Here is a 72089-nt window from a genome sequence, read left to right on the forward strand (position 1 = left end):
ATCTCTCCAGAAACAAATCAAACAAGATGAATAAGTATCATCATATGATATGTATGGTTTTAAATTATTTTATGTCGTTAACTTTATAGTTGATTCTATATCTATAACATTATTGGATAAAAAATAACAATGTTAAGGGCACATTATGAATTTACATAAATTAACATAACATGCAAGAAAAAAATATAAGGCATTGGTTGTTACAATAGAAAAATAAAAGATCAATGTAAGTATAATTTAACCTTTGAAATTTATTAATAAGGTTACGAACATAGATATTAAATACAAAATTAGTCACATAAAATAAATTATTGGTGTATGTGCTATTTTCTGACCACATTGTCAAACAAGTACTCAGCTGGAGAACACTGGCAGAATAGATCATGCTTGAACAACCTGTCACAGAAAGAAAAGGCTCTGGCGGTGGTTCATCCACCCGGGGGTACTCCGACGATCAAGTCAATACTCAGTTATCTCTCAAAGATAATAATTAGTACTTAACTTACTAGCCAGAATATAAAAAACGTACCTTAGACCCACGAGAGTGCTTTACTTTTATAGCCAACACTGACCTGATCCCTTATAGAAGCCTAGCTTCAATGGACTCTGACTCAATGCTTATCTTGGACTCCCAAGTAGATAGAGATAAACTTCCTAAGTGTCTTATCTTTATCCTGACTGAGGTCCTCCCCTATTTTAGAACTCTTATAGCTTATCCGTTTATCCCAGACTCCGGCATCTCCGCAAATAATCTCGGCCTAGCCAAGATAATCTCATCAACATGACCAGGACACGTGGCACCTCGGTTGGCACTTCGGTGCCACCTTGGCCACGTGTTGTTATTCAATAAAATATGCCCCCACAACTGCCCCCTAGGTTCTATTACCTCAGCTTTCTGAGGTAATGGAACCTATATCCTTTGACCATATAGCACGTCGGCTAAGTTTGCTCTATCCTTTATTACCGAGGTCGTCATTCATTGGCTCTACATGTCCAAGACTTATAGTCTGTTTAGAACCAAAAACCAAGTTTTCCAAGTTTCTTTAACTGAGATCACTCCCTTGGCCGAGGTTAAATCAAGAACTCCAAGAGTTTCAACACGCGCATGAGCTGTCACACACAGTAATTAAACCATTTTCGCCACGCGTCCTTTCCTTAGTGAACTGTACCTGACACACGCATCAAGTTGCGTCGCATTTGCGTGCGCCGCCTGACAGACACATCGTCCTAGGAACACTAATTGCGTTTTTTCCACCTTTTCGTGTTTTGATCAAAAACACTTCCCTCTCTCTTCGCCGTTTCACTTTAGCATCTTCGTCTTCTCCAAACTTTCTCTCTCTAACACGCATCTTCAAAATCCTCCATCTTTTCAAGCTCTCAAGCTCTGCAACCACTCCGTTCACCTCCTCCGCCAAAGCTTTCGTTGCTCTTCTCCGCTCACTGCCACCGTCTGACCTCGGCGTTCTTTACACCAGCCTCCTTTTCTTTGGTAAGCTAGTATTGCCCCTTGTTTCAATTCTTGACTTACTTCAACATTTGTTATGCTTGTATACTGCTACTATGATTTCATTCATGTTCTCGAATCTTCATTTGTGTTGTAAATTTTTCCTTGCTTGCAATTTGTTTCTGGGTATATACAAGTACTCACACACTGTTCATACACTTGATGTTCTTTATAAATTGCCACTGTCTTCAATTTGTGCACGTTTACATTTTATGCAATGTTCTTGAACCCCTTCTAGTTTTCTTGAGTCTGAATCACTATTCTTCTCTGTTTTCTTGTTGTGTTCTTCAGATTTCTGCCTTCAATTCTTATTTGCATAGTCTTAGGTTTTCGGATTTCATAAATTTTAGGAAAAAATTGAAACAAATTCCCCATAGATCCTCAAAAACTCCTGCCCCAGCATACATTTAGGTTTTGCCGAGGTCCTTTAAACCTTAAAAAACCACTTCCTTCTGAAATCCAACACCTTCCCCACTTTAGCCGACGTCATGGGCATGTTCAGGTGGAGGGTAGATACCCTAATTAAGCTAGAATATTTCAGGCAGAAGTTTGCCATTCCTGCCGATGTCCACCTTAGGTTGGCAGAGGAGGAGGACTCCATCATGCCTGATAGGGATTCCATGCCCTTCCCAGTTGTAGCCTTCATTGAGTGTGGGCTTAGGTTCCCCATTGACATCCTCTTCCATGAAGTCCTTCACTATTACAAACTGAACCTAATGCAGCTTGACATTAACTCTTACCGAGTTATTAATGGTATAATTGCCTTAGCCAAAAAAGAGAACGCTAGGATTACTCTTGCCGACATCCAGTATTGTTACACCATGTGCGGCCTGAAATCAAAAAAAGGCTACATTTATTATCGAAAGCCGAGATCCACAGAATACAAACTCGTCGCCGACCTTCCAGACTCCAACAAGGGAGCTGGAGACGATTATTTCATCGTCTTGGGCAACTGGGAGTTCCCTTCAGAGGATGACCTTCACTTCTACCCTTTAAGCCGAACAGTGTTTAGAGAGGGAGATGGTAAGAGCTAAGTGTCACTTTTCTCGCTTTCAAGTTCTTATTACTGTTGTTCCTCTTATATGTTCTAATGGTTGTTGTTTACTTTACAGCCCTTCCTCAACCACCCAAAGACTTTCGCAAGACATTCTACCCTAGCAAGGATTTCAAGAGGCTGCTGGACTTGCCTGTTAATCAACGCAAGGCTCCTCTACTCTTGAACTACATCCCAACTTACAAATCTATTTTGCCCGATGTCCCAAAGAAGAGCAAGTCCCCTCCTTCTGCCACAACTCCTGCTACAACTTCATTACCTCGGCCAGATCAGGGATCCTCTGATCCAGCAGAATAGCCATCAACCTCTGCTCCACAACTGATTCCACCTTCTCAATGCCAATGCCGACGTCGAGCTCCACTGGTCGTACCAGCAGGCAAGACTTGTAGCCGAAGACGCCGAAGTTCTGAGACATCGGCTTACGATTCAACCAACCTACCAACCACACTTCCAGCGATCCGCCTTGGCACTAAAGTTACTGTTGCCATCTCCACCGACGAAATGGGGCAACAAAAGGCCATTGCTAAAGACCTTCTTGGCGGCATCCCTAATGTCGTCACAGTTCAATCTTCCCCTTCCCTATCTCAACCCAAACCGAAGCCAAAGAGGCTTAAGAAAGCCCAAGCCAAGGCAACGGTGACTCAGATCAACTCTGAAGACACCTTGCCAATCTCAAAAATGGTTAAGGCAGAAAAAAGTGCCTCTGCCGCCGAAAAGAGGCCCGCAGAGGTTACTCCCTCTGAATCCACCCGATCAAAGAAGCCAAGGTTAGAGTCTGCTACAACCTTGGGGTCCTTGAAATATGATGCCCCTTAGGCCCCTCCAATCACCATCGAGGACAAGCCAATCAGAGTCGGTGACAGTGCGACTGACATTGAAGTCGGCGTTGCCCTCTCTACTACCTTGTTCCTTCCCAAAGACCTCGAACGTAACGCCGAGGTTAGCGAATACGAAAATTTTGCTCTGCAGTTATAACACTCCGTACAAGTAAGCCCCTAATACTTGGTACTTTCTGTTTTTTCCATACTTAGAGAGTTTTATTAATTTTTGCTTTTTCCATTTCTTCTAGGCGATCCAGCACGCCCACTCCTTCGCAATGCAGGCCTTCAACATTAAGAAGGAGTTGACCCGCAAGACCAAGGAGGCTGCTGGCTTGCTCAAGACCATCAATAAGGCTGAGGCCAAGATGAAAACATTGATAGATCAAGCCAAGGCAGCCAAACAGGCCCAAGACGAGGCTGATGAAAGGGCTGGGGCTGCTGAGGCTATCGCTGAGGTCCTCAAGGCCGAGAAAAAAGATGTTGACGCCAAAATGATCGAAGCCCAATCTAAACTCCGAGATTCCTTGGCCACCAAAGCCGTCAAGATCAAAGCGGCGAACAAGAAGGCCTACGCCGAAGGGGCGGCTGACGTCCGCAAGGACTACAAAAAACAAGTCAGTGAGGCATGTAACAAGGGTTTTACCCTTGGTTGGATGGCCGCTCTAAAGGAGTTGGCTGTTCTCGAGGGATCTCCTCTGAGGGACGTAGGCCGACTTGTGCTGCCATTCACATCCACTTCAAGGCAGTCTGAGGCTAAGGTTAGGGAGGAAGAAGAAGAGGAAGAATGAGAGGAAGCTGAAGATGAAGAGGCCGAAGTGGCTGTTGCTGAAGATCCTACTGGGGCCAAGTCCCCAACTCTGAATAAGCAGACTTGACTTAGGATGAAGAGGGCAAGGTCTCAAAAGGTGCCTACCCCCAGAAGACAACATCCGAGGTGCCAATCGCTGATAAGAGCATTGATCAGACTCTACGAGAGATCGACGTCGAGCTCGAGGCTAAGAAGGCTGCCGAGAAGATTCCCCAGTTGTCTTTTGGGGCCGAGACACAGCCTGCCACCGATGTCAAGTAGTCTTGCTATAATCTTTTTCTTTGTACTTAGTAATCTTCTTAACAATGTTTTCAATTTTCATATTTGGCCGACGCGTCACTTTTGTAATCTAAACAAATAGTCTCTTTGTAGGCCAAAGTGCCCTTTTGTTTCTTTTAATGCAAGTACAATTTCTTCTTTCAAGTGTTTGTATGTTTGTCTTGTTTTTACTGTCTTGTATGATTCCATACTTAAAATAATTTGCATGTCTTCAACATACACCTTAACTATGCAATTTCCTCGGGTGAAATACTTCAGGTATAACTGTTGACTGTTTATCTCAACCATGGCTTAATACTTGAAAACATTTGTAAAAATACTTTCACAATTGCTTATTTAAAACCTGCCACTTCACTTTCACTTTTCAAGACTTCTGTCTTCCATTATCTTCCAAGTCTTGGCAACATGGTAATCTTAGCAAGTACGTAGATACTTCTTCAACATAACCTCGGCTTTACTTCAACTTGTAATTTTTCCTTCAACATAACCTTGTCTTAACTTTGACTTGTAAATTTTTAAAATTTCAACAAGTGTTAAACCAACTTTAGCTTGTAAATTCCAACTCCCAATCATTATTCTCCAGCTCTCTACCCCCTAATATGAACTTAAGTTCAACTTGGGTTCTCATTAAGCATGTGGTTTATGACCTCATCGGCGAAGTTTAAACAGAGACTAGTCGAGGTTCTCAACCTTGGTTCCTCTATTAATCTTACCCAAATGCACTTATTTTCAATATGTGTTTGACTCTGCCGATTTGGCAAGTCCAGGTTAATTCATCTTAATTCAACTCTGTTATATGCAAGTATAATTCAACTCTGCCATATGATGAGTCTAAGTTATTCATCATGCTTCAATCAGAAACATTGCCAACTTAGTTCAATTCTACTATATGCAAGTATAATTCAACTCTGCCATATAATAAGTCTAAGTTATTCATCATGTTTTAATCAGAAACATCGCCAACTTAGATCAACTCTATTATATGCAAGTATAATTCAACTCTGCCATATAATAAGTCTAAGTTATTCATCATGTTTCAATCAGAAACATCACCAACTTAGTTCAACTCTATTATATACAAGTATAATTTAAGTCTGCCATATAATAAGTCTAAGTTATTTGTCATGTTTCAATCAGAAACATCGCCAAGTGATTGGTTAATCGTTTTACACAAGTTTGAAATAAAAAATCGAGCTAAAATTTATTAATTACTTCGGCTAATAACAGAAAACTTAAAAAAAAATAAAAGGAAATCTAATGATAGAAAAACTTCAAGTTGCAAGTATTCCAAGGTCTTGGCAACTCTTTGCCTTCACTGTCTTCAAGCCGATATGCCCCATTACCTAGGACCAAGATGATTCTATAAGGTCCCTCCCAATTTGGGCCAAGCTTGCCCTCTCTGGGATCCTTCTTGTTGCCGACGATCTTTCTCAAGACGAGGTCCCCAACTTGAAACTCTCGTGGGTTGACCTTTTTTATTATAAGCCTTGGCAAGCTGCTGCTGGTATGCCCCTAATTGGATTGCTACTTTCTCCTTTCTTTCTTCCAACAGATCCAGATCTCGGGCCAAGAATGCCTCATTGGTACCATTTTCTACTCCCTGGGTTCTGATCCCTAGGATGCCGACCTCTAGTGGAATAACTACTTCTGTGCCATAAGCCATGGCAAATAGGAACTCTCCAGTTGATCTTCTCGGCGTGGTCTGATATTCCCAAAGTACACTGGGCAACTCATCTACTCACTTTCCCTTTGTTGCTTCCAGACTCTTCTTGATCCTATCCAAGATCACCTTATTGGATGTTTCTGCTTGACCATTACTCTGAGGGAAACTTGGAGTGGAATAGTAGTTCTTGATTTTATACTTTGCACAAAAGATTTTGATCAGCTTGCTGTTCTTCCATATGAAGCTCTTCACATCAACATCTCGAATCTTTGCAAGGAATTCAGCTTCCACCCATTTGGTGAAGTAATCTGTTGCTACTAGCAAGAACTTCCTTTGTCCAGTCGCTTGAGGCAGTGTCCAACAAGATCCATGCCCTATTGGGCAATTAGCCAAGGACTGGACACTGGGTTCAAATTTGCTATTGGTTGGTGTATCAAAGGTGTAAATCTCTGACACTTCTTACACTTTCTGACATAAGCTTTAGCATCTTTCTGCATGTAGGGCCACCAGTACCCTTGAGTAATGGCCCTATGAGCGAGTGACCTGCCCCTAGTGTGGCTTCCACATACTCCTTCATGTATTTCATACAGGAAGTTTTCAACTTGTGAAGGATGCACACACCTTAGAAGGGGACCTGTAAAAGATCTTCTGTAGAGATGCCCTTCTGCTGTTAGACTGAATCTTGCCGACTTCAGTCTGATCTTGTGTGCCTCTTTATGATCACCTGGCAATTTTCCATCTCTAAGGAATACTATTATCGTATCCATCCAACTTGGTCCCATCTCCACACTCATTGTCTCATGCTCTGTGTTCAGTGGTTTTACACTTGGACCTGATAAGTAGTCAACCATTATTGTCCTTGCCTCTCCTGGTTTCATTGCACTAGCTAGGTTGGCCAAGACATCAGCATGGTTGTTGTCATCTTGGCTAACTTGTTGTAGTCAACAATTTTGGAACAATGCTATCAGTCTGCTTACCTCCTTTACATAGGCCACCATCCTTTCATCTCGGGCTGCATATTCGCCTGTTGCCTGGTTGACGATAAGTTGAGAGTCACAAAAGACCATTACCTCGTCAACTTCCATTGCTGCTGCCAACTTTAATCATGCGATCAGTGCTTCATACTCTGCTTCGTTGTTTGAGGCTTTAAACCTCAAATGAATGGATTGTTCCAACATCTGTCCATCCGGTGATACTAACACTACTCTTGCCCCCTCTCCTTGTTGGTTTGAACTTCCATCAACAAACAGGCGGAAGGAGTCGCCGACGTAAATACTGCAGGGCCTGAGTTTCTCTTCTTTCCTCTGTTCTATCCCCAGCTGGGTTTCTCTTTGTTCACCTGGACATCGTATACCTCAGCTCAACGGAGCCCGATGTATGATGGCGCCCGGTGTGAAGGCGGCCAAAACTTGGCCTTTGATTGTTGTTCTGGGTCTGAATTCCAGGTCATACTAGCCTAACACCACTGCCCATCTAGCTATCTTGTCTGTCAAATCTCCTCGTTGCAATAGGGACTTCAAAGGATGCTCAGTTAACATCACAATCTTGTGGGCTTGAAAGTAATGATTCAGCTTCTTAGAGGCCATTACTAAAGCCAGTGTCAGCTTCTCCAAGGGTAGGTATCTGGTCTCTGCATCTGCTAGGGTTTTACTCACGTAGTAAACTGCCATGTGTTCTCTCTTTTCTTCCCTGATTACCACTGCACTTACTACATGCTCTGAAATAGCCAAGTATAAGAACAGCTCCTCTCTAGGTATTGGATTTGAGAGAACTGGAGCGGTGGTTAAGTATTTCTTCAAGTTGGCCAAGGCGACTTCGCACTCCTCTGTCCATAAGAAGTCTGTGGCTTTCTTCACTAAACTGAAGAAAGGTTTGCATTTATCAGAACTTCTGCTTATGAATCTGTTTAGGGCTGCAGCCCTTCCAGTCAACATCTGTACTTGTTTTGCCGATGTTGGGCTCTTTAACTCCAAGATGGCCTTGATTTGATCTGGGCTTGCCTCAATGCCCTTTCTGGTGACCAAGTATCCCAGGAACTTCCATGATCCAACTCCAAATGCGCACTTCGATGCATTAAGTCGGAGCCAAAATGTCCTTAAAATATCAAAGACTGTCTTCAGGTCGGCCAGATGATCCTCAAGTTCCTTGGTCTTCACGACCATGTCATCAATGTATACCTCCATTGTTTTGCCTATTAGATGTCTAAACATCTTAGTCACCAATCTTTGGTAAGTTGCTCCTGCATTTTTCAACCCGAAAGGCATTACTTTGTTGCAATACAGCCCTTTTGGGGTAATAAATACAGTCTTCTCCTCATCTGGGGGGCACATAGCTATCTGATGGTACCCCTTGTAAGCGTCCAGGAAGCTCATCCTTACATGCCTTGAAATGGCATCCACCAATTGGTCAATCTTGGGTAGTGGGAAACTGTCTTTGGGACAAGCTTTGTTCAGGCTAGTGAAGTCCACGCAGACCCTCCACTTCCCATTCTTTTTCTTCACAACAACCGTGTTTGATAACCACGTTGGGTAGTTTACCTCTCGAATGGCTTTGGCCTTTAGAAGTTTATCCACTTCCTCTTCTACTGCCTCAACATGCATCAATGTAGGTCTCCTTGCTCGCTGGATAATAGGTTTGGCCGACTTGTCCATATTTAGTCTGTGGCAAGTGACCTCAGGATCAATGCCAGGCATCTCGTATGGTATCCAGGCAAACACTTCAAGGTTTGCTTTCAAGAATGCCTCTAATTCCTTTTCCTCTTCCTCGGCCAATCCTAAGCCGAGAAGGAAAAAGTGCTCTTCATCCCCTTGCTAGACTAAGATCTTCTTCAGGGCTTCCTCATTTTTCTCGGCTAGTTCTTTGCCGACGTCCTCAAGGACCTCCATGTCCTCATCCTCAATCTCCGCTGCTTCTGCTTCTCGTATGTTGTAGGTAGATTTCATTGCTTCCATGGAGCAATTCTTTGCCTGCATCTGATCTCCTTTGACCTCCTTAATTTCCTGTTCTGTTGGGAACCGTAACAGCTAGTGCAAAGTTGAAGGAACAGCCCTCATTACATGCGGCCATGGCCTTCCCAGGATAACATTATAAGGGGAGGGGGTGTCAATAATAGTGAACTCAGTTTTTACCTTCTTGGTGCCAGCCTACACCTCCAAACTTGTTGTTCCCAAGGGCCACGTCGAAATTCCATTGAACCCAACCATTGGACCATTGGATTACTCCAGATCATCTTGATGAAAGCCATGCTCCTTGTAACACCTGACATACATGATGTCACAAGACCTGTCCTGGTCGATTAGAATTCGTTTTACTTGGCACTCTCCAATCTGGAGGGATATTACCAAGGCATCGTTGTGTGGATGATGCACTATCTTTAGGTCGTCTTCAGTAAAAGAGACCACTGGTCCCTGGCACTTGTTTGCCCTAGGTCTCTTCTATCGGACCTGATACACATGTTGCAAGTGTTTTACCTTTTGAGTTTCCCCACGTATCTCGTTCTCATTGACCTTCGAGTGAATCACATTAATCACTCAAGGTCCGCCTGCTTGCAGTTGTGGTACTGGTGGAGGCGGTGCTGCCGGTGGTGCCTAGGGCAGTCTCGCTTGCTCTTTCCTTGTCCTGGTCTCATCCACCAGGTCTCTTAGATGACCTTGTCATACCAGGTCTTCCAGATGTGCCTTTAGGGCTCTGCACCCTTGAGTTAGATGCCCATCCTCATTGTGATAGGCACAACATTTCCCCAGACTTCTTCCCATAAATTCACCAGGAATCCTCTCTGGTGCTCTATAATAGGGCTGATTTTGGATTCTTTCCAAGACTTTGTAGATCGAAATTCGGAATACGGTTGTGACTTCTTGTGTAGCCCTTAATCCTGTCTCTTGTTTATTGTATCCACCATTACCTCGGCCTCGCTTCGGTGAGCTATTTCTCTTCTCTTGTTTTGATGCCTTTGTCTCCGGCGTGTTCTTCTCGGCCCTGGCATACTTTTCTATCCTGGCCATAAGTTTCTCTATACTTTTTGGTAGTGTCTTTGTCAGTGATTTTCAAAGCAGACAATCATCTTTCAGGCCATTCTTTAAAGACACGACCGCCACCTCTTAGTTACACCATGGTATTCGATTGAACACCTCGTAATACCTTTTGGCATAGGCCCTAAGGCTTTCATCCTCGCCAATTCTTAAAGCCATCAGGGAGTCCACTCTCAACAATTGTAGTTTGTTTGTCACAAACCTAGCCACGAACATTTCAGCCAGGCCTTCCTAGCTTTTCACAATTCCTTTCGGCAACTTGTGAAACCAGTCTGATGCGATTTCCCCAAAGGATGAGGGAAACACTTTACAGAGTAACGGCTCATTCCTGGTGTACAGTGCCATTGAGTTCAGGTACAAGCCGACGTGAAAGTTAGGGTCAGACTTATTGTCATATATTTGGAATTTCGGCATATGAAACCTCTTCGGGGCTTCAAATTTGTCTAATTCTACCGAGAACGACATTCTTGGCTTGACCGAAGAAGTTACCTCGGCGTCTTGTCGCTTCCTCTGGAGATAACCTCTCAGATCCTCTTTGGTCTGTCCAAGAGCTCGGCTATCAATGGATTTCAGCCTTTTTAGTGCGCTACTCCCGGTGTCGTTATGAGTCCTCTTGCATCTCTCTCCATTAGTTACGTCGAAACAAAGTTCCTTCCCTTGAACATGCCGATGTTCTTTAGGGTCAGCTTCTTTGGTACGATGCGTCCTCCGAGAATCTCCCTTCATTGACTCTCCTAGCCCGACCTCCCTTAAAGGCCGGTGAGAGTGTTCCTTGGTCCTGGTGTGCTGGGGGACTGTAGGGACTGTTTTCTGCCCCCCTTTCTGGGCATTGTTCTTGGCCTCTGGAATCGACGTGTCTTGTAACGGAAACTGTGGCTGCATGACGTTGTTCTGCATTATAAAATTGATGACTGCTTGCAGGTCCGCCAATTTATTCACCATTCCCTTCATCTCTCCGTCCCTCCGCAGGCATCTATCTTTCCATACCTAGAAGTCGTTCTCGTTATAATACTCGCCTCGACCTGTCTTCTTTGGTACGTCTCTCTCTTGGCCGACGTCCATCTCTCCAGGGTTCTGATCCTGAGTTTTTTCGTTGCAGTTATCCTCCTTCTCGTTGGAGTTAATATGTTTACCACTTCCAGTAGAGATGTCGTCCCCAATCTTTTCTTTTTGTCCGTCGTTGGCCATCTATTCTCCTTTCTTTCCCACAAATGGCGCCAAATTGTGTATGTTGTTTTCTGAACACGCTGTCAAACAGGTTCTCAGCTGGAGAGCACTAGCAGAATAGATCACGCCCGAACAACCTGTCACAGAAAGAAAAGACTCCGGCGGTGGTTCGTCCACCAAGGGGTACTCCGACGATCAAGTCAATACTCAGTTATCTCTCAAAGATAATAATTAGTGCTTAACTCACTAGACAGAATATAAAAAGCGTACCTTAGATCCACAAGGATGCTTTACTTTTATAGCCAACACTGACCTGATCCCTTGTAGAAGCCTAACTTCAATGGACTCTGCCTCAATGCTTATCCTGGACTCTCAAGTAGATAGAGATAAACTCCCTAAGAACCTTATCTTTATCTTGACTAAAGTCCTCCCCCATCCTAGGACTCTTATAGCCTATTTGTTTATCCCGGACTTCGGCATCTCCGCAAATAACCTCGGCCTAGCCAAGATAATCTTGACTTCATGATCAGGACACGTGACACCTCGGCTGGCACTTCGGTGCCACCTTAGTTACGTGTTGTCATTCACAAAAATATGCCCCCACAATTGGATAGGATTTTTGTGAAGTAGGCTCCATCGATAAATTTTATAAAATCTAGCCTGTACTTTGTATTATTCTGGGTTTGCTTTACGTGCTCCTCACATTATTTGGAAATTATTAATTTATAAATATTTTGGGTCATAGTTAACAAAATTCTCACTGTGTTTGGTTTTAAAGTTTTGAGTTTTTTTTGTGTTTCCTATTTTCTTAATGAAAAATGTTATGGATCCTAAATAATATATCAATTTTTTTACCAAACTTTTCACATATGTATGGGTTGCACACAAATTCATATGTGTGTAGATCCACATCCATATGAGAGATTTGGTAAAAAATTTGATAAATTATTTGAGATCTCTAATATAACTCATTATTAATTTTAGTGATTTTTTTCATACTCTATTCATTTTTTTAAAAGATGCACCTAATCTAAATATAATTAAAAAAATAAAATATTTATGAATAAATCTAACAAAAATTCAACGAAAATACAAAAAAATGTCATTTTTTGGTAAATCCGCTTTCTAAGTTTTTTATTCCATCTAATCCATATTCCTTTTTAGTATTCCATTAAGTCCTGTTTAATGTAATATGACCATATCATAATTTCTAATTTTTTGCATATGTTTCTATTTTGAAACTAATACATTACAATAGTCCCTCATTTTATGAAAAAATATTTCCTTCATTCTAAAGAGAAAATCTTTCTCTTATTCCATGGAGAAAATCTCTCCCTTCTAAGAAGAAAATCGCTCTCGCATTTCATGGACTAAATCTCAAATTATGAATTTTGAACCTTTTTATAATTTGAAAATTTTAAAAATAGCGCCACAAAAAATCTGAATGAAAATCAAAATACAATGTGAATGTTCACAGTAAACAACAAACTAACTTTTGAAAAAACAAAACGCATACTAAATACAAAGTGAATGTTCACAATAAATAACAAATATACAACTAATCTTCGAAAAAATAAAATTCATACCAAAATACAATAATATACAACTAGCCTTAAAAAAAAAAAATACCAATGTAAACTTTTAAAATGCAATGTGAAAACATAGAACAAAATTGAAAAAAGTGAAAATCAACTATTTCAATTGTTCAATGGTAACAAAAATGATTGTTCAACTAACAAGCACGGTAACAAAAACAAAAAACATACAATTAACTTTCGAAAAAATAAAACCTATATCAAAATGTAATGTGAATGTTCACAATTTACAATTAATACACAACTAGTTTTTTTAAAAAATAAACTCATACTGATGTGAATATTTATATTGTACCGTGAAAATATAAAATAAAATTGAAAAAAGTGAAAATCGACTATTTCAATTGTTCAATGGTAACAAAAATAATTGTTCAACCAAGAATCATAGTAAAAAATAACAAAATACAATTAACTTTCGAAAAAACTTCAAAAAAAAAAAAAAAACTCATACCAGAATACGATATGAATGTTCACAATTTACAATTAACATACAACTAACCTTAGAAAAACTAAATTCATACCAATGTGAACATTTACACTGCAACATGAAACAAAATTGAAAGGGAAAAAAAAAATCATTTCAATTGTTTAATAGTAACAAAAAATGATTATTCAAACAATAAGTATAGTTATAAATAACCAATAACATGTGAATATTCACATTTTACAAAACATATAATTATATTCATATATATATATATATATATATATTTCAACACTTGTTTCTTAGGCTTTCAAACAATGTGAAATATGAACATTCACTCTAATTGACAAAAAAAAAAGAAGAAGAAATAATGGGAGCAATATAATTAGAAGTCCAAAAAAAAAACTCAATCACTCTAAAAACAAAAAAATAAAATAAAAAAATTCACCCAAACCCACACCCTCATCTTCATCATTGTCTTTATCATTATCACTATCATTAACAATCTATACAATTTCACTATTTTACCAATCCAAATCAAACCAAACTCACATTTGAAGAATATGTTTGTAACAAAATTGATTTGATATAAACAGAGTTTTGATTTACAACAATAGAAAAACATAGAGTTTCGAACACAAAACAATAGTGGACGAATACAAAACTTCGAACACAAAATGACAATGGATGAACACAAAATTTTACCGCAATAATAGAGGAACATAATATTATTTCACCACCACGTGTAAATTAAAGTTTCTAAACCCTATCAAATAGAGAGTTTTGAAACCCTAGCACAATGAAACAATATCACAAATGTGAATGAAACTGATCAAAAAGAAAAACATGTATACTGGTAACTGCCAAATAGAGGTAGTAACAAAAAGAAAATGTGTATATCTTTTTTCTATGTAATACATATCAACAATATACATAATAGTACAATAGTCTAATAAAAATATAAATCAAGAAAAAAAATGACATTATGGAATAAAAGTAGAAATACATGGGATTAACTAGGTTTTAATTTTTATTGGCGAATTTATTAGGTTAAAACACCTCTAAAGGAGATTTATCAATAAAAATTATTATTTTTGGATATATAATGAATTTAAAAAAATTTTCCAAAAAATTTGTAGTTTTTAAGTGTATTGAAATTAAGTTAATTTAAAAAATAAAAAAATTAATTAAAAATTTACTAAAAAATTAAAAAATACGTATTAAAAATTCAATTTATTTATTTTTTAGGTTTTGCCAGAAAAAGAAGAAGAAAAAAACAGAACGACTCCTCACTGGGTCACCACCAGTGGGAGTAGTCCGTATGCTTTTCCCTGTAATTGTTTTCTGCAAAAACGCAAAGAAGAAGAAGAGAATTAGGGTTTAGGAGGAAAGTAAAAATGCATTCTTTCGGGTACAGAGCCAACGCCTTGCTTACCTTCTCCATCACAGTCCTCGCCTTAATCTGCGCCATGGCTTCTTTCTCCGACAATTTCAACTCTCCCTCTCCTTCCTCCCATGTCCAGGTCTCGCTCTCTAAAACTCTATCATCAGATCTATATACGACCCCTAATTCTCTATTTGCTCGATCTTTTTTGTTTTTTTGCGATTTGATGTATTGATTCTTGTTTGTTTGTTTGTGATTTTAGGTCTTGAACATTAATTGGTTCCAGAAGTCTACACAAGGCAACGACGAGGTATTTCCAATTCATCTTATTATGACAATGTGTGTTTCATTTGACTGGATTACATGGCTACTTATTAGTTTTTAGTTTAGATTATCAATCCTTAGGATTATATTATGTATACTATCACATATTTGGAATCGTCTTAGAATAGGAGTGAATTAGTATGTATATGTCTCATCATGTTTGTTTGGAATCGTTGGCAATGAACTATACGGTCTAATTATCATAATTGAAGTACTCCTTAATCCCTATTTTATATCTCACCCCCTTGCATGGGATTCAAAAGCCCCCCACATTGTATATCCAAATGTGGGATTCGGAATTGAGCACGATACATAGTCCAATCACCTGGCCTAATCCCTCCAAACAAACACAACCTATATGAATGTGTGTGTGTGTGTGTATGTGTGTGTTTATTGCAATATTGGCCGTAGTTAAGTTACTTGCAACACTGCTCTATCTTTATAGTTTTGTGATTGTTTCAGATTGTTTGTTGATGGTTTATTGGCTGATTCATCGATGTACTTCTTTGTAGCATGTCAATCTGTGTGCTGCCAGTGTAAATTTGGTTTCAAGATTCTGAATTTGGAACGATTAGTGCACATTCAGGCTTATTTAATTTTGATGTGATGAAATTTAGTTTCTTATGTACTCCTTCATGGTGTAGAAACATCAGAGTTTTCAACGGGGAACATAGGTCCTTTTGTATTCATGCTGGAGCATGGGGGATAGGGTTGTAGTGTCTACCATTTATGCAATCAATGCTTTGCAGCATTTGTGTGTTGCTTGACTGACTTGTAGTTAATTGTGAGGCACTGGTAGAACTGGGGTTTCTAAACCCTTGATTCATTGCCTATAAGGTCTGGTAAGTCTTTCACTTGTAATGTCAACACAGATATGAAAAGGCTATAATACAATGCAAGAATAATGTTAAGGAGCTCTGGAGATCTCGGTGACCAATGGCTTCCTACTACCTTCGTGGATAATATATTCCCAATCTAATGAATACTGCAAACGACAACTATAAAACAAGAAATTGATCGTTTCACTGTTTGCTCAAGTCTTCTCTTTAGCCCAAATGTAGAATAGTACATGTGAAAACATAATCCAAAATTTGTCTTACTCTTAGGTCATGTAGTGCATTGCATGTAGTGTCTCAAAACAATGTCTTTTTGGGGCAAAACTTGAAATAAAAAAAGCTCCTCTTTCCTCTTCCCCATCCTCTAGTATGTTGTTCGGTGCAAGGACAATAATCTTGTGATAAACCTCCTAGTAACTTATATTGAATATAGGGAAATTAAAGGGGGGATAACTAGTACAACCTACCTTTGGATTTTTGGAATTAGGCTTCTCTGGATTATTTTCCTCCTTCATTCAATGGTTATATCTTATTATTTCATTCTTTATCTCATCATCCTAACCAAAATTGTACAAATAATCATATGACATATAATACCATCATATCCAATCATTTAATCCCATGGTACAACTTATTCTTAGGGCTGTAAATGAACAAAAACGCTCGTGAACAGGCTTGAATTCAGTTTGGTAAGAGCTCGTTCGAACTCGGTTCGTTAAATTTTTTCGAGCTCGTTAAATTTTTAATAAATAAGCCTAAATATTCTAAAGCTTCGCTTGTTAGCTGGCTCATTTAATATTTATTACTTATATATTAAATAATATAAAAATATGTATAAAAAAATGAGATAAATATGTTATTTATATATTTAAAAAATATAAATGTAAATAATAGTTAACTATAAATAGTAAATTTATATAATAATGGTAGGAGATATTATTATTGTGGTAAAATATTGGCTTTTTTTTTTAGAATGTTTTTATATATTGTATATATAATTGTATAATCAAAGTTTTAATTGTAATTTTAATCTCATACGCAAATATGAATTTATAAATTTTTTGGTTCGTGAACAGGCTCAAACTCGAGTCAAGTTTAAGCCAATTCCGTTTGAGTTCGGTTCGTTAAATTTTTATCAAACTCAAGCTCGAGTTCGAGTTCGAGTTCGAGTTCGAGTTCGAGTTCGAGTTCGAATTCATTAAAATCTTAATAAACAAGCCCAAACATACTAAAGCTCGGGTCGGTTTGGCTCGTTTGCAGCCCTAATTCTATCCAATATCCCATCACATCCAATACCCCAACAAAATTTTTTGTATCAAACATTCCCTAAAGGCACAAAATTAACAGCCAATAGGGCTAGTTCATAAATTGTGAAAGTGTGATTTTTTAATTCGTGTCTAACATAGTTAAATGAGAAATAAAAATCATTTAAATTCAAAACACCTAACTAATCTTTTTCCTAAAAACAACATTGCAACGGATTTCCCCTTGATTGGATATCGACCTCTAATTTGTCTGTGGTATTTTATGTCATTTCATTTAGTATAGATGCGATGTTTTGAATTCTAGTACTTGAAATTTTTGCTTGTTCTCTTAGTGCATTGTGAAAAATATACAGAGCAATCATAAGAGCATCAAAAGCTCAAGAAGCAAACAAGAAATAACCAAAGTAAACCTTTTAGAGTCTTGTAGAAACAAAGAATGATGTGATAGCATTAATTATTGCATGTATATCTCTAGACATCAGGCCCTCTAGAAAGAAAAAATAACGCTTCGTTTGGTTTAGATTTAGAATCATGATTTGAGTGTGGATTTGTGATTCAAAAACTCAAACTTTTTTCAGAACTCATAATCAAACTCTTTTCAAAATTCTATTAAAAGAATATTTTTTATTTTGTTCCTTAAAATTATTTTTTATTTATATATTTTTTTGAAACATTATTTTTTTCAAAATATTTTCTTATTTTTCCGATTTTTTTTTTGGTTATTTTTTAAGTATTGGCCAAATAATTTGTTATAATTTAGATATATGTAGTGATCCAAATTTTTTTAAAATTAAAAAAAAATAAATATTTTTAAAAAAGTAAAAAAAAATTAAAATAAAAATTATATATTTAAAATAAAAAATAATTTTTTTTAAATATTTAAAAAAATACAACTTAAATATTTAAAAAAAATACAGCGCACAATTATATGAAATACAGTTCACATTAAAAAAATACAACTCAAAACTCTTCTCAAAACTCATAACCAAACAAATTTTCTTTTTTCAGAACTCAATTCAAAACACAACTCCACACTCAAATCATTATTTTAAAAAATAATTTTAAAAAAAAAATTGATTTTTTTTTTTTAAATAGAGTTTTGAAAAGAGTATGGTTATGAATTTTGAAAAGAATTTGTGTATTTGGTTATAAGTTTTGAAAATAGTTTTTTAATTGAGTTTTAAATTGTATATTAGTTATGAGTTTTGCAATTTTTTAATTAGAATTACAATTTGAAAAGAGAACCAAATGGGTCCTACAATTCAATTGATTTAGGATTTGGTGAAGAGGATTTAATTTCAATATTTCCTTATGCTTCTTGTGCCCATCTTATCCATATTTTCTTATTTTTTGATGGTGACAAAAAGTGAGGGTAATGGGGGTGCAATCACTCTTCCTATACCATAGCCGTAAGTTCAACAAAAAATGCATGGAAGACGGGAATGTGGACCTCTGCCCTTGCCCTTAACCATATTTCTGTACTAATTGGAAATTGTTTAGAGCTAGTTTATTTCTTTGGAGGCCATTAGAGAACAGTGGAAAACCTTGCTCATTTGTTTCTTTTCTTGATAGTTCTTCTCTATGAAGCACGGATACGGACACCGACACCGACACAGGACACAGCAGTGGACACATCGAATTTTTTAATTTTTATATTTTTATGTGTTATGTAGATTCATATTACATTTATCTTAAATCAAAATTAACAAATACTAACATAGTAACATTAATTCAATAAATATAATTACTACTTTTAAACATATTAATAGATCATCCATAATAAACGATAACAAGAACCAAAACGAGAAAGGAAAAACATTTAACATCTAACAATATTCTTCACAAAAGTACTAAATAAGAGATGCAAAAAAAAAGGGGAAAAAAAAAAAAAAAAAGTGAGCTCCACCATGTCCCATGCTGTGTCCCAATATGGACACGAGTGTCCCCGCCATGTCCCTTACAAAAAAATCATTAAATTAAAGTGTGTGTCCCTGGCATGTCCCCATTTCTGACATTGTCACGGCACCGATTTTGGAGTATCCATGCTTCATAAGTTCTTCCTTGTTCCTATATTTGCTTGTACTGTTATTGGTGGTTGCATAACTCGCCTATTCTCTTGTTCATTCTTATCATTTTGCAATAAAACTTGCTAGTGTTCATTTATAAGAAAATATCTCTCAACCCCCCCCCCCCCCTCCATAAATGGGAAAAAGACCAAAGCGTGTCCCCGTGTCAGACACTGCCACGACACCGATTTTAGAGCGTCCATGCTTCATAAGTTCTTCTTCCTTGTTCCTATATTTGCTTGTACTCTTATTGGTGGTTGCATACCTCGCCTAAATGGGAAAAAGACCAAAAATAAACATAAAAAGACAAGATTGCATGGAATTCTTGTAAATCATATCTTCATGAATTTACATCTTTGTCGTAAGTGATTTGGAAAATAATCCTCATACAGATGAATTAATCAATTCCTTTAGGAGTCTTTTGGAAATAAAAACAATAACGTGACACTGCTTCAAAATCAAGCTTCACCGACTGTGTGTTGCCTTTATATCCTAGTATAGATGATAGCCAAAGAGAGCCTTCAAATTTTGGATATGGGTCCCTACCATGAGATTATTATGATTACCTGTTCCTCATTGGCTTCTGTGGGCAGATCTCATTTCTCTGAAGTCTGGATTTCACATTGTTATATTATATGCCTTTAGATCCCCTTAAACCTAGAAATTATGATGATATAGTTAAAGACATATCAATTAAGAAGGTATAACTAACCAACCCACCTGTGTTGATCATATCTCATTATATCTACACTTTTTGTCTCCTAGCTGCTGTTTGATTTGTTGTGTCCTTCATTTCTGCAGGTCAGCATGACGTTTAATATATCAGCAAATCTACAGTCATTGTTTACATGGAATACAAAGCAGGTTTAATACTTCACAATTTCATATTTTCTAATTTAGTACTGATTTTAATGGTCTGTTACTGTTTAGATGATGCTTTGCTCTCTCTCTCTCTCTCTGTGAGTGGGGGTGTCTTGGCTGGGGTTGGGAGGGGGAGGAATAGTGGTGGTCGACATCTGGGGTCCTCAACAAAAATGGAAGAGGGGAAAGTAGAATGTCGAAAAATAGGAGAAAAAGGTGAAGCAGAAGAAAACAATGTTGCAAATCCCAAGGGAATCATACCATAGTGGGGTCAGACGAGGTCACTGTTTGTAGTATCGGTAGTTTTGAAGCTTGTTTAGTATTTTATTTGCATCTTATTTTCTAATTGCAGGTTTTTGTATTTTTAGCTGCGGAGTATGAAACTCCAAAGAACTTCCTGAATCAGGTAAGCTTGTAGCATCTGGTGGCATGCATCATTTCGTCATGAATTCATCTCAATTTGGCATTGAATATACGTTTGAAGCTTGGTCTTCATTTCAAATTTCATGAGGTTATTATGGAGCTAGTCAGTTTTTTTTTAAATGTCCCCTGCTGGATAGGTGCAGTCAGATCATTGTCCATGTCATTCTTAGACTCCATTGCATTGGGCATTTCTAATTTGGATGTGGATTAGTTAATAAGTACTATAACCTCGTGGTAATGTTGTTTGATTTGAAGTGGAGAACCCAGATGAGAGTAATTGCCTTTTTTATTGAGAAACTAAACTACCCATTAGCTATTTTTGTAGGCTACTATGTTACCTTTTACAAGTCATAAGTCCTGATCATGACTGTGATGCCATTGATTCGTATGCATAGTCCTTTCCAAGCCTTCCTCTATTGGGGCACGGTTGAAATCATAGTGGATCACTTTCCCTTGTTTCATACAAAACCGCTGAGCAGTAATACACTATCTATTCTTATCATAGTTGTTAAATCGAGATTCATACCGTGAATCGAAAAGGCCTCGTACCGAAGTGCGAATCGAATTGAATCATGAATCGTAAAGATTCAGCCACTTTTTTTAAATTACTTAAAAACATATATTTACACGTTTAGATGTTAAATATATTTTATGAATATGAAATATTTAGACTTAAATCAATGAAAATGTTATTTTGAATGATAATCACATAGTTTAATAAGTAAGAAGTTAATAAAGGTTCCTATGTAAGATCGCCATCATATCTTTTTTCTTTTTTAAACAACCATTCTTAATAAAGATAATAACCAAATAGACAAACTATCCATTTCTAAAGTAACAATAATTAACAACAATATTTATTTATTTATTTATTTATTTATTTATTTATTTTGATTGGCAAATGTTAGTTGTTAGTTGTTAGTTGTTAGATTAGCACTTATGAGAGAAAATTTTTCCACTCTTGGCAAAGCACCTAAGTGCTTGTACTTCTTTAATTCAACCCCCCCTATTGAACCCATTGATCACTAAAAACTCTATGGTCATTAAAATAATTATAAATCATGTATATATGTTGGTTATTTTAGTATTAAACGCTATTAGAAGTTGTATTATATCCTATGTTGCACGGACATGAACACGGACACGTGGACACGCAAATTTTCAAAAAATGGGGGACACAACATGTTGGGGACATGTTTAATATATATAATTTTATTTATTTATTATATGTCTAAAATTTTAAAAAATTATTAGTTCCTATACAATTATAATAATAATAAAATTAATAAACATATTTTTTTAATTTTATAAAAATTAATAAACATATTTTTAAAAAAAATTTAATAAAAATTGATTTTTTTTTAAAATAAAAATAATTTATTCTATAAATTTTAGGTTTAATAAAAATAAAGATAAAAAAAAGGGAGGAGAGAGAGAGAGAGTGAAATCAGGAAATAAAAGGAAGGGAGAGAAACGGGAAGAGAAAAAGAGAGAGAAGTAAAAAGAACAGAGTGAAATCAGAAAGAGAGAACATAAGAAGAAAAGAGAGATGAACCAGAGAAGAACCAAAGAAGAAGACGAACAGGGAAGTTGAACCAAAGAAAACGAAGAGAAGGAAGCAGACTCGCAGAGAAGACGAAGAAGATTACCTCAGGTTAGGGCTTCTTCGATTCATCTCTTTTGAACAAATTAGGGCTTTTTTATTCAATCAATCTCTCCCTCGATCTCTTTCCCTCTCTCTCGAACAGCTTAGGGTTCTTCGATCTTTGTCCAGAAAGTGTCATCGCTTGTCCACCGCGTGTCCAACTGAAAAAATTCAAAAAAAAAAAAAAAAGAGGACATGTTAGAGAGAGTGTTGGACACGTGTCCACTGTGTGTCCGACGCGTGTCCGACACTCGTTCGCCAGCCCTGGGAACGTGTTAGTGCTTTGTAGATTATGTCATTTTCACTAAAAAGATGGAGAAAAAAAAAAGAGTCGAAAATATATCGGGAACAATAATTTCAAAAATTGTATGAATCATAATAAGTGAATCGAATCGTGAATCGATTGTGAATCTTGCAATTCACTAGAGATTCACTTCCAAAATTGATTCACCCATAGATATGTAAGATTTCTGAATGAAAACTGTGCTAAATTGAATATTTTATTACAATCAGTCCTTAGATTATATAGCCCTAACTTCTAAACCAAAAAAGAAAATACAATCATGCCTCTAATAGGACTCTAATACAATCATGCCTCTAATAGGACTCTAATATGTACAACCACAATCGTGTCTAATTTGTAAGATTCACAATATATTCTCACACTCCCGCTCAAACTCAAGGTGTTTTAGCAGAAAACACTGAGAGTGTGCTAAGAAGAAACTAAAATCGAGCGGTAGTGTGAGTCTTAATAAAGAAGTCCGCAAGTTGCAAAACTGAAGGAATGAAAGGAAGCGAGATAGAAGCAGACTGCAGATGCTGGCAAACAAAGTGACAATCAATCTCAATATGTTTCGTCCGCTCATAGAAGACAGTATTGTGAGCAATCTAAACAGCACTGCGGTTGTCACAATAGAGAGAGGTCGGAGAAGACTAAGAGACACCCAAATCAGACAAGAGACAACGAAACGAAACAATCTCAGCTGTGGCATAAGCCATAGCACGATACTCAGCTTTGGCAGTAGAGCGAGCAACGACTGATTGTTTCTTGCTTTTCCAAGAGATCAAGGAATCACCAAGAAACATACAAAAACCAGACGTAGACTTACAATCAGTAACATCACCAGCCTAATCAGAGTTAGCATAGGCCACTAAGTCCAAAGAGGAAGTAGAGGACAACAGTAAGCCCTGAAAGATGGTACCCCTGAGATAGCGAAGAATGCGAACCAAAGCAGCCCAATGGGTAGAGCGAGGAGCAAAAACGAACTGACTAACCACATGAATAGCATAAGCAAGATCAGAACGAGTGACAGTCAAATAAACTAAACAACTCACAAGCTCGTGATATAAAGTGGGATCATCCAAAGGGACACCATCAGTAGAGTTAAGTTTCACATTAAGCTCAATAGGTGTATCAGAAACCTTAGTATCAGTAAGACCAGCACGGCGAATGACTTCATTAACATACTTAACCTAAAACAGAAAATAGCCCTTTAGAGAAGTAACCTCAATACTAAGAAAATACCGTAATGGACCCAGATCTTTCATTTCGAAGGTGCGGAAGAGATGCTACTTGACTTCAGAGAGAGCAAAGGAGTCAGAGCCAGTGATGATCATATTATCCACATAGAGTAAGAGAGCAACAAAACCAGCCGATGTATGTCTTAGAAATAAAGCAGAGTCGGAAGCAGAAGGATCAAACCCAAGCTCGGTAACAGTAATCTGAAAGCGATCATACCAAGCACAAGGAGTCTGCTTCAGACCATACAAAGCACGCCGAAGACAACAAACCTGGCTAGAGGAATGGTGAAGGCTAGGGGGTGGACGCATGTAAACCTTCTCAGTGAGATGGCTACTACGAAAAGCATTCTTAACATCCATCTGATAAAGAGGCCAAGAACGAATAGCAGCGACAGAGATCAAAGTACGGACAGTAGTCATCTTGGCAACAGGAGCAAATGTTTCCTCATAATCAATACCATACTCTCGAGAGAGACCTTTGGTAACTAGACAAACTTTGTAGCACTCAAGAGACCCATCAGAATGAGTCTGGACTTTGTAGACCCATTTGTAGCCAACCAAGTTCTTACCAGTAGGCAAAGAAACCAACTCCCAAGTCTTAGTTTTCTGTAGAGCAGACAACTCATCCTCTATAGCTTGAACCCAATGAGGATCCTGACATACCTCCTTGCAAAACTGAGGTTCTGAAAAAGAGTGAATAGCAAACAAAAAAGTACGATAGGAAGCAGAAAAATATGTGTTAGACCAACTCAACTTGTTTGGAGAATGACGCGCTCGAGTAGGATATTGGTGTTCAGCAGGATCGGTATCGTCAGAAGCAGGAGCAGCAGCAACAGGGGCAGAAACAACCGGTGGAGGAGAAGCCTTGCGACGAGAATAAATTAATAACGAAGGAGGAGAAGAAGCTGAAGAAGGAGAAGCAGCGAGAGGTGAAGCAGGAAGAGAAGACGGAACAAGTTTAGGAGGAACAGTGGAGATGTATTCGTCAGGCGAGACCTCATAAGGAAATGGGTCAATGTGAACCAAATTCTCTTTGGAAACTGAAGCAGTAAGAGGGGGAAGCTGAAAGTAAGATAGACGTTCAAGAAAGGCAGCATAACGGGAGACATAAAGGCGACGAGAGACAGGATCGTAACAGCAGTAGCCTTTCTGAGTAAGACTGTAACCCAAAAAGACACACAAGACAGACCGGGCACTGAGTTTGGTCCTATCTTTACGAGGAAGGAGGACAAAACAAGCAGACTCAAAGACACGCAGGAGGGAATAATTGGGAGGTTAAGAATGCAGAACCTCATAAGGGGATCGACCGAAGGCATGTGATTAAGGAGGAAAGTAGCGGTAAGAACTGCCTCATCCCAGAATGGTGCCGGAGTAGAGGCAGTGAGAAGAAGAGATCCAGCTGTCTCAAGGAGATGACGGTGTTTACGCTCAGCATGACCATTTTGGGCAGGGGTATCAGTACAGGAGAATTGGTGAATGGTGCCCAATTTGGCCAAATACTCACAGAATTCAGTTTTAAAGTATTTCCCACCCAAGTTAAACTGGAGTATTTTAATTGTTGCCCCAAACTGTATAGTGATCATAGACTGAAAGGTACGATATATCTGGTAAAAGTCAGATTTATGAGCCATAAGATAAATCCAAGTATAGCGGGTACAATCATCAACAAAGGATACATAATACGCAGAACCCCTTTTAGTGAGAACAGGAGAAGGTCCCCAGACATCAGTATGTACAAGAGAAAAAGGGGAAGCAGAAATATAAGTACTGTTATTAAAACGTAAAATTGTCATTTTAACAAGTTTACATTCTCGACACTCTTTAATTTGACTAGGAGAAATTTTACCTAACAAACCTGACTGAACTAAAGATCACAAGCGGTCAACAGACAAATGACCTAAGCGAGAATGCCATAAATAAAACTGACTCGACTGAGAATCTAACTGAAAAGATAAAAGTGCAACGGGGGAGGTAAACTGAGGAAGATGCAGGCTTTCCACCTTATAGAGATCTCCAACTCTACGGCTGGTTCCAATCTACTTCTTGGATACCTGATCTTGCACACAACAAACAGAAGAAGAAAAGATAACATTAAAACCAGAAGTATCAAACTGACTGATAGAAAGCAAGCTAATAGACAGTTGAGGAACATAAAGAATAGAAGGAATAGTAATAGCAGACATAACAGAGGGTAAAATAGACCCAATAGATAGGACAGACATACCAAACCTGTTAGCAGTATTGATAGTAATAGGGAAGGGAGAAGGGATACAGTTTTGGAGTAAGGAAAGGTGAGGAGTCATATGATGAGAGGCACTAGAATCAAAAAGTCAGACAGAGGAAGGAATACCTAAAAAGGACCCAAGCAAACCTGAATGAAGAGAGGTAAGAGCAGAGGCAGATGGGGGTGGTTGAGAGGATATGCTGAAGTTGTGCAACCTGAGCACTCAAAGAAGCCAAGTCAGGATCGGGCACCGGAGTAGATGCAGTGTAAGCGGCAGGAGGGCGGAAAATACCCAAAGTAGAATTGCGGAACTATGTCTAGGAAGATAGAGCAGGCTAACGTCCCTTCTTAAGACAGTTGTTCTTCCAATGACCCCTCTGATGGCAAAAAGCACACTCATTTGGCTCTAATGGTCCTTTTTGGGTTTCGCAGTGGCCTGAAGTTGATAAGGAGGTGGGGTCGATAACAAGGGAGGCTTGGCAGGAACCAAGAAGACAGAAGGAGGCAAAGTCTGACTGGCCATCTTAAGATTGGTTTCCTCGGAGAGGAGCTCACGAACAATAGCATCCATAGAGAGAAAAGGAGATCGGTGAAGGATGCCACCTCGGATAGCCTCATACTGAGGGGATAAAGTTGTTAAAAACTACACTAAATGACCCTGCTCCTGAAACTCAATATAAACGTCCAGTATCTAAAGATTAGGTGGTTCCACAAGAGCTAACTGATTCCAGAGACCGGTCAACTCAGTATAGAAGTCTTGAATAGTTTGATTCCGCTGACGAGCACTCTAAATAGTTGTTTCCAACTCATATCGCTTGGCAAAGTTGGACTGTTGATAAACACCTAGTAAATCCGTAAGAGCTAACTGATCCCAAAGACCGGTCATCTTAATATAGAAGTCATGAATAGTTTGATCTCGCTGACAAGCACTCTGAATAGTTGTTTCCAACTCATATTGCTTGGCAAAGTTGGACTGGTGATAAACACCTAGTAAATAATCCCACGCTTCCTTAGCAGTACTGTACTTGGAAAACATCATTCCAATACGGTCATCCACTGAATTATGAAACCAAGTCAGAATTTGGACATTATCACAATCCCAAGTGTCACAGAAAGGCAAATACCCTTCTACCTTCAGGTCCGATGGACGGGGAACAGAACCAGAAACATAGCTCTATTTTTTTTGACCAAGAAAAAAAAATTTCATGACACTAGCCCAATAGGCATAATTGTCACCAGTGAGTTTACATTTGATGGCTTGGATTTTAGTATCCGACATTGTAATAAAACAAAGTTTGTAATGAACAGACAAGTATGGGGCTTGAGTGTAATATTCCTGAAATAGGGTTTTAAATAGAAATACCCAAGTTGAAGCACACAGAGAGAGAGAGAGAGACTGAAGCTGAGATCGATCTTCAGACAGAGATCGCGAGGAAGGGAGAGGCAGACGAACTAGACTAACCAGAGAGCTGAAGTAGATAGCTACGAATTGAATCAAACAGAGATCACGAGGAAGAGAGGGGCCTTCACGAAACAACCCAAACGAACCAGAGAGGGCTAGGGTTTCGAACCTTCGCAAGTCTGGAGAGAGAAAAGTCGCGACTCCGATGGTGACAAACTAGTCGAACCAGAGAGGGCTGGTGGTGATTACCTAGACAAACCAGAATGTCATCACTTAGGGCTGATCACAAACCACGATGGCGACAAGCGAAGCAGCTAGGGTTCCAAACCTAGCTCTGATACCATGTAAGATTTCTGAATGAAAACTGTGTATTAGATTGAATGTTTGATTACAATCAATCCTTAGATTATATAGCCCTAACTCCTAAACCAAAAAGGAAAATACAATCATACCTCTAATAGGACTCTTATACAATCACGCCTCTAATAGGACTCTAATATGTACAACCACAATCATGCCTAATTTGTAAGATTCACAATATATTCTCACAAGTTACGTATCAATTTTGCAAAAATTGTGAATCGAATCGCGAATTGTAAGATTCTAATAACAATGATTCTTATATATATATATATATATAATGTTTACAATCAGTAGGAGGGAATAGGGGAAGCTACACCACACAATGGTGAGATTCAAACCCAAACATCACAAGCAGTAAGAGAGCACCTCGCACCTCATTCACCAGGCCAATGTTGTATTCTTGTGTTCAGTGTGGTTTGCTTTGCCTTCTGCCACTTGGTAGCAAGAGAAGATCTTGCTGAGACGTGGTAATTGACAAGAAATGTGATATAATTGAATAAAGATGAAAGATGCAGCGAGACTAGGGCATATACACATAGCATGTGGCTAAATTTCTTTTCATCTACAATATCATTTTATGGCTTAAATTTATTCTATACTTGGACCTCACACTACACGTAGCATGTGGCTTTCTCTACTTGCTTCTTATTGTAGCCACTAGGTAAGATCTGAAACTGCCAAAGGTTTAGGGTTTTATGGTTTATAAAAAAAGTTGAAATCTTACTCTAATGTTGCCCATCAGTCTAACCTCCTAGATATGCTTACCCCTACATTGAACGTAAGAAATTATGTGGTGTGGTGATTCATTGGCACGTATGGAATGGAGTAGTATATCCCTAACTGAACCTGCAGCTCTGTTGCTAGTCTGATACGGCAGACTTGACTGGTTTTACTATGCTCCATTGCCATAAAGAACTTGGTGTTCTTTTTTCTTTTTCTTTTTCTGCCTCTTTTTTCATCTTCTAACAAATTTTATGATAATTTGTTGACTTAAAGAGGATTGGTTACTACTACTGTAAAATGTGTATTAGTAATCATTGCAACGTGTCTAACCTAAAACTGTGTTTCATCATATCTCATATTTCTTCTGCGGATGAACTCTTGACTGACCTTACATATTGTCCTGTGTTCAGGTGTCACTGTGGGACGGTATTATCCCTTCCAAAGAGCATGCAAAATTCTCGATCCATACGACAAACAAGTATCGTTTCACCGATCAGGTAAAGGTTCCTTTGTGAAATATTCTCCTGTGTGCCCATGAATACTTCTACTTTTCTTTCCTCCCTGGTTCGGGTTTTATATCCTTCTTTTTCCTCATCCAGGGAAGCAATCTCCGAGGCAAAGCATACAACTTGACTTTGCACTGGCATGTCATGCCCAAAACCGGCAAGATGTTTGCTGATAAAATAGTTATGACCGGTTTCCATTTACCACAGGAATATAGATGATGAGGATGTTTTCCTTTCCGTGTCTTTGCTGTAACTTCAGCCTTGACTTATTTGAGGTGAAAGGTTAAATTATATGAGAAACAGGAAAATAGAGAAAACTTTTTATGATTGAGAAGAATGAAATAGGACAAAATCTATGCTTGAGAATGTTAGGGCAAGAATATTTATTGGCTTTTTTGAATTAATGAAACATCTTTCAATTTTTGGATTCTCAATGTTGCTAAGGAGTTCGGACGAGAATATTTCTTGGTGTTTTTTGCTGCACCTTAAATGAGTTAATTATGACATTTTTTACCTTGAAATTTAGTTCTTTTTTTTTAAAAAAAAAAAAAGCTTTGTATAGTAAAAATAACTTAAATAAGTTAATTATCGCACAGGGGTATCTTTAATTCTTTTTGTTTTTGGTTTTTTGTAGATATCAGTTTCAACGCCTTATCCTTTCTGCCCAGGAGTTTGTTTCTTTTGTGGGTGGTTTTTTGTTTATATTGTTTGGATCCACATATTTGTTGAAAAGAGCTATAATATAATTTACCAAAACATTGAAGACATTCTATAAGGACACATTTGTTTTGATATAAGGGCATCTCTAACGTCTTGATTCAAAGCTTATATCAAATTAAAATTTGAGTAAAACTTATTAATATAACTCTTGATTTATATTAAATTAAGTTTGCAATTTTTTTTTACCCAAATCAAGAAACTCAAATGGTAATTTAATTTTTGAAAAATTTACTCATAAATCTCATTTGGGAAAATGTTGATCAATTTAGTCTAAAAGTTTTTTTATGAACTAATTAGTTTTTTTTTAAAAAAAAAATTATATTTATTTAATTTGCTGTCATTTGAATTTAAGTGAATGTCTTTTTGTAATTTATTTTTTTAATTTTTTGATTATTTTTTGGGATGAGAATGAAAAGGTGAGATATATAAAATGTTTTTGGAGGGATTGGTGGCTGAAGTGTTGGTTGTCGAGCGTGGAAATATATATTTTTCTGTTAGTGTAGTTTTCTAATATTACATTGGAGTGGTACATTAGAATAAAAGTACACTAAAAAATTTTTTTAGTGTGTTACATTAGAGTGTTATGTTTGAAAAAAATATACTAAGGATTTTATGTGTGTTACATTGATTGGAGTGTAACGTTTGAAAAAAGTACATTAAGGAGTTTTTTGAAATATTATGTTGTTATATTTAAGAAAGTACACTAAGGAATTTTTTGAGTGTGTTACATTGAAGTGTTATGTTTTTTAAATGTTATATTTAGAAAAGTTACACTAAAGAATTTTTTTGAAATGTTACGTTTAGTAATTCCAACATTTTGAGAAAATCTACATTTGTCGTAATACACTTCAGATAATGTACACTACAATGGGACTTTTGGGTCCATAAGAAAAAATAGAGAATCAAATAGTTTATAAGATCACTATTTAAAATTTATTGATGTTCCACTCTTAATTTTTTTAAGATTATTTTTTAGTTTTCAAATTTATCTTTGCTATTACTGAAATTTTTATTTAATATTTATTTATCTAAACGTGTCTATCAGAATGTTTAATATTAAAAAATAATGCACAAATTTTTTTTTTGGTCAGACTTGTTTTAGGTTTCAGTCCTCCCACTCTCTTCTTTATCGGATTTTTTTTTTTTTTTTTTTTTTGGGTTGAGAATGGCTTCTCTCTAGTCCATAATCGCACTGGAAGGTACTATTAGTCCCGTGGAGGCCTTTCGATAATCCGAACCGGTAAATATGTAGAACTCATTGAATACTCTATGTTCATAAAAAATCACGTTGATCAGATATCGATAGTTATGTGATCAAATCAAATTTTTGTAAGCCATTATTTTTCACCGTCTATTTTTTTTCATACAAAACTGATTTGATCACATAACAATCGATATCTGATCTATGTGATATTTTACGAACATATAGTACTTAACGAGTTCTACACATTCAACGGTTCAAATTATCAAAATGAGACCCATGATATGCCCCTAGAGGCCCAACAGTACTCCAATCCGTGATTGAATTGGAGGGAAGGCATTCTTTTTTTTTGTTTTACATAAGAAATGAAACACTTGGCATAAATAAAATATTTACTTTATATAATAGCATAAATAAAGTTTTTATTCAAATTTAAGTAAAATTTTGAGAAGGATTGGGATTGCTTAAGCTATTTAACTCACCATTTGGCATAATAGGTTTGGGTGGATTGGAGCTAAAAGAGTCGTAAAAAGACAAAATAAACTTTTTAATCTAATATAAAATGTCACATGTAAATTATAATTATTTTATTTTTTCTTTCATAAAAATCAAAATTAAAAAATTAATCTCAAACAAAATTTTTTAATCCTAAATTAAAATAGTCAAAAAAATTAACCTCCATCTTAAACTCCAAAGGTGGGAAACCATCAAAGCAACCATTACTTGACTTTTGGATGGTGCAAAAGAAGTGATCTCTTTTCCAAATTATATATTCAAAATTATTATTATTATTATTTTACATTAACAGCTATAAGGAGTCAATGAGCTCATCAAAATTTAAGTGGAAAAGAAGGAGAGGGACATACACTTTGGTTTGGCATGTGGATTAGGGATTAGGATTAAAATAATTATAAAAAGATAAAATAAATAATTTCAAGTCAAAAGTTGTCACATTTAAATTATAATTATTTTATTTTATTTTTCACAAAAGTAAAAATAGTCAAAAATCTATTCCAAATAAGATTATTTTAATCCCAAAGTAAAATAATTTAAAAATTTAAAAATCAACCAACATTCTAAACGAGGTTGTAATATACACAAAGAGAGATTCCTTCATTGACAAACTTGATCAAATCCCATTTGAGATGTGATTTCGTCATATGCCTCCTAATAAGACAAACCACAAATTAAGGTATCATTTGGAATGTGAATTGAGTTAATTTTTTGATTAAATTAGCTATAAAAATATAAAATAAGATAAAAATATTAATAAAATAAAATGTCACAATTAAATCATAACTATTTTATTTTATTTTTCACAAAAATTAAAAAAAACTAATCTAAACAAACTTTTTAGTCAAAAAGACAAAAACTAACTCAATTTCCCAAACAAAGCCTAAGAGACTTATCAATTAGCTTCTTTTTTTTTTTCACCTATTTTGTTGGCTTGACTAATTTTGAGTTACATGTAATCTTTATATAAGTTTGACTAATTGTCAGTTATATGTAATCTTTCTATCTTATATATACATATTGATGATAAGTTTCTCCTTTTCGGAGTACCCAAAATAATAATAATAATAAAGTTTCATTTGGCTGTGACTAAACAACTTTTTTTTCTTTATTTTTTATGCTAAAAAGTCAGTTTTATTGACTAAAAATTATTTTATTAAAAAAATCTTAGTTATTTGGTAAATTTATTTTTGTCTTCACTTTAGCTACTCTAAAAAAACTATTAAAAAAAGTTAAAAGTATGAAATGTATTAAATAAATTAACATTTTTAGCATTAATTTTTTTGTAAACTTATTTTTAGTTAGGGTCTGTTTGATAACGTTTACGTTTTCAGTTTATATTTACAAAAATTTTATAAACTGGTTTTTGTTTATTTTTAGAAAAACATAAACTACAAACGTGTTTGGTAATTGACAAAATGTTTAAAAAAATTTAAAAATATAAAAAAGAGTGAGAAATGGCAAGTGGCGGCGAAAGACGGTGGTGGAAAGTGGTGACGGTGGGTGGTGGTGGTGGATGGGTGGGTGGTGGTGGTGGATGGGTGGGTGACGGTGGCAGATGGTAGCGAGTGGGTGGTGGTGGTGGTGGCAGGTGGGTGGCGGATGGCGGGTAGTGGCGGTGGGTGGGTGGGTGACGGTGGTGGGTGGTGATGGCAGGTGGTGGGTGGTGGTGGCAGGTGGATGGCGGATAGCGGGTGGTGGCGGGTGGGTAGTGGATGGTGATGGTGGGTGGCTGGATGGGTGACGGTGGCGAGTGGTGGGTGGTAACGAGTGGGTGGTGGTTGCAGTGCCACGGGTGGTGGTGGTGGTAGGTGGGTGGCAGATGGCGGGTGGTGGTGGGTGGTGGCGGGTGGGTGGTAGGTGGTGATAGTGGGTGGGTGACGGTGGCGGGTAGTGGGTAGTAGCGAGTGGGTGGTGGTGGTGGTGGTGGTGGCGGCGGGTGGTGGGTGGTGGGGGCAGGTGGATGGGGGATGGCGGGTGATGGTGGGTGGTGGATGGGTGGGTGACGGTGGTAGGTGGTAGCGAGTGGGTAGTGGTGGTGCTTGTGGGTGGTGGTGGCAAGTGGGTGGCGGGTGGGTGGTGGGTGATGGTGGTGGTGGCGATGTGTGGTGGTGGCGGGTGAGTGGCAGATGGCTGGTGGTGGTGGGTGGGTGGTGAGTGTTGGTGGCAAGTAGGTGGCGGGTGGTGGTGAAGGCCGGTAGATGGTAGTGACGGGTGGATGGCAGGTGGGTGGTGGTGGTAGTGGCGAGGGATGGGTGGTGGTGGCGAGTGGGTGGCAGGTGGGTGGTGGCTAGTGGGTGGTGGAAAATGGTAGCGGGTGGTGGCTAGTGTTGAGTGGTAAAAAAAAAAACTCAAAACTCAAAATGGAAACACATTTTTTGTGTTTTCATTTTTTGGTCAAATTTATAAACTGAGATCACTGATTTATAAATCAAAAATTTTACCAAACAAGTTTTTATTTGAGTTTTTAAAATTTTTGTAAATATAAACAGAAAACTGAAAACGTAAGTGTTACCAAACGACACCTTAGTAAATTATAATTTTATCAATTCTCAAACCAAGTTTAAGTAATTAGTAAACTTGAACTCGTCATAGGTTCCTATTAAGAGGTTATTTGGAGTGTCCTAAATAAGAGTATTTTTTGTCTTTTTAAATTAAAAAATTGAGAAAAAAAATATAAATATTTGGATTAATTTTTTAATTTTTTTTAAAAAAATATGTATTAAAAAATTGTATAAAAAAAAGTACAAGAGAAGTTATTGATAGTTCGTACAGCAGTCTGGCAGAGCAGTAGGAGGTTAGGAGATAGGAAATTATTGCCTACTTCTCGTGCTTAAATTGGCAATGTTGTCCGGCCCTTGGAGGCCCACCACGGCTGACGTTTTGCTAATCGGAACTGTTAAATGTATAGAACTCGTCGAGTACTATATTCTTGTAAAAAATCATGGTGATCGGATATCGACAACTATTTGATCTTGTTAGTTTTTTTCAACCGTTAACTATAATACCATCTATTTTTTATACAAAACTAATTTGATCATATAGTTAGCGATATCCGATTAATATGATTTTTCATAGATATATAATACTCGACGAGTTCTACATATTAAACGATTTAGATTATCAAAAAGAGATCTTTGATGGCCCCCACTGACCCAATATTACCCTCCAATTTAATAAATAGATATACCTAATTTTTTTTACCCCATTGACAGCCCAATAAAGTGCACTGCCACCGCGGGTACCACTAGTCATGTCTTTGTATGGTAATATTGTGTAAATTAATATTTTTATATTTTTAATTAATAAATAGTAATATAACTTTTTAATTTTTTTGATAACTTTTTAATTTTTTTAAATTTCTCATGGTTGCCAAAAACAAATTGTCACTTTCATTGCTGAGACACAATAAAAATAAATAAATAAATAATAAAAAATAAAAGCAGAGTTCTTTGATTTTTGGAAAATTCTAATATACACACACCCTGTGTATCATATGTATCTTTAATTATGTCATTTTTTTTTCTTTTGTTATAACTAATTTTCTTCTTTAGTTATGATTTATGAGATTCTTAATTATGACTCATGTTATTTTAGTTATGAATTTTTTTATTTTTTTTTAGTTATAACTCAGAAAATATAAAATGATATTATTTTCATCTTTAGTTATAATGTGCGTATGGTATACACTCTTTAAGAGATATGTACCATAGTGTTTCTTTTATTTTTATTAGAATTCCATTTGGTAACTAACAACAACTAAATTCTTTATGCGGAATATTTATTTTCCTTTATTTTATTTGGTTTGGATCCTTTCCAAAGAGTCATCTATTTATAACCAAACTTGAAGAATCTATCTCATTCATTTAGCATCATAGATAATAAAAATAAAAGGAAGTTATGAAGTGGACTCAATCAAACTATCTTTGTGTTCGTTTCAATTATGACAAATGTAGTTGACAATCCAAACGACAATTATACATAGCTACTAATCATATCATTGTTACATTAGAAAAAAGAATCCCACTAAATTACTAAAATTAATTCTTGAAATCTAAATTTATACATTAAATTAAAGTTTATACTCCTTGAATGAGTAATTCAAAATTTATTAATCATTCATTTGAATTCATAAATGCAAACAAAATCTAAGTATTCTAGGCTAATATGTGTAACATGTGTCATACTTTTATGAACAAAATAGTATAATTTCTCAACTTTTAGTAACAATTTTTCTACAGAAACTCTAGTCAGCATAACTAATTGGATCAATTTTACACAAAATTTAAAATTAAGAATCTAAAACAAACAATTAAAAGTATAAAGGTTGAAATGACACAAGGCTAGGGATGGCAATGGGGGTTAATGGGTTGGATATTAATTCTCCATCCCCATTCCCCTATAATTATTTTTCCCCATTCTCCATTCCCCATTCCCCATGGGTACTACCTTCCCCATCTCCTAATGGGTTTGGATTTTTCCCAACCAAACTTGACCCTTTTTTTTTTTTAAGATTCACAACCAAAGTTAAATATACATTCAGTCTTATTTTATTTTATTTGGCTCAACAATAAAATCAAATACACATTAATTAACATTGTCACATTATTCTTGTCAAATTTTATGTATATTAAGAATTTTTTAAATTTATTTAGAAAAATTCTATTCCTACAAAAAAATTCCATCTTCTTTTTTAATTTTTTTTTTAATTTTATGTATCTCCTTCTCCCCTCTATTAATTGATCTTCGATAATCTGAAGGTGAGTTATTACTCTCGTTTCCATCTTCTTCTTCTTCTTTTTTTTAAATTTTTATTTGCATTTATAGAATGAATTTTCTTGTTTCAATATCTCCTGCAATTGTTTTATTGGATTTCTATCTGATTTGAGGATAACATTAGATTGAAATTCCCAATTTTCATATTAACTAATGATCACCTTAATTGAAATTTTGTATATTTTTGTCTTCAACTTTCATATTTTAGTTATAATTAATTGCCCGTTTTTTATCAATAGTCGTAATCTTGTCACTGCTAGATTGTTGCCATCACAAATCGTTGTTGCTATAATGAGAGGATGAGAGAGAGTGAGAATTAGAACTCTAATTGTAAATATAGTAGTGAAAATTAGGGATGGCAATGGATAACCTACCTTGTGAGTACCTATGGAGACTCAACTCAAATACATGGGTTTTTCTCTTTTTTCTTGTCCGTTGGGTAGGGTAAGTGATATTCTTTAAATCTCCACCACGGATGGGTACCCACTAATTTTCTCATTTTTTTTTAGGTACGTCAAAAAATAATTTCTCCATATGTTTTCATTACTCTATTTATAATTAGAGTTCTAATTCTCACTCTCTCTTATCCTCTTACTACAACAAAGCCAATTTGCGATGGCAACAATCTAGCGATGATAAAATTGTGACTATCAATCAAAAATATGCAATTAATCATAACCAAAATATAAAAATTGAAGACAAAAATGTACAAAATTTCAATTAAGGTGATTACTAATTAAGATGAAAATTGATAAATTCAATCTAAGGTTACCATTAATCAAAGAAAAATCCAATAAAACAATTGTAGGAGATATTGAAACAAGAAAATGCATTCTATAAACAAATAAAAAAAATTGAAAAAAAAAAAGAAAAAAAGAAGAAGAAGATGGAAATGAGAGCAACAACTCATCTTCAAATTATTGAAGATCAATTAATAGAGAGGAGAAGGAAATACATAAAATTAAAAAAAATTAATAATTAAAAAAGAAGATGTAATTTTTTTGTAGGAATAGAATTTTTCTAAATAAATTTAAAAAATTCTAAATATATATAAAATTTGACAAGAATAATGTGACAATGTTAATTAATATGTATTTGATTTTGTTATTGAGCCAAATAAAATAAAATAAGATTGAATATATATTTAGTTTTGGTTGTAAATCTCAAAAAAAAAAAAAAAAGTTAAGTTAGGTTGGGAAAATCCAAACTCATTAGGAGATGGAGAGGGTAGTACCTATCGGGAATGGGGAATAGGAAAAAATAATTATAGGGGAATGGGGACGGGAATTAATATCCACCCCATTAACCCCCATTGCCATCCCTAGTGAAAACATATGGAGAAATTATTTTCCGATGTACCTTATAAAAAAAAATGGGGAAATCAGTGGGTACCTATTCCCGCCACATCCCTACTGGAGATTTAAAGAACATCACTTACCCTACTCGACGGACAAGAAAAAAAGGAAAATCTCATGTATTTGGGTTGAGTCTCCATAAATATCCACAAGTTAAGTTTTTTTTTTTTTTGGGTTAAAAGGAACATATATAAAGAAATTACGAGTACACAAATCTGGGGTACAACACCCCGTTAACATCATCATAGAGTTGGTTTACAATAATCGAGGGAGCAAAATGGAAACATTGTAAACCCAACATCGTATCAAAACCCAACTTAGCTATAATATCCGCGCATTGATTAGCTTCTTGATAAATATGATTAATTGCTTGGGTCCCCAGCAGCTCCATGAGAAATATGCAATAAAAAATGAGGTTGTTAAGGTGGTGTTACAAGTTTGGAGTGCTTTGGAGAAGTGTTTGCATCATCTTAGAGTCAATTTCGATTACTCGAATAGTGAAATTTTTTTCCCATACAAGTTTTAAACCATCTCTGAGTGCCCAAAGCTCAGCTTCAATTGCGGAAGTGAATCCGATAAATCTACAGTAGCCCATTATCCAATTGCCAGTAGTATCTCTAAAAACACCCCATTCACTAGCTTTACCGTTAGAGCCTTTAGTTGCGCCATTGGTATTAAGCTTGATGAAACCTGTGCTGGGAGCTTGCCACCCAATCTGAATGGTGTTTCTCCTTTTGGGGAGTTGCTTCTGGACATTAAGGTGTTGCCATTCTATTGCAGTCGCAAGGACCAGATCAGACTTAAATGGAATAGGGTTGTTAAGCGCAAAACAAAGTGAATTTCGAGTTTTCTAAATGTTCCAACAAATAAGAGGAAAGAGTGTGTTCCAGTTAATGGTTGAAGCATGGGTAGCAGTAAAGCAACAGTTTTTCTGGAGCCAAGTAATTAGATCAAGGTCAAAAGAAGCAAGGTAATCTGAAGGGATGTCCATTTCGGTCCAGCTGTTTTTTGCAATTGTGCAGTCCCGAAGAACATGACAGATAGTTTCATGAAGCACTTTGCAACCAGGGCAGAGGTTATCGGTGGTAATATTTCAACGGAAAAACATGAGTTTGGTGTTGAGTTTCTAGTGTGCAGCCAACCAGATAAAATGAAGAATTTTGGGGAAGGTTGGTATATGCCAGACCCAAGACCAGTTGGTAAAAAGATGGGAGGGAAAGCAAGAGTAAGGGCTCCTTTGCTCAAGAAGATACCATTGGACGTAGCTTTCCAGATTTTGTGATCAGGGCCAAAACTAAACCAAGGGATGAGAATGCTAAAAATAGAGTGGAGAATGGCAGTGGGGATTTGGTATGAGAGAATAAAAAGATCCCATTCTTTATTGTTCCAAAATTCAGAGACTTTGAGTTTGTCTTCACCATTTTGAAGGGGGCCCTCTAGTCGGTTTTTTAGAGCACCCGTGCCTAAACAGTCATCCGACCAAAAGGATGTGCTTTCTCCATTCCGTAAAACCACCATGGATCCTTTTGAGAGGATGTCGTTGCCCTTATTTATCCCTCTCCAAATAGTAGAGGTTCTAGTAATACTAAGATTGAATGATGGATATTTGGCTTTAAGAACACGGGCCCAAAGCTCCTCCTTATTGTTTTGAAGTCGCCACCCCAATTTAGCCATAGCCACTTTATTAGCCAACATAGTTTGATGGATCTCCAATCTTCCCATACATTTTAGTTTTGTGATTGTAGCCCAACCAACCGAATGCATTTTTCTATGATCTGAAGTAGAGCCCCAAAGAAAATCACGATTGATTTTGTCTATGGTTCTAGAGATGGAAGAAGGGAGGGTATATCTACCTGTGAAGGACAGTAATTTGGATTTCCAACCAGTAAGCTTTGTCTGAAGTTTATCGATGACAAATTGAAAGTCTGCTACCTTAGGTTTGTGGTGATAGAGAGGACAACCCAAGTACTTACCTAGTGATCTGGTTTCAGGGATCTGGAGGATGGAAGTAAGGGTAACCTTATCTGAATCCGGGGTGTTTGCAGAGAAAAACACTTTGGATTTGGATAGACTGACTTTCTGGCCTGACACCTCACAAAACTCTCTAAGGATAGAAGAGATGGTTTCACCATTCCGAGTGGAAGCTTCCCTAAAAAAGATGATGTCATCAGCAAAAAAAAAAAAAGGGATAAAGGAGGGCCATTTTTAGACAGTTTCAGCGGTTTCCAGGTCATGTTGGAGCATGCCTCAGATATTTGTAGTGAGAGTTACTCCAAGCCAAGAATAAACAAGTAAGGTGAAAGGGGGTCGCCTTGCCGGATACCTCGCGAGGGTAAGAAGAAATCAGTTGTCCCTCTATTCACAATGATAGCAAGGGAGGATGTGGAGAGACAAGAAAGAATTAAATCGATCCAGCTCGGGGGAAAATTGAAGAAGGTCAACACTTTTTTGGTAAAACCCCACTCAAGTCTGTCATAGGCCTTCTCTAGGTCCAATTTAATAAGCATGTTACCCATTTTGCCTTTCTTGTGCTTGAAGTTACTCACTACTTCTTGAACAATAACAATATTGTCTGCACCTCTTCGGCCTGGGACAAAACTAGTTTGAAAAGGGCTGATCAGATTATCAAGGAAGGGTTTGAGATGAGCAACAAGGGTTTTGGTGATTAATTTGAAGATGGTGTTGCACAAACCTATAGGACGGAATTGGCTAATCAGTTCAGGACGGTTGATCTTAAGAATAAGGCAAATATGAGTCTTGTTTAAGGAAGGATCAATTTTCCCTAATCGGAATGCATCTTGGACCACACGAATGACTGAACTCCTAATAGTGTCCCAGCAGCGTTGGAAGAAGATGGGATGTAGGCTGTCAGGACCAAAGGCTTTCCAGGGCTTAAAGGACCACAGGATAGGCTTAATTTCCTCAGTTGAAGGAATGATGGATAGTGCATGATGGTGAAAGGAAACCAGTATGGAAAAAGTAGGATGAATGGGAAAGGAGATGGGATCTGAGAGTAAAGAGGATATAAACAGCTCAACAAAAAAATTTGACACCAAATTCTTTAGTGCAGAGTCTTCAAAAACCCAAGCATCATTATGCTTAAGGGCCAAAATTTTAGTGTTATGGTGGTGGGAAATGGTAGTGGAGTGGAAAAATTTGGTGTTTCGGTCCCCTTCAAGAATATAGTTGACATGGCTTTTCAAAGCCCAAAATTTCTCTTCAAGTTTAAGAATGTTCTTGTATTCAGATAAGAGGGATTTTTCGAGGTTGGAGAGGAATAGAGACTGATCTGTATCAAGTGCTTTTTGGACTCCATCGATTTGCGCTGCTAGACGCTTTTTCTTGTGAAAAATATTTCCAAAGCAATGTTTATTCCAAAATTGCACTTTATGAGTGAAGTCCCCAACACAATCCAGAAAGGGAATAGATGAGTCACTCTAGCTATCCCTCACGACCTAGAACAAATAGGGGTCTGAGAACCACATTGTTTCAAATCTAAAAGGTCTGGGTAGTCTGTTAGTATTAGAACAGTTTGTGTCTAAAAGTAGTGGGCAGTGATCCGAGAGGATGCGAGGGAGATGGAGAACTTTAGTTTCCTGGTATGACTGGAGCCAATCATTATTACAAAAACACCTATCCAACCGCTCTTTTATCAAACCTCTTGTGGAACGGAGATTTGTCCAAGTAAAACGGGAACTCGAAAACCCCAGGTCCATGAGACCGCAGTGGTTTAAACAATGTTGGAAAGTTAAAGCTCTAGTTCAGTTGATAGTGTTGCCGCCAAATTTATCATGCACAGATAGAATTTCATTAAAATCACCCATTACTAACCAGGGAAAATTATGAGAATCAGAGAGAGAGGAGAGATTATCCCATAATTTTCACCTGGTTTCATAAAGGGGACTAGCATAAATAGCCGAAAGGATCCAAGGTGGAGAGTTAGGAAAAACCTGAACACAAACATGGATCTCTTGCTGAGTGACGGTAAGGATATCATAATAAAATTCAGGATCGTTCCATAGTAACCAAATACGTCCCGCAAAACCAACCGGATGAGAGATGTGCAGGTTGGTGAAACCGAGACTCTCACAGATAACTTTGCCTCAGTCCCCTCCCACACGAGTTTCAGTAATAATCACCATTTGAGGCTGATGTTCAGCCATAAGGTCATGGAAGTGTCTGCGAAAATGAGGGTTGGCAACGCGCCGACAATTCCATAAAATAATCTTTATTTGAGAATCAAGCAGAGGGAGTCGGGAGGGGTGGGGATCCTCTACTAGCAGTTCCGCTTCCATTGGTAAGTTCCAAAAGGGGTCCAAGTGTTTCATCCCCCTCAGAATGGGCTCTATGGTGATTAGATGGTTTATGGGCCAGTTGCCTGGCAGAATAGAGGAGCCGACGGTAACGAAAAGGCGGTGGAGATCTGGATCAGCTACAAGGACTTCGGCTGTATGGTTATGACCCAACAAGTTGAATTGCAGTGGGGTTGAAACAAGCAGATGGGAGTTGAGCAGTGGTGGAGGGGGTATGGGTGAGAGAGTTTCCACAGTTGAGAGGCTCAGGTAAGGTTGAAGGTTGGAAAGAAAGTAGTGGTTCTGGAACACCACTTGGTTTAGTTGGATTGTCTGTTGGGGTTGATCTGAGATGTGGGTGTAAGGGGATGTGAAGTAGGTCACAACCACCACTGGTTAGTCTGCAAAGGGTGCTGGAACTGGAAGGAACGGTGAGAGGCTCATCCAGATGTTGAGAATGTCGAGATCGTACCATTCCAAGATGTGTGTTGGGTCCCTCCGAATCTCCAATATTAGTCTGTTGTCCATCCTTATGAGATTGTCTTGGGTGCTCATGAACCACCTCGGGTAGGTCTGGTTTAGAAGATTATGAAGGCGAAAGGGGATGGTTGCTTCTAGGGCTGGTGGAGATAGCTGGAGACGACATGGTCGTGGGTTGTGGTAGAGACGACTGTGAGGGCGAGCCATGGTTAACGAGATTTGGGAAGGCTTCAGTGTGTGAATGGTTATGAGGCATGGTCGGAGAGATAATGGTAGAATGATGGTTAGCTATGGGTGTGTTCGAGGTTGTAAAGACTACAACAGCACAGGCTTTAGAAGGTTGCATCAGAATGGAAATGTTTGAAGGGAGAGGCAAAAGAGGTGGAAGGGTTTTAGCAGTGATACTAGGATTAGAATTTAAAGAGGATATGTCAACATCAGAAAAGTCAACAAGGACTGCAAAAGGGTTGGTGTTGGTAGGTGTGGGGCGAGAAGACGTAGCAGAATTTGGCAGAAAAATAGGTGTGGGGATAGAGGTGTCAACAGCCAAGTTCAAGATAGGTTTTAGAGTGGTGACAAAATGTGGGGTTGGAGACGAAATAGCAGGGTTTTGGGTAGTTGAGGAAACTTGTTTCTTGACCCAAGATTTCTTGGGTTGTAGGTTGGACACAAGAGAGGGGTGCCTTGCGGGAGCAGTATTGGTTGGCTTTTAGAGAGGTGGACAGAGGTTTTGTCTTTGTCTTGACAAGCATCCAAGGGTCGTACTCCGGTGCAAGATGGTTACCAGCCGGACGAGAGGTGAAAGGCGTAGTTGGATTGGCAGCATGGTGAGTGATCCCATTAGAACAAGCATCTTTCTTATGATGCAAGCGGCCACATGTAAAACAGATTTTTGAGATGCCTTCATACGAAGTTTTCTGTTGGAACGAACCAATTTGGATCATGGGTATCAGAGGTTTATTTGTATCTATTTGGATGCAAAGTTGAGCAAAACGGCCTTTGTCTCCATTTTCCGTGTGGATATCAATCTTTAAAAGCATACCCAGCAGTCTCCCTATTTTGCCCAAAATCTGTTTGTCATAGTATTCAATGGGTAGTCCTTGGAGTCTAGCCCACACTACTGTTGAGGGCATAGCTGATTCGACGAAGACAAACTCTAGGATCCATCTTTGTACTGCCAAGAAATTTGTTCCAATAAGCCACGGACTCTGGGCAATGATTTTAAGCAGATCAGCTGCTAGTTCACACTTGATGAGGTAATAGTGGTTTCCCAAGTCAAGACCTTGGCATCGCCCTGAAGTCTTCCAAAGGTTAGTGAGTTTTCCCATGAGGAAGTTGAAGCTCACTTTCTGCCCAATAAGTTTGATAATCACAGAGAGGTTCCAGGGGGCACGAATGCGATGAAGTTCCTCCGAAGAAAGAGATAAGGTGGGAAAGGAGTTAGGAGCCTCTGGGTTGGAAGTGCCCAACTCATCTTCAGTCACAACTACCTCCACTGTGGATGGGCAGGTGTTTAGGGTGGCTAAGGGGGATGTAATGGCATCTTTGAAGGAACGAGGATGAAGTTTCGTACCTGGTACCGTATCTGGTTTGCTTTGGTGTCTTTCAAGTAGGTCGATTTCCTCCACGGACTGTGCTCTATCTTCGCTGTTTGATTGTGCTTTTTGATTGCCGGTTACTATGGATTGATCCTAATGTCTTGTTTCTTCTTCCGTCGCTTCAGCCATGTTGAGAGTTAGCTATGCCCTTGGTGTTCAATCAATTTTTGCCATTTCACATCTAAACACACAGGATAAGTTATTTATTGCTATCCCTACCCAAGGCATAAAATATAGAAACTAATCTTATAATTTGTCTAAAGATATATATATATACTGTAGACCCTGAAATCAAGATATTGACTTGGGGAAACCTTTGACTAGGGGAAACCTTTGAGTCGTATGTATCAAACAAGGCCCATGTTCATAATCATGTGAAGCAAGTCACATGCAGTCCTTGTCCTCTATTTTTTTTTATTATTTTTTATTTTTTTTTGTGAACCAGGTGAAGACTTGGAATTATTTTTTTGGGTCAATAATCTACTATTTTATTTGGAAGATGCCAATTGTGTGGTTGTCTAGTCTCTTGTTTTTGCCTCTCTACCACTTCCTTACTCCGCATTCATTCTCCATATTTGGGCAATTTTTTTATAATTAAAAAAAATAAGTGCAAAAAAATATTTTATATTAAAAATTTCAAGTGCAAAAAAAAACGTAAATTATACTAACTTTCACTATTTTTTTTTTTATAAATAAAGTAAGTTTCCCAATTTTAACATATTTATATTAGATTCCCTTAAAATTTTAATTTACATAACACTTAAATAATTTTTCATTAATAATTAGTCAGTTATATAGATAGAAAAATAATATTTAGCTTGTTTGGTTTTGGTTTTCAGAAAATATTTTTCAAAATTCTATTTTTTATTTTTCGTATTTTTTTGTTTTCAGTGAATTTTTTTAATATTTTAAGCAATTTTTTTTTTTAATTTGTAGACACCTAACGTAAATACACTTTAAAAGAATAATATTTGTGAAAAAAAATCTTTAAAAAAAATCAATAAATACCAAAAATATTCAAAAAAAAAAATACAAAAATTCACTATATTTTTTGTATTTTTGTGTATTTATTAATTTTTTAAAATATTTTTTCACAAATATTTTACTATTTAGATACATCTAAGTAAGGTGCATCTAAAAAAATAAAAAAAAAATTGCTTAAAATTTAAAAAATATTTACTAAAAACAAAAAAAAATACAAAAAACAAAAAATTCAATTTCTAGAAAAGTGAAACCAAACGCACTAATTGTTATCTATTTTATACAAAATGTATAGTTTTTCTTATCTATATTAATGTCTGCCCCTTTACCCTTACCAAAATTGAAAATGATATAATTATGTCAAATTTATGCAACTTATTATATTTTTTTAAATTTCCGAAGAAATCAATATAATTTATTAAAAAAAAAAAATACATAGGATGGAACATATAAATGAGACAAAAGGCGAGCGTAAAAAATTGTAATTTTATTATTTTATTATTTTTATTTTATAAAAATTAAATGATTTATTTAAAAAAAAAACTTTTATTTTTTTAAAAATAAACATGATAAATAAAAAATATATAATTATTAAATTAATATAATTTTTTTTAATACACAAATATAATTTTATAAAATAAACACTTCACATCATCATCCAATCAAGACCTGGGATAAATCCCAAAAGGCCTCGAGTTTTCAAAATGTATTGTTAAACTGTTATTTACCGTAAATTTACGGAACAGCCAGTTGGAGGATATTGACAGACTACGTACAGTTGTGTATTTAACAAGTCACTATTATACGAAATTTTCTACTATTAAAAAATTAAATAAATAAATACATAACTTGGACATGTTCTCTAAAAACGACAAGCAAACCATTTAAATATTTATTTTGAATATTCAAAATCAACCCACTTGTGATCAATGGAATCTTCAAGATGCACAAATTTCAACTCTTGGATCTCCATTGAAGTATCAACCTTTTTTATTTTATTTTATTTTTATTTTTTAATTGTGAGCTGATTTGAAAAATTGGTTAAAAATTAATTTTTTTTAATTTTTTAGTTTTTTTTTTTATGTAAAAAGTAATGTAATTCGAAATGAATTACAAGTTGACTTTTAATTTTTTTTTACTTGCTCTCAAATGACCCCTATGTATTTTATCTAACATTCTAGAAGAGGAATCTACAAAAATGTATTATTAAAGAAAATATTTTTATATTTTAAAATCTTCATATGCTGAACTGTAACAAATATTGAGATCACATAATGTCAATAATCCATTATATTGGCCCTGTTTGGTACAGCTTAATTTCAGCTTATTTCAGCTTTCAACTTAATTTAAACTATTTTGATGTGTTTGGTTTAGCTTATAGCTTATAGCTTATAGCTTTGTGGAAGTCAGAAAACAACTTATTCTTTAAGTGGGGCAGGAGATGCTTTAAGAATAAGCTGGAAATCAGCTTAAGCTGAAAGTTATAAGCTATAAGCTGTTTAGACATAAGCTATAAGCACTTTCCTACAGCTCTACCAAACAGGACCATTATAAATAACCGGATAAATTATACTTTGTACTCCTATTATTTGATTCAAAATTTATTTTTGATATCTGTTATTTCAATTTAAATAATTTTGTGGTCTCACTTTAAGTTCAATTCCAATTTGATCATTCTGTTCAAAATTCCATTAATTTTAACCTTTGATTTGACTAAAATGACAAATTTAAACTAGATTTAAAGTGTCAAAGCCAAATTATTCAGTTTAAAATAATTAAAATGGAAGTAAATTTGAATCAAAATAATATATAACCAAATTGCCCTTATGTAAACTTTTTGATTTTTTTTTGTTAAGCCCCGGTTTGGCATTTATTTTTAGACTAAATAATTACAAAAAGATAAAATTGACTATAAAAACTAATAAAATAGAATATTATTTTTTACTCAAAATCATTGCACTTCTTTTCTCGCAAAAATTAAAAAAGTCTCAAAACAAAAATCAAACGAGGCTAAAAAAGTCCTAACATAAAAAAATTAACTATATTAACCGATGCCAAATGAAATTTTAATGTTTCAATTTTTTTTCCTCCATCTACCTTCAACTTATTTTTAACCGAATGATATCTACATACTTTTTACAAACATGGAGTGGACTGAACTTCTAGCATACAATATATAGAATAATGCAATATTTACTAATTAATGTACTATTTAATATATTAATAGATGATATGGTATAATTTTAAAAGTTTTAAGTATTTATAATTTCTATAATAGGTGGGATCAGTAATAATAACATAACACTAATTGGTACCCTAGTATTTACATTAATTGGTGCATGTAGCACAATTAGTATATTAACTAGTCTATCAATACTAGTTATGACATTATTATTGACCTCATTCATTATATAAATTACAAATCAAAAATGCTAGAGGTCCCAAAAATTCTACCAAAAATTTTACCAAATGTCTCACATGGGTGTGGGACCCACATGGGACTCACATTGTGTGGGTCCCACACCCATGTGAGACATTTGGTAAAACTTTTGGTAGAATATTTGGGGTCTCTAGCATTACTCATTACAAATATCAAAAGCATTTTAAATTGTGGCACATCATCAATTAATACACTAGTTAATACATTAATTAGTATATATAGCATTATTCAAATATATATAGTTAATGCTAAGGTGTATTTAATAGTGTATTCATTTTTCTTGAATTTAGCAAATTTTTAATTTTAACTTGCTAATGTTAATAAATGTTATATTAAATTGTCTTGAGTTTAGAATTTTCTATTTGTAACCAATTATTTAAATTAAATATATTTGATAATTTTATATTTTTAACCTATTATTTAAAAGTGAAGAAGTTTTAAAATATTATTTTGTGTGTTTGGTTTCAATTTTTTGAATTCAATTTTTTAGAAATTGAGTTTTTTATTTTTCATATTTTTTTTTTGTTTCTAGTGAATATTTTTAAAATTTTAAGCAAATTTTTTTTTTTTTACTTTTTTAGATACACCTTACTTAGATGTATATAAAAAGTAAAATATTTGTAAAAAAATATTTTAAAAAATTAATAAATACACCAAAATACGAAAAATATATTGAATTTTTGTATTTTTTATATTTTGGTACTTAGTGAATTTTTTTAAAAATAAATTACAAATATTATACTTTTTATATGTCTTTATGTTAGTTATATCTAAAAATTAAAAAATTACTTAAAATATTTTAAAAAATTAGTAAAAATAAAAAAAAATACGAAAAATAAAAAAATTCAATTTCTTGAAAAGTGAATTCTTAATTATGAAATCATACAAGCTAAATTCCTGTCCCAGATTAATAAATTATTAAATGCACCTTATCAAGTGCTCAAAGGACACATTTTAGTATCGGTGGTGCTACATGCACCAATTAGTGTACACACTAGTGTAGCAACTAGTGTTATGATATTATTATTGACCACATTTATTATACAAGTTACAAATATCCAAAACTATACAAATGAATTAATTGACACATATAACGTTATTCTTTTAGTATTAATCAAGTGCTCTAGGGGCTCTTGCTAACAAATGTCGTGGGGCATTTGATAAGATGCATTTAGATCTCGTTTGAAAAGTAATTATTTTAGTTAAAAAGTCAAAAAGTTTTTATAAATTATCACATTACTTTCTCTATTTTTCTGCACATCTTTTAGTAAAAAATCAAAAAATTACTAAAATAATTTGTTCCCAAACTTAATAGTGTATTAATTTGTCTTAAATTTAATAATTTTTTAATTTTAACTTGCTAATGTATATTTAATATTATATTAAAGGCTTTTGTTAATAAGAAATGTATTAAATGAGTGTAATTACTTCTATTTATATAAAAAGCAATAAAATTTTTTAAAACAATTAAGACTAAAGAGTTTTTTATCGGTGTTGTTACATACACCAATTAGTATACTAACATATAGTATGACATTATTATTGATCCCACCTATTATACAAATCATAAATATCTAAAATCTCTAAAATTATGTCACATTATCTGTTAGTACACTAATTAATATATCAATTAATGCAGATAGCATTATTCATTTTTTTTTTTACATGGAGACCAAAATACCCTCTTTGTATTTTCCTCAATTTCACCCATTAATTTTCACTCTATTATTTTATTTTTATTATAATTATATATTTTTTGAAATTTGCAACACATACAATGATTATATAATTTTAAATAAAATATTTTTATTTATTTTGTTAATTATTTTTTCAAATCAATTGAAATGCATTTTATTTTTATTTTTTGTTGTAATATTATAACATCAATGAATTTTTTTTTATTTTTTGTTTTTTTGGGGGGGGGGGGGTTCTAATATAGTATTATTGGATGAATATCTAATTGTAAGTGAAATTCATCAATCTATTTGAAGAATTTGTTTGAACTTAAATGAATTTTCAAATTAAAAAATACTATTATTTTATGTGATTTATAATGTTTTTTATTTTTTATGCAAGAGCATACTACTATTTTATTTTTTATATTTTTGTAAATAAGTTAATTTTGATATTCCAAATGTGAGGACATTTTTACCCATGTAAAAATATATCTAGTTTTTAAAAATTACTTAATTTATTTCTATTTGTGTTTTATATTTCCCATGTAAGTGGAGGTAGTTTACACCAAGGATCCTCTAGAGTGAAATTTCTCTAAAGTTTCTTAAAGTACTATATTGTGTGGTTGAGATTTACTGGCAAGTCACATCAGAAAAATTGATGTGACTTGCCAGTAAATCTCAACCACACAATGTAGCACTCTAGGAAACTTTAGGAAAAAATCACTCTAGAGGATCCTTGCTCGGTAGTTTAACCTCATTAATAGAGCAAGGATCCTCTAGAGTGATTTTTTCCTAAAGTTTCCTAAAGTGTTACAGTGTATGGTTGAGATTTACTGGCAAGTCACATCAATTTTTCTGATGTGACTTGCCAGTAAATCTCAACCACACAATATAGCACTCTAGGAAACTTTAGGAAAATTTCACTCTAGAGGATTCTTGGTGTCATTAATATGTGCCTTACGTACGTATTAACAAGATCCTATATTAAATTGTACTGAGTTTAGTAATTTTCTATTTTTAACTAATTATTTAAATTAAATACATTTAATATATTTCTATTTTACATTTAGGGTGAATTATACTGATAGTCCCTATAATTTGAAATTTGTATCACTTTAATTCTTAACTTTTCAATTGTCACACATTTAATCTTAAATTTTGAATCTTGTTCTAAATAAGGACAATTTAAGATATCATTGCTCAATTTCAAGGGCAAAATCGTTAATTTGATAAAATATAAACTAATTTGACAAAAATAAATGTCAAAATTTTTTTTTTGAATTTTTAAAAATTATTTATACCCACCAAAGATAAAATTATGTAAAATTGATAAATTTTTTACACGTTTATTTATTTATTTATTTACCAAATTAATTTTTATTATGTGTTTGAAGGTAGGATTTAGAGAAGATGGATGGGTGGTGATGGAGGTTAATGGTCTCATAAACTCTGACTCATGATATAGTGGATGTGTAGGCATGTGAGATAAGGTATCCCAAAATTTTTAATATCTCTTTTAATAATTTTATTTGAAATTATTATTATAATAAAAAAAAACTAAAAAATAAAGATTCAAATGTGTTGTTTGGGAAGTAGGTTGACTTTTTGACTTTTTTTTATTATTATAGCCTGGACTAAAAAAATTAGTTTGGGAAGAATTTTTTAATTTTTTGACTTTTTTTTAGAGAAGAGTGTAATGATTATAGATTAAATATAATATTTTATCTTTTGTGATAAAATAGTCAAAACAATATTCTCGTATGGGACCAAAATAATTAATACAGTACTAATAGCAACCCTCACTATTTGTTGTCTTCGGACCTTTATTTTCTAGGTCAAGTGAAATTTTCATCATTACTTGTCTTTTTTCTTTTTATTTTTTTATATTTTTATTAGTCACACACTCTGCGTGTACTATAGGATTGGTTTGGAGAGTGGATTGCTTTTTAGTTTTTAAGGTTTTTTTAATTATTTTAATTTGGATTAAAAAAATTAATTTAAAAAATATTTTTTTTATAAAAAATAAGTGTAATGATTATGAATTAAATATGATATTTTATTTATTATGATTAAAATAATTTATTTTATTTTTTTATAATTAAAATAATAAAAAAAAAACCCACAAAAACACTTCCTAAACGGTGCCTATTTTTTTTTTTTTTGGAACCAAACCAAACCACCCCACCCATATACCCATCTACACACACAAACTACCCATAGAGAGAGAGAGAGAAAACATAGTATATAATATATTAGGGGAGTCGCCGGAGTTTTCCATCACCACCACACATGGCGGCAGCCAACGTACTCCCAGGGCCATACAACACCTCCTCAGCAGTACCAGACTGGCTAAACAAAGGCGACAACGCATGGCAAATGATATCCGCCACGCTCGTCGGCCTCCAGAGCGTCCCGGGCCTCGTCATCCTCTACGGCAGCATCGTTAAAAAAAAATGGGCCGTAAACTCGGCCTTCATGGCCCTCTACGCCTTTGCCGCCGTCGTCATCTGTTGGACCACGTGGGCCTATAAGATGTCGTTCGGCGACAAGCTTCTCCCCTTTTGGGGAAAAGCAGGGCCCGCTTTGGGCCAAAAATTTTTAATCAAACAAGCAGCGCTTCCGCAAACCACCCAATATTTCGAGAACGGCGACGTCGAGACGCTGATGATCACGCCGTACTATCCGATGGCGTCGATGGTGTGGTTTCAGTGTGTTTTCGCGGCGATTACGCTGATTTTGTTGGCGGGATCGTTGTTGGGGAGGATGAATATAAAGGCTTGGATGATGTTTGTGCCGCTGTGGCTCACATTTTCTTATACAGTGGGAGCATTCAGCCTTTGGGGTGGAGGGTTTTTGTTTCATTGGGGTGTTATGGATTATTCTGGTGGGTATGTTATTCATTTGTCTTCTGGGATTGCTGGCTTCACTGCTGCTTACTGGGTTAGTACTTACTTCTCTGCCAATTTTTCTTTTCTTTTTTTAGCGTCGAAAATTTTTAACTATTAGTGAATATTATTTGTTAATCTCATCTATACAATCGTACATTTCGACTCCCTTAATCTTGCTTTCATCTCCTTTATAATACTTTCAAAAGAGGTGTGTTTGAATAATTTTTATAGTTTGAGGGGTTAATATAAATGAGTTCATAAATAAAGGGTGTAAAGTGATATTAATTAATATTAAAAGGATTTTGATGTAATTATCTCTTTCCTTTTTTTTTTTTTCTTTTTTCTAGATCTTATTTGGTGGTGGAGTGGGACAGTTTTTGCTTGATTCTATCCTGGGTAAATTTCAATTGTTTTGAATTTAAAAAATAAAAATATTATGTAACGTTCAATATACCCATTAAGCCTCTCAAACGGAGGTGGGTTGGCTTTTTAATTTTTTTGGCTATTTTAGTCTCGGTTATTTTAACCTAGTTTGGGAAAGATTTTTTGACTTTTTGAATTTTTTGACTTTTTTTGTGAGAGAGGATTGTAATGATTATGGGTTAGATTTGATGTTTTGTTTTTTTGGCTAAAATAACCTATTTTGTTTTTTTTGTGACTATTTTAGCCCCTAACCCCCCAAACCTTCTTGCCAAACAACTCCTAAGAGTGTTTGGTAGGACGCCAAATAATAATTAGTGAAAAATAGTCAAGTTTACACATTGTTTTGCTGCTATTCATCACTCCCCCGGGATTGCTGACTAGTTATTTTCATTTTTATTCTTATTTTTATGTGGTTGAGGTGGGTGGTTCTATTTGGATGTATTTGTTTTGACTTTGAAAATGATGGTATTTTTTTTAACAGTGAAAATGATGGTATTTTTATTTTATTTTTTTAACAGGGAAAATGATGATATATAGGGAAAAAATTTAAGAGTATAGAATCAGACCACACAATTTATTCATGGTAGGTAACAGGCATTAAATGTGTGTATAATTTTCCATACAAATAGGAAAAAAAATTAAGAATATATAATCTGACCACATAATTTATTCATGGTAGGTAACATGCATTAAATGTGTGTATAATTTTCCATATAAATAGGAAAAAAATTTAAGGTCATGTTCGATTCACAAGATTAATAGTGAAATATTAATAATCCTATTAAATTAGTGTAGTGTTCACTATCCAATTGGATTAATATTCATTGGATTAATAATCTCACCCATACCCCATTACCTATGTAGCACGGACACGGACACGGGACACGACACGGACACGATACGGACAAGCGGACACGCAATTTTTCAAAAAATGGGGGACACGACACGCTGGGGACACGTTTAATATATATATTTTTATTTTTTTATTATATGTCTAAAATAAATAAAAAAAATCATTAATTCTTATACAATTATAATAATAATAAAATTAATAAACATATTTTTTTTAATTTTTTTAATAAAAATGAGTTTTTTTAAATAAAAATAATTTATTTAATGAATTTTATGTTTAACAAAAAAAATAAGGATAAAAAAAAGAAAGAAGAAAAAAAAAAGAGGGAGAGAGAGAAACCGGATCAATATAAAGGGAAAAAAAAATAAAAAAGAGAAACAATAGAGGAAAGAGAGAGAGAGTCAGAAAAGCAAAGACGAAAGGGATGAGAAGAAAAGTAGAGACGAAAGAGAGGAGAAGAGGAAGAAAATGAAGAGAAAAAGGAGGAGGAGGAAGATGAAGAGAAGGAGAAGGAGAAGAAGAAGAGAGAAGATGAAGAATATCACCTTAGGTTCTTCGATTGACAGGTTCAGCTTCTTCGATTGACAAGTTAGGTTTCTTCCTCCCTCAATCTCTTTCTCTCTCTGTCTCCTTCGATCTCTTTCTCTCTTTCTCTGTCTCCTTTGCAACAGTTAGGGTTTCTTTCTATCTCTGTCTCCATCGATCTCCTTCTCTCTTTCTCTGTCTCCTCTGCAACAGTTAGGGCTTTTTCGATCCACTCACGCGTGTCTGGAGAGTGTCCCGGCGTGTCCGACTGGAAAATTTCAAAAAAAAAAAGGGATACGTTAGAGAGAGTGTCGGACACGTGTTTACTGTGTGTCCAACACGTGTCCGTGTCCGACACTCGTACGTGAGGCCTAGGGACGTGTCGGTGCTTCATAGCCCATTACTAATAATCCTACAAATTTGTTGGATTAATTATCCATTGGATTAATAATCCTAAACCAAAATGTTAAAATAAATATAGGATAATTAGGCTCACAGATTAATAATTTCAATCCCATGCTCTAATCCATCCAATCAAACATGCCCAGGTCATATTTGATTCACAACACTAATAGTGAGGTATTAATAATCCTATTAAATTAGTGTGGTATTAACTATCCCACCCCTACCCCATTATTAATAATTCTACAAATTTGTTGGATTAATTATGCATTGGATTAATAATCCTAAACTAAAATATCAAAACAAACATAGGATAATTGGGCCCACGGATTAATAATCTCAATCCTATACTTTAATCCTTCCAATCAAACATGCCCTAAGAGTATATAATAGGCTGCAAAATTTATTCATGGTAGGTAACACACATTAAATGTGTGTATAACTAGGTCACATAATTAATTCATGATAGATAATTAATCGGAGCCTCATTCTATGTAAAAGAGTTGTATTTGATTTAATAATCAAATTCTAATTTTGCTTTGAGGGTTTACTACCTTATTGATTAAAAATAAACTTTAAAAAAAAATTATGTTAAAATAGATACTGTTTAACATATTCTTAATTTATAAGTCTACTCAATCTCCCTTTTTATTTTTTTCTTGCATATTCGTGTAGTTTATTTTAAGTGTGATTGGCACTAAAGGCAAATTTAAACTACAAAATATATTTATTTATTTATTTATTTATATTTTGTATTTTAATTATGTGCACCCAATATTTATCATTTTGAGAAGAAATCATCTAAAATTAAATTTAGAGAAAAGTTAGGGAGCAAGAAATTTTTTTTATGAAAATAATCATGAAAGAATTATAATCTTTGGATTATCTTGATTAGTGTGTGGTACTTTATTCTAAGTGTAATTTAAGAGTCACAAAGTTTCTATGATTACTTTCATGAAAAAATTTTCATAATACCTAACGTTATTGTTAAATTTTTATGTATGTGTCGTAGTAGTCTACCTCGGTAATGAACCAATAATTATGTGGTATGGGAGGGCACAACATCTCAATCTCAATTCCTTTGCCTTTGTCTTCTAATAATTGTAGTCATTAATTATATTTTGAGATGGAGAAGTTTAAGAGAATTTTTATGTTGTGTTTAGTTGGGGAATTTGAAAAGGGATTTGGAAAAAAATAAGTGAAATGTGAATAAAATATACTTATATTTTACATAGTTTCACACACTTTTTTCATTTTCCTTTCTAAATTCCTCCTTAAATCTCCTAACTAAACATAGCCTTAATCAACCAGTTTCACTTGGGTGATAAATATTTCGAATTTACCATACACAAAAAAAAAAAAAAAAACATATTTTTGTTTTTAGATCTCTCCTTTAATTTTTTTTTTTCTTTCTCTCTCTTCCTTTTGTGTCCCTAGCTAGCTCCTCTAATCTCAATGTATTTCTTCCTTCACAATTAATTTTAACTATGACCATTTTTTAATTCAAGAAAGAATAGGGTAACTCTATCTTTACGCAAATCTCAACTAAACTTAAAAAATAAATAACACCTATAAGCCTAGATATATATTTAATTCACTAAATATTTAAATAACTTTTAGTTAAATTGTTGAAACAATTGCTTCTATCAATATATCATAAGTTTTTCTTTTTATATTTGCTATAATTCTATTTTACAGGCTGGAGGAAGTGATTAGTATTTTTTTTATTTTGCCAAAATCCAACATGTCAATAATGGCTGTAAACCTTCTCTCTCATTCATTTTTTCTTTTTTCTTTTTTTTGTCCCCTTCTGTCATCTTAAACACAAGAAAACGGACATCTTGTTCTTTTGTTTATTTTTCAAAAAAGTTATTGTCATATTGAACTTTTTTAATCATGTATAATGTACATTTCTTTGGTCGAGAAAAATTTTTCTCCACTCTACAATTATGGATTAGACTGTGTAGTTTGGCTAAATAAATTTATTGCGAGTTATATTTTATTATCTGAATCATTTGTTTTATAAGTCTTTATACATATTTCACGCATGAAAAAAATAAAATTGATTTAATAAATATATCATTTTATCACATTTGTATGTCAAAAAAATAGAGGAAAAGAATGAGTTTAACAATAAACCAATTTTTTTTTTAGGTACTAAAACCAATTATTTTTTTATAGACAAATATGTAAACCATATGGTTATAATATTATCAAATCAAATCAATTTGATTTTTTTGTTTTTAATGCATGATCTATGCACAAATGCCCATAAAATGAAAAACTCAAATCATGAAAGTAAATAATTTCTTCAATGTCATTGTAATATGATTTCTAAATCTTTTATGACTAGTAAGACTAGTCTGATCTACCAAATCTTTTGCACGTCACTCTCAGATTAGGGGTGCAACTCAGGCGGGTTCGGTCGGGTTGGGGGTCTGCCCAAGTCCGCCCAAGCCCGACCATGAACCCGAGCATTGCTGCCCAAGCCCGGCCCGAGCTTTGTATTTTGAGCTCGGGTTAGCCCGAATTGTCCGAATTGCCCGAATTACCCGAATTGCCCGAGTCCAGAAACCTGTAGGTAGATCTAAGGGTAGACATAAAAGATGCTAATTTAATGGTAGAAGACTAACAAAAAATAAATAAAAAATAAAAATTAAGACTAACTCTTTTACTTAATAGAAGACTAACCAAAAATAAAATAAAAAATAAAAATTAAGACTAACTCTTTTACTTAATTTATATATATTATATAATTTATTAAATTATATATATATATATATTATATATTATATAATTTATATAATATATTAAATTCAATTCGGGTTCGAGTTGCTCGGGTTGGCCATTGGTTCTGCCCAAGCCCGGCCCGAATTGCAATTCGGGCATCAAAATTTTGCCCAAGCCCGTCCAGATTGCAAGATATAGTTGCCCAAGCCCTAAAAAAACTCGGACTGGATTCGGGTTGAGCCCGCCTGAGTTGCACCCCTATGTCAGATTAGTGGTCAATGTATTTGTTTGGAGTTTTTCTCGTCCATTTTGAGAGTTTCTATGTACAATTTATATGTTGTATTTGATTTTTATCATTATAATTATAATTTATTAAGTTTCATTATAATATCATATATGAATCAAATCAAATAAATAAAGGATTAATTACACTTTTTTACCGTTATAATTTTACCCAAATTTCACTTTAGTCTTTATAGTTTTAATTTAAACAATTAGGTCATTACACTTTAAATCTAGTTTTAATTTGATTCTTTTGTCCAAATTTTCATTAATTTTTTCCTATGTATACACCTTACGAGACTAACAAATATTTCAAATCGTTAATTTTAACCTTCAAAATGTAATAACTAAACTTTTTAATCTATAAAATTTAAAATAAAATTTGAATCAAACTGTTATCGTTGAAAGTGTAATTAACATTTTTGAATTGGGGGTTTTTAGGTTGGGCCGAGATCGACAAACGACAGAGAGAGGTTTCCACCGAACAACGTAATACTGATGTTGGGAGGGGCTGGGCTGCTGTGGATGGGCTGGGCCGGATTCAATGGTGGAGATCCATACAGCGCAAACATAGACTCATCAATGGCTGTCCTTAACACCAACATTTGCGCCGCCACTAGCCTCCTTGTCTGGACTTGGCTTGACGTCATCTTCTTCAAGAAACCCTCCGTCATCGGAGCCGTTCAGGGCATGATCACCGGTCTCGTTTGCATCACCCCTGGTGCAGGTAATTATGCCCCTACCACTCCCCCAACTTAAATTTTTTTTTTTAAATTACATTTTTAAGTGTTATATTTGACTATAAGTTTACTTTTAATTTGGTAATTTGGTAATTTAAATTGAAAGTTACAATTAACGATTTTTAGAATATTTTTCAATTTCTCATGTCGAACAAATTTGAATAGAATGACTAGATTGAAACTGTATTTAAAATGTAGAAATCAAATTGACACAATAATAGTGATCAAAGTAAAATTTGAGTCGGAAGCAAAATTTTTTTATCCTTTATTCTTTTAAAAAGTAAGTAACTAGGCACTCTTTGTTAGTTTTTGAAATGAAATAAAAAAATAAATAAATTGAACTTTGAAGAGTTGTTGTTTTGTTGTAATTTATCCTTTTAATTTTTTTGTCTTTATAATTTTAGTGAAATTTCATTTAAAAAATAATTTATTTAATTATTGAAAATAAATATTAATTTATATATATATATATATATATCATTATATTTTCAACCCTATTCAAATGGAGCTTATTTTTACTCAAGCGCAACCCTATTGCCTAAAGAATAATGCTTGGGACCCCCTTTTGGGGGTCACCCCCTCACCCCCTTTGCCACGTGGCGGGTGGTGATTGGAGGAGTAGGAAAAAAAAGAAAAAGAAAAAGAAAAAGTAACCAATAAGAGAGAGAGGGGGTCAAAGGGGGTGGAGAAAAGGGGGATGAATCATTGTTGTTGCCTAAATGAGTTAAAAATTTTAACCCTCAAACAAACTGAGCTAAAAAACTTAACTTAGTTTGTTTACAACCTTAACCAATTGTGATTTATAAAATCTTGCTTCAATTTCATCAATTTGTCACACGTATATATGTTTAGGTCTTGTTCAAGGATGGGCTGCCATAGTCATGGGAATTCTATCAGGCAGTGTTCCATGGTTCACAATGATGATAATTCACAAGAGGTGGACACCGCTCCAGCAAATCGACGACACACTCGGTGTCTTCCACACCCACGCTGTCGCTGGCTTCCTCGGTGGCACCCTCACCGGCCTCTTTGCAGAGCCCACACTTTGCGCCCTCTTCTTGCCCGTCACAAACTCTAGAGGCGGCGTCTATGGCGGCTCTGGTGGAATCCAATTCCTCAAACAAATCGCCGGTGGCTTATTTATTATCGGGTGGAACCTCGTGATCACATCGATCATTTGTGTTGTGATTGGGTTAGTGATTCCGTTGCGAATGACTGATGAACAGTTGAAGATTGGTGATGATGCAGTGCATGGAGAGGAAGCGTACGCGTTGTGGGGTGATGGGGAGAAGTATGATGCAACCAGACATGGAGTCTACGCCGATGATACGATTCATCAAAAGACCTCCATTGGTGCAACTCAAGTGGTCTAATCCTGTCGCTACGTAAAACAATTTCTTCTCTCTCTTGTCACTAGGTCATGTTTGAGACTCTTGTGTCTTGAAATTCTCATAGAATTTTATGATTAGAAATTCATTGAGACAGAGAGATAAAAGAGATTTAAGACTAAAGATGTCTCGTCTCGTCTCTTTCCCCTTATTCTTCTTTTATTTGTGAATGATGGGTGTGAAAAGTTGTTGATTTATTGTAGTGTGCATTTTGTGAGCTTAAAGGTTGTTAATGAAACATACACTGGAGTTCAATTGATGTAGCATTTGGATTCAATTTAGAATTTTATTTATTTAGAATGATGTAATAGTTTGGGTTATATTTGTTCTTTATAAATCATATTTCTTTTACAAATATACAATTAAATTTTGTTTGGTAACTCCAAAGACATTTTCACAATGAATAATGCTTGGGACCCCCTTTTGGGGGTCACCCCCTCACCCCCCCTTGCCACGTGGCGGGTGGTGATTGGGGGAGCAGGAAAAAAAAGAAAAAGAAAAAGAAAAAGTAACCAATGAGAGAGAGAGGGGGTCAAAGGGGGTGGGAGGAAAAGGTGGATGAATCATTGTTATTTTCACAATTAAACAGTATTACAAAAACAAACCAAGGACATCACTTGTTAAAACTGTATCCATTGCACCATCAAACACTGGATTGAATAACTTGCATAACAAATATTATCCTATCCCAAATTGGCTTGGTTATAATCCAACAAATAATCTTAAATTGACATTGACATAGAATTTTATAGTAAAAAAATGTATATAACTTTGTTAAATTTTAAATGAGCATATAATCATTGACAAAAATTAGGATACAAGAATATGTAATGGACCAAATGGAGAACAAGTCCATCAAAAGGGATTTCCCACTAAACTTGAGTTTATTTGGGTTGTTTAGATTTATTTTGGGCTATATCTTAAAATATTAATAGAGTGAGTCCAATCTAATTCCAAATTTACACTTGACCATGCCCAATCTCCATAACAAGAAGAAGAAGAAGAAGTTTGTGAACAATCCGGCCCAATGAGATCCCACCAACATGACCTATTGGACCCATTGAGCCTGAAAACAATATTTTACAATATTAGATAAATTACAATTACACTTCTTAAGATTTGCTTAAAATATGAATTATCTCATGTGATTTTGAAAATTACATTTCGCCTCCTGATGTTTTGAATTTCATAACAATCGGCCCCTTTTATTAATAAATCATCAAATCAATTAATAATTTTTAATGATATCATAAATTTATTTTAATTAATAATGTAAGTAATTTTATTATTGTATAAGAGAACAATTAAAAAATTCACTTTTTTAGTTAATTCTATTAAATAAAAAAATTATGCAAATAGGTATTTATAATTTTCTAAACTATAAAGAGAAATCCACATTTTAAGCAAAGCTCAAAAAGTATATTTATAATTTTTCCTTTAAGTTTCAACTCTATTTTTTCAAATAATATGAAGCAACAATAAAATCATACAAAATTACATTAAAAAAGTAATTTTTAAACACTAAAAATTCATATACAATCTATTTATAATTATTCAACGTATGTTTTGTGGGGACATAAATCTTCAATGACAACACGTGGTTAAGGTGTCATGTGTCCTGGTCATGATGCCGAGATGATCTCGGCTAGGCCGAGGTTATCTGCGAAAATACCGAAATCTGAGATAAGCGACTAAGGGACGAGTCCTAGAATTCCGTTTGGGTAAAGATAAAGATTCTTAGAGAGTTTATCCTAATCCTACTAGGAGTCCAAGATTAGCAGTAATCCTAAGTCTATTGAAGCTAGGCTTCTATTGGGACTAGGATTGTGTTGGCTATAAAAAGGAGGCACCCTCATGGGTCTAAGGTACGCTTTTTATATTCTAAATAGTGAGTTAAGCACTTTGGCTATCTTTAAGAGATAACTAACTTGATAGTCGGAGTGCCCCCGGGTAGACGAACTACCGCCGGAATCTCATCTTTCTGTTACAGGTCATTCAGGCGCCATCTATTCTGCCAGTGCTCTCCAGTTGAATACTTGTTTGGCAGTGTGGTCGGAAATTAACACACACAATTTGGCGCCGTCTGTGGGAAAGAAAGGAGAATAGATGGCCAATAACGGACATAAAGAGAAGGTTGGGGACGACACTCCTACTGGGAGTGGGAAACCTATTGACCGTGACGTCGAAGAAGACAACTACAACAAAGAGACTCGAAATAAGAATCACGGAGAAAAAGACGTCGGCCAGGAGGGCGACACATCAAAGAAATCAAACCGAAGCAGGTATTATAACGAAGACAACCTCCAGGTATGGAAAGAAAGATGCCTGCAGAGGGATGACAAGATGAAGGGAATGGAAAACAAATTGGCAGACTTGCAAACGATCGTCAACGTCATGATGCAGAACAATGTCATGCAGCCACTGTTCCCGTTGCAAAATACGCCGATTCCAATGGCCAAGAAAGATGCCCGAAAAGATGGGCAGAAAATAGTCCCTACAGTCCCCCAACACACTAGGACCGAAAAACACTCTCACCGGCCTTCAAGGGAGGTCGGGTGAGGAGAGTCAAGAAGGAAAGAATCTAGGAGGATGTATCGCACCAAGGAAGTTGACCCCAAAGAACATCGGCATGTTCAAGGGCAGGAGTTGTGCTTTAATGCAACTAATGGAGAAAGGTCGAAGAGGACTCACAACGAAACTGGAAGTAGTGCACCGAAAAGGTTGAAGTCAGGAGATAGCCGAGCTCCTGGACGGACCAAGGAGGATCTAAAGGATTACCTACAGAGAAAGCAACAAAATGCCGAGGTAACCTCCCCAGTCAAGCCGAGAACGCCGTTCTCGGTAGAATTGGACAAATTCAAAGTCCCAAAGAGGTTTAGTATGCCGAGATTTCAGATCTACGACAGTAAGTCGGACCGCAACTTTCACGTCGATTTGTACCTGAACTCGATGGCGTTATACACCAGGAATGAGTCGTTGCTTTTCAAGGTGTTCCCCTCATCCTTCGGAGAAATTGCATCGGACTAGTTTCACAAGCTGTCGAAAGGAACTATGAAAACCTGAGAAGGCCTGGTCGAGATGTTTGTAGCTAGGTTCTTGACAAACAAGCTGCAGCCATTGAGGGTGGACGCCCTGATAGCACTGAGAATTAGCGAGGACGAAAGCCTTAGGGCCTATGCCAAAAGGTATTATGAGGTATTCAACCGAATACCAAGATGCAACCAAGAGGTGGCGGTTGTGTCATTTAAGAACAGCCTGAAAGATGACTGTCTGCTTCGGAAATCACTGGCAAAGACATTGCCAAAAAGCATGGAGGAGCTTATGGCTAGGATAGAAAAGTATGCTAGGGCCAAGAAGGATACGCCGGGGACAAAGGGGCCGAAACCAGAGAAGAAAAATGGCTCGTCGAAGCGAGGCCGAGGTGATGGTGGCTACAACAAACCAGAAACAGGATTAAGGGCTTCTCAGACAATCACAACCGTATTCCGAATTTCAATTTACAAAGTCTTGAAGAAAATCTGAAATCAGCCCTATTACAGAGCACCAGCAAGGGTACCAGGTGAATTCATAGGGAAGAAGCCTTGGCAAGCACTGTGCTTACCACAATGAGGCTGGACATCTGACTCAGGGGTGTAGAGCCCTGAAGACACATCTGGAAGACCTGGTAAGACAAGGCCATTTAAGAGACCTAGTGGACGAGGCCAGGACAAGGGAAGAGCAAACAAGACTACCCTAAGCACCAACAGCACCACCCCCACCAACACCACAACCACATGCAAACGGGCCTCGAGTGATCAATGTGATTCACTCGAAGGTGAATGAGAATGAGATAAGGGGGGAAACCCAGAAAGTAAAACACCTACAACATGTGTATTAGGTCAAGAAGAAGAGACCTAGGGTAGACAAGAGCCAGGGACCAGTGGTGTCCTTTACTAAGGAAGATCTAGAGATGGTGCAACATCCACACAACGATGCCTTGGTAATATCCCTCCAGATTGGAGAGTGCCAAGTGAAGGGCATCTTAGTTGACCAAGGTAGCTCTTGTGACATCATGTATGACAGGTGTTACAAGGAGCTTGGCCTTCACCAAGATGACTTGGAGCAGTCCAATGGCCCAATGGTTGGGTTCAATGGGACGCCGACATGGCCCTTGGGAGTAGTAAGTTTGGAGGTGCAGGCTGGCACTAAGAAGCTAAAAACAGAGTTCATCATAATCGACACCCCTTCCCCTTACAATACTATCATGGGAAGGCCATGGCGACATGCAATGAGAGTTGTTCCCTCAACATTACATTAGCTATTGGGTTCCTAACAGAGCATGGAATAGAGGAGGTCAGAGGGGATCAATTGCAGGCAAATAATTGCTCCATGGCAGCAATAAAGTCTACCTGCAACATACGAAAAGTAGAAACAATAGAGATCGAGGATGAGAATGTGGAAATCTTGGATGACGTCAGCAAAGAGCCAGCCGAGAAGAGTGAAGAAACCCTAAAGAAAATCCTTGTCCAGCAAGGGAATGAGGAACGCTTCTTTCTTCTCGGCTCGGGCTTAGTCGAAGGAGAGGAAAAGGAGCTAGAGGCATTCTTGAGAGCAAACCTTGAGGTGTTTGCATGGACACCATACGAGATGTCAGGCATTGACCCCGAGGTCACTTGCCACAGACTGAATGTAGACAGGTCGGCCAAACCTGTCATCCAGAGAACAAGGAGGCCGACATTAATGCATGTTGAGGCAATAGAAGAGGAAGTGGATAGACTTCTGGAGGCCAGAGCCATTCGAGAGGTAAATTACCCGACATGACTATCAAACATAGTGGTTGTGAAGAATTCACCAGCCTGAATAAGGCTTGTCCCAAAAATAGTTTCCCATTACCCAAGATTGACCAATTGGTGGATGCCACTTCAGGGCATGGAAGGATGAGCTTCCTGGATGCCTGCAGAGGGTACCATTAGATACCTATGTACCTCTCAGATGAGGAAAAGACTGCATTCATCACCCTCAAAGGGCTATACTGCTATAGGGTAATGTCTTTTGGATTGAAAAATGCAGGAGCAACTTACCAAAGATTAGTAACCAAGATGTTCAAACATCTAATTGGCAGAACAATAGAGGTATACATAGATGACATAGTCGTGAAGACCAAGGAGCCTAAGGATCATCTGGAAGACTTAAAGGCAGTCTTTGACATCCTTAAAACATATCGGCTCCGACTCAATGCATCGAAGTGTGCATTTGGAGTTGGGTCTGGTAAGTTCTTAGGATATTTGGTAACTAGAAGGGGCATTGAGGCAAGTCCAGATCAAATCAAGGCTATCTTAGAACTGAAGAGTCTAACATCGGCAAAACAAGTGCAGATGTTGACTGGAAGGGCTGCAGCCTTGAATAGATTCATAAGTAGAAGTTCTGATAAGTGTAAGCCTTTCTTCAGCTTAGTAAAGAAAGCCACAGACTTCTTATGGACCGAAGAATGCGAAGCCACCTTGGCCGACTTAAAGAAGTATTTGACCACAGCTCTAGTTCTCTCAAATCCAGTACTTGGAGAGGAGTTGTTCTTATACTTGGCAGTTTCAAAGCACGCAGTAAGTGCAGTAGTAGTCAGAGAAGAAAAATGAGAGCAAAGGGTAGTTTACTACATGAGTAAAACCATGGCAGACGCAGAGACCAGATACTTACCCTTGGAGAAATTAACACTGGCTTTAGTAATGACTTCCAAGAAGCTGAATCATTACTTTCAAACCCACAAAATTATGGTGTTAACTAAACATTCTTTAGGTCCCTATTGCAGCAAAGAGATCTGATAGGTAGAATAGCCAGATGGGCAGTGGCCTTGGGCCAATATGACCTGGAATTCAGACCCAGGACAGCAATCAAAAGCCAAGTCTTAGTCGACTTCGTGGCCGAGTTCACACCAGACGCCGTCATACATCGGGCTCCGTTGAGCCGAGGTATACAACGTCCAAATGAGCAAGAAAAAACCCAACGGGGGATAATAGAACAAAGGAACAAAGAGAAACTCAGGTCCTGCAGTATTTACATCAGCGACTCCTTCCGGTTGTTTGTTGATAGGAGTTCAAACTGACAAGGAGCGGGGGCAAGAATAGTACTAGTATCACCAGATGGGCAGATACTGGAACAATTCATTCGTTTGGGATTTAAGGTCTCAAACAATAAAAGCAGAATATGAAGCACTAATCGCAGGGTTAAAGCTGGCAGCAGCCATGGAAACCGATGAGGTAATAGTCTTTTGTGACTCCCAACTTATAGTCAACTAGGCAACAGGCGAATATGCAGTCCGAGATGAAAGGATGTCGGCCTATGTAAAGGAAGTGGGCAGACTGGTAGCCTTATTTCAAAATTGCCGACTATAGTAGGTAAGCCGAGATGACAACAATCATGCCGATGCTCTGGCCAACCTAGCTAGTGCAATGAAGCCTGGAAAAGCAAGAACGATAATGGTTGGCTATTTGTCTGGTCCAAAGATAGAACCACTGAACACAGAGCGTGAAGCAACGTGTGTGGAGATAAGACCAAGTTTGATGGATGCAATGATAGTATTCCATAGAGATGGGAAGCTACCAAATAATCGAAAAGAAGCGCACAAGATTAGACTGAAGTCGACAAGATTCAGTTTGACCGCAGAAGGACATCTCTACCGAAGATCTTTTACTGGACCCCTTCTGAGGTGTGTGCATCTTGCACAGGTTGAAGACTTTCTGTACGAGATACTTGAAGAAGTATGTGGAAGCTACGCTGGGGGCAGGTCACTTGCTTATAGGGCCATTACTCAGGGATATTGGTAGCCTTACATGCAGAAAGATGCTGAAGCCTATGTCAAGAAGTGTGAGAAGCGCCAGAGGTTTGCACCTTTAATACATCAACCAATAGCAGACTTGAACCCGGTGTCTAGCCCTTGGCCATTTGCCCAATGGGGCATGGATTTTGTTGGAAAACTGTCTCAAGCAACTGGACAAAGGAAGTACCTACTGGTAGCAACAAATTACTTCACCAAGTGGGTAGAAGCTGAACCCCTTGCCAAGATTCGGGACGTTGATATGAAGAACTTCATATAGAAGAACATCATCACCGGGTTTGGAATCCCAAAAGCAATAATAGCTGACAATGGCACACAGTTTGACAGTAAGCTAATCAAGAGCTTCTGTGCAAAGTTCAAAATCAAGAATTATTTTTCCACCCCAAGTTTTCCTCAAAGCAATAGACAATCAGAAGCATCCAACAAAGTTTTCTTGGATGGGATTAAGAGAGGCTGCAAGCAGCAAAGGGAAAGTGGGTGGATGAATTGCTCAGTGTACTCTAGACATATCGGACTACGCCGAGAAGATCAACTGGGAAATTCCCATTTTCCATGGCTTATAGCACAGAAGCAGTCATTCCTCTGGAGATCGGCATCCTAGGGATCAGAACCCAGGGAGTAGAGAATGGAACTAATGATGTATTTATAGCCCGAGATCTGGATCTGCTAGAAGAAAGATGGGAGAAAGCAGCAATTCAGCTGGGGGCACACCAGCAACAGCTTGTCAAGGCTTATAATAAGAAGGCAAACCCGCGAGAGTTCCAAGTTGGTGACCTCGTCCTGAGAAAGGTCATCGGCAACAAGAAGGATCCCAGAGAGGGCAAGCTTGGCCCGAATTGGGAGGGACCCTGCAGAATCATCTCGGTCTTGGGCAATGGGCCATATCGGCTTGAGGACTGTGAAGGCAAAGAATTGCCATGACCCTGGAATACTTGCAATCTGAAGTTTTTCTATCATTAGATTTTCTTGTTTTTTAAGTTTTCTTTTTGTCTTGTTATTAGCAAAAGTAATAAAGTTTTAGCTTGATCTTTAAACTTGTGTAATGTGATTGACCAGATACTTGACGATGTTTCTAAGCGAAACATGACGAATAACTTAAACTTATTATATGGTAGAGTAGAACTTTTACTTGCATATAATAGAGTTGAACTAAGTTGGCGATATTTCTAAGTGAAACATGACGAATAACTTAGACTTATTATATGGCAGAGTAGAACTTTTACTTGCATATAATAGAGTTGAACTAAGTTGGCGATGTTTCTAAGCGAAACATCACGAATAACTTAGACTTATTATATAGCAGAGTAGAACTTTTACTTGCATATAATAGAGTTGAACTAAGTTGGCGATGTTTCTAAGCGAAACATGACGAATAACTTAGACTTATTGTATGGCAAAGTAGAATTATACTTGCATATAATAAAGTTGAACTAAGTTGGGATAACCTGGACTTGTCATATTGGCAAAATTAGACTTAGATTGGAACTAAGTACATGTCCGTCAGATTAACAAAGAGATCGAGGTTGGTTACCTCGGCCAGTCTTTGTTTAAATCTGACCTCTGCAACAAGGTCAAAGCCCCAGGCTTAATGGGAACCCAAGTGGAACTTAGGTTCACATTAGGGGGCAGAGAGTTGAAAAATGATGCTTGGAAGATTAGTTTAACATCTGTTAAAATTTTAAGAAAAATTTACAAGTTGAAGTTAAGCCGATGTTATGTTAAAGGAAGATTTGTTTAACACTTGTTGAAATTTTAAGAAAAATTTACAAGTTGAAGTTAAACCGAGGTAATGTTAAAGGAAGTTGGTTTAAAATGTTAGGCCAAAACCGAGATGAAACGTTAGTGGGTGTAACCGAGGTGTTATACCCTAAGAAGATTGCACAGTTAAGGTGTATGTTAATACTTGCATTCAGATAAGGAAGTTCAAATACAAAAAGGCACTTTAGCCTGACATTAAAAAGTAATTGTTCAGATTGCAAAGGTGGCCGCCAAATTAAAGCTTACACTATTTTAAAAAGAAAGAAAAAAGTACAAGGTACAGAAAAAGGAGAAAAACATCAAACTAAGACTCTTCGACGTCTTTGGTTGGTTGGGTCTGGAGTTCAGAAGACAGCTGAGAAGACATCTCGGCAGCCTTCTCAGCCGCGAGCTCGGCATCGATTTCTTGAAGAGTTTGGTCAAGGCTCTTACCGGCAATAGACGCGTCCGATGTTGCCTTCACAGGAGTAGCGTCTTTGGAGACCTCGCCCTCCTCACGCTGAGACAAGTCCACGACTTGCTCATTCAGAGTAGGGGACTGGGCCCTAACAGTTTCCTTCTTCTTATTCACCAAAGCTTCTTTCTCAGACTCAGAATTGTCTTCGAATTGGCTTAGAGTAGGGGGGAATGGTAGGGGGAGGTCATCAGCATTCTTAAAAGGGGAGTCCTCGGGGACATCAAGCTTTTTGAGGGAAACTATCCAACCAAGGGTGAAACCCTTGTTGCATGCCTACTTCACTTGTTTTTTGTAGTCCTCCTTGACGTTGGCCGCCCCCTCAGCATACGCCTTCTCATCAGTGGCCTTGATCTCGGCCTCCGTTATGGCCAGGGCATGTTGAAGCTCCTTTTGGGCCTCAACCATCTTGGCCTCGGCCTCTTTCTTTTCGGCCGTAAGGACCTTGGCAATGGCCTCTGCAGCGTCGGCCTTTTCCTTGGCCTCGTCCTGAGCCTTCTTGGCCGCATCGGCCTAATCTGACAAGGTCTTCATTTTTGCCTTGGCCTTTTTGATGGTCTTCTGTAAACCAGCAACCTCCCTGATCTTGTCAGCCAACTCCTTTCTCATTTCAAAAGCTTGCATTGAGAAGGAGTGGGCGTGCTGGATCGCCTGAAAGAAAATGGACAGAACAAAAGTTAGTAAAAATTCTCTAAGTATGGAAAAATAGACAAAGAAAAATACCAAGTGTAAGGAACTTACTTGAACGGAATGCTGCAGCATCAAAGCAAAGTTTTTAAACTCGCTCATCTCGGCGTTATGATTGAGATCATTTGGAAGGAGCAAAGCCGTAAAGAGGGCAACGCCGACCTTAAGGTCAGTCGCGCTATCACCAACTCTAACCGGCTTGTCCTCTATAGTGATGGGAGGGGTCCAGGGGGCATCTAATTTCATGGACCCCGAGGTTGTGGCCAACTCTGACCTTGGCCTCTTTGACCGAGTTGATTTGGATGGTTCCGCCTCGGCGGGCCTTTTATCGGCAGCGGAGGGGGTTTTCTCACTCTCAGCCAATTTTGAAATAGGCAAGGTGTCCTCAGTGTCAATCTGAGTCACCGTTGCCTTGGGCTGAGCCTTCTTCAGTCTTTTGGGCTTTGGCTTTGGTTAAGGCTGGGATTGTGCTGGTTGAGCATTGATGGTGTAGGGGATGTCAACTAGAAGATCTTCTGCGACTACTTTCTTGCGACCCATCTCGGTGGCAATTGCAGTTCGGCGTCGGCGTTTGCATTGAGATGAAGGGATCAGATAGGGAGCCGAAGTTAATGGTTGCTCAGCAAGATCGGAAGTTGATCACTGATTTGGCCGAGGAGATGAAGTTGTTGGAGGAGTTGTGGCGAAAGGAGGAGACTTGCTCTTCCTTTTTGGGACGTCGGGCAAAACGAACTTGTAGGTTGGGATGTAGTTGAGTAGTAAAAGAGCTCTCCGCCTCTGGACTGGCAGATCCAACAGCTTCTTAAGGTCTTTGCTCGGGAAGAAGGACTTACGGAAGTCTTTTGCCAGTTGTGGAAGAGCTGCAAGAAAAACAGACGTTAGAATGTATAGAAAGAACAAGGTATTAAGGACTTGAAAAACAAGTAAGTTTATGTAGACGTCACCGAACGCCCCAGGAGGGTGAGGTCCCCCCCGTTCTGTTCATATTGGGCTCACTACAGTTTAGGACTCTCAAATTGTCACGGTTCTAAATCTGAACCAAAGAGTCCAAATCCGGCAAATCATTTTGAGAAAACAAATTTTGAAAGAAGTGCCAAACATGGACTGCTTTGCCAGATACAGAGTCGCCACCTAAATGTTTTATTTTGGGGAAATTTAGGAAACCCTGACTCGTTTGCCTAAGGCCACGTGTCCGTCATCACCAAAGTTGCCTCGGCTCGGGAACTTGGGTACGATTGGGGAAGGTCACTTCGTGAGCACCCCCGCTCGCCCGATCAAAGATCGGCCTCTACTAACCATGATATCTATTTTTGAAAACATTATGCGTTCTTATTCCGGTTATTAGCCTAGATTTACAATGTGATGCGCACAGCATATAAGTATAGACTGGATCGCCTGAATTGGAACAAAACATTTCATGTTTATTTATTTGAAAATGGTTTGATGGTGCTACCCGCAAGTAGGCTAAGACGTGGATTTGCCACCCTCGGATGGGCTTAAGAAAACATGATTTTGCCACTATCTAGTGGGCTTAAAACTCACAATTGATGAATTGTTCCAATCCAAATAACCCAACCTTCACCCACAGGCATTCAGGCAGTTATATCACATAAGCATATAACCTCATGGTAAGCATGCTATCATGGCGGTCACTCACACACATGCAAGGATGCTAAAGCATAAAACTTACCGAGTACTCCAAGCCAAAACAGAAGCTAATTAGAAATCCATGCATGATCCTAATTATACAGAAATGCCTAATGCAACACATGCAAAAGTGCAACTATAGCAGGCTCGGCTATTCTAGACATGGCATATGAAATGCTACAGCTAACATGTATTCAACTTGGAATTGAAAATACAATGCAATTAGTATGATGCGCCGAGCCCGGTGCAAGCAAAATAGATGAATGAATGCAAACATGCTATCATACTGTATGCTAATTGAAACATGCCCTAATCTAACCATCATAAGCGGGTAAATAAAATGGAGAAAGACGTGGGGTTGGAAGACATACATCACACACACGCACACTTATTACAGTTGTGCCCTCCCGCAGAGGGTCCGAATAAATAATACAGTCCCAAATGAATAAATAATACAGTCCCGAATAAATACAGAATCCTAATTAATTAATGAATCAAATTAGGGAAAGCAATAAATTGGCATGCAAGCCAGGGACTACCTCAAATCTGCTCCGGATGATGAATGATGCATGCTCGGGTTGCCTTTGTCGGAAAATCCCATGTGATGCCCCAGTTTACCTCTGTTTGTAATTGTTCTTGGAATGCGTGCCAAGCTCCGGAAGGCTGCCGATTTCTGATTTGCTGCAATAGAGAGCAACAAAGGGGCATGGCAAAGTATTTTCACATATGTATGCATGACTACTTTTCAGGGAGTGTAGTCCTCGATCCTCGTGCCACCAATCACGCATCTCGATGCATGATGGTCGAGGAGTCGATTTGCACGACTCAATATGAAATGAATGCACATATGGACACAACAAGGCCTAAACTCCATCATGGGTAATCCAGAATGTCGGCGACAGGGAATTGAGACACGTTCCGTCACTCGAAGTACGAAACGTCCTTCGTTTCCCGTGCTCGGGCTAACTCCTATCCCAAGCACAATGCAATATGCATGACATGCATGAATGCAACTAATATACAACCTAGCATGCACAATGCGATGAGATGGCATACACAATGCACGATGTAACAAGGCATACACAATGCTCTAACATACAACCTAGCATACGCAATGCTATGAAATAAAATGGCATACACAATGCGCAATGGACTTACACCAACATGAGTGGACCTCAGCCACACTCACATCATAGCCATGAGATGAAAAAAGAGACTCTCGAAATACGTGCACGCATGCACGCAAACTGAGGACCGAACCTAAGGCAACAAATGCCACTCTACCAAAGCATGGCAAGGCATGAAATATGGTATGAAAACATGCAGATTTCAGCGCTGAAATGTGATACGAAACAGCCCCGAAACATGGAAACATGGCACCGGATGCATGGAATGAACCCCGAAATTCGAAATTAGGCACATGGAATGAGTTATAGCTATGCAAAGCATGCATTATTTGATCATGAAGCATGAAGACAGACGCAATACAGTCCCAAAACATGCATATTTCCAATTTATAACAAGCCTCAAAAATGAACACAAATAGGGCTAATCTACCATGCAAAAATGGCCCTAAAAGAGAG

At 36.5% G+C, this 72089-nt stretch overlaps 2 protein-coding genes across 2 annotated transcripts; both read left to right on the top strand.

Annotated features, from left to right (window-relative positions):
* Positions 1-14573: 14573 nt before the first annotated feature.
* Positions 14574-29320, top strand: LOC114298563 (signal peptidase complex subunit 3B). Its single transcript, XM_028243161.2, has 6 exons — positions 14574-14866; positions 14990-15037; positions 20020-20082; positions 20432-20485; positions 28791-28877; positions 28980-29320. Exons 1-6 carry the CDS (start codon positions 14741-14743, stop codon positions 29103-29105), a joined length of 504 nt encoding a protein of 167 aa, XP_028098962.1. The 5' UTR covers positions 14574-14740; the 3' UTR covers positions 29106-29320.
* A 21751-nt stretch (positions 29321-51071) lies between these two features.
* On the top strand, positions 51072-59426 carry LOC114298556 (ammonium transporter 3 member 1). Its single transcript, XM_028243150.2, has 3 exons — positions 51072-51858; positions 57463-57748; positions 58614-59426. The coding sequence occupies exons 1-3, from the start codon at positions 51208-51210 to the stop codon at positions 59132-59134; spliced, it is 1458 nt and encodes a 485-aa protein (XP_028098951.2). The 5' UTR covers positions 51072-51207; the 3' UTR covers positions 59135-59426.
* The last annotated feature ends 12663 nt before the right edge of the window (positions 59427-72089 follow it).

This window comes from Camellia sinensis, chromosome 5 (assembly GCF_055761805.1).
Source record: "Camellia sinensis isolate YWXY chromosome 5, ASM5576180v1, whole genome shotgun sequence".
In the NCBI taxonomy this organism is placed as follows: Eukaryota; Viridiplantae; Streptophyta; class Magnoliopsida; order Ericales; family Theaceae; genus Camellia; species Camellia sinensis.

Bases quoted from the DNA above. Each gene is read 5' to 3' on its own strand.
- LOC114298563 (XM_028243161.2), top strand. From the start codon at position 14,741: ATGCATTCTTTCGGGTACAGAGCCAACGCCTTGCTTACCTTCTCCATC. The intron at 15,038-20,019 runs GTATTTCCAATT...TCATTTCTGCAG, and splicing joins CTACACAAGGCAACGACGAG to GTCAGCATGACGTTTAATAT. The intron at 28,878-28,979 runs GTAAAGGTTCCT...TTCCTCATCCAG, and splicing joins AGTATCGTTTCACCGATCAG to GGAAGCAATCTCCGAGGCAA.
- LOC114298556 (XM_028243150.2), top strand. From the start codon at position 51,208: ATGGCGGCAGCCAACGTACTCCCAGGGCCATACAACACCTCCTCAGCA. The intron at 51,859-57,462 runs GTTAGTACTTAC...GGGGGTTTTTAG, and splicing joins GCTTCACTGCTGCTTACTGG to GTTGGGCCGAGATCGACAAA. The intron at 57,749-58,613 runs GTAATTATGCCC...ATATATGTTTAG, and splicing joins TTGCATCACCCCTGGTGCAG to GTCTTGTTCAAGGATGGGCT.